General features: G+C 37.6%; 2 protein-coding genes and 2 non-coding genes across 5 annotated transcripts; 2 read left to right on the top strand and 2 right to left on the bottom strand.

Annotated features, from left to right (window-relative positions):
- Positions 1-9,587: 9,587 nt before the first annotated feature.
- Positions 9,588-9,668, bottom strand: LOC145056246 (small nucleolar RNA snoR114). The gene has a single exon (XR_013685775.1). It is a non-coding gene; the product is annotated as a small nucleolar RNA snoR114 (small nucleolar RNA).
- A 9-nt stretch (positions 9,669-9,677) lies between these two features.
- On the bottom strand, positions 9,678-9,748 carry TRNAG-GCC (transfer RNA glycine (anticodon GCC)). Its single transcript has one exon. It is a non-coding gene; the product is annotated as a tRNA-Gly (tRNA).
- Positions 9,749-15,094: 5,346 nt separating this feature from the next.
- Positions 15,095-18,279, top strand: BIR1 (BAK1-interacting receptor-like kinase 1). Of its 2 annotated transcripts, none has more exons than XM_079003741.1 (3): positions 15,095-15,391; positions 16,038-16,921; positions 17,024-18,279. In XM_079003741.1, exons 2-3 carry the CDS (start codon positions 16,094-16,096, stop codon positions 18,038-18,040), a joined length of 1,845 nt encoding a protein of 614 aa, XP_078859867.1. In that variant the 5' UTR covers positions 15,095-15,391; positions 16,038-16,093; the 3' UTR covers positions 18,041-18,279. The 2 variants fall into 2 exon arrangements, with proteins under 2 accessions (XP_078859867.1, XP_078859868.1); XM_079003742.1 differs by lacking the exon at positions 15,095-15,391 and adding an exon at positions 15,415-15,824.
- Positions 18,280-39,816: 21,537 nt separating this feature from the next.
- Positions 39,817-42,989, top strand: LOC145055421 (Thioesterase/thiol ester dehydrase-isomerase superfamily protein). The gene is made up of 5 exons (XM_079003740.1): positions 39,817-40,558; positions 41,568-41,745; positions 41,828-42,294; positions 42,436-42,564; positions 42,671-42,989. The coding sequence occupies exons 1-5, from the start codon at positions 40,187-40,189 to the stop codon at positions 42,821-42,823; spliced, it is 1,299 nt and encodes a 432-aa protein (XP_078859866.1). The 5' UTR covers positions 39,817-40,186; the 3' UTR covers positions 42,824-42,989.
- Positions 42,990-72,089: the final 29,100 nt, after the last annotated feature.

Below are 72,089 nucleotides of genomic sequence, written 5' to 3'. Positions count from 1 at the left end.
GCAAGAGAGTCTTATATGTCAAGAGGACAGTGGGAGTCTAAAAGATCTTGAAAGAATTTCAGGATCTAATCAAGAATAAAACATGTAGTTTATCACTAGCACACGACTTGAGGTTTATAACCTATCGTGTTGACATATTCCTATTTCTGTGCCCATTCCAGTTAAAGTTGGCTTTGCATATGAGTTCTGAGAGTTCTCAATTGGTTGCATAACAACTTGGAAGCAATGACAGGCCCTTGTGCTGCCAGGTGGCAAGAAGTTAAAACTACACAAGTTCAGTCCATATAAGTTTGGATTTGTCACTAACCTTATCTTGTGATTATGGTTTTAACAAAATCCACATGGATAGGAACACGTACACCATAAAATCTAAGTGTCATAAGGTTTCTCTCCGATTCATGAAAAATGATGGTGAGGAAACGCTTTCACTAAGTGGTTTTAAGTAGATAACAATTGTGATATTTGCATTCTCAAAGTCGTTAGTGGAGCGTGTGTGGTTAACCAACACACTAACATGGACTTGTGAGGAATTGCAAAGGTCTAAACAACTGAGACTATGATTATGACATCCCTTTTCATTGTTCTGAAATTGTTTAGACACACATGTGTGCTATCTAAGGAAAGGTGTATGATTTTGATAAAGTTTTATCAAAGCATTTCGTATCAGAAGTCTGAACTTTGGTAAGAAAGTCAATAAATTATTGATTTCTAGAAGTCCAGCTGATTTCAGAGTACATGTAAAAGATATTGGGAGCATAAGTGTTATGCTAATAATCAACATGTTAGTAGGAGCATGATAATTATGATAAGTGTTGCAAGTTAGTAATATTAATTATAGAAAACAAAAGTTTCAATTTGGAAGAATTGTTTTGCTATAATTAAAGGAGATGAAATTATACTTTATTTCAATTCTAAAAGCTTAGATTGAGATTTTAATCATCTTTAGTTAAGGATATATATATATATATATATATATATATATATATATATATATATATATATATATATATGAATTTTATGTTGGAATGGCTCAACTTAAGGAAATTCTATATATATTGCGTTCTCAAAATTCGATTATGATTACAACATCCCTATTTATAGTCGAATTATGAAAACATGGCAAATAAAAATATTATAGCAAAAGACTGGTCTAGAATCATGGCTTTATGTGAGATATAATGAATCGTGTCCCATATGCTTCGGGTATATGATCCATTGCATGTGCTATAATATTTATCCTTTCTAAATTTTCCATATACCTGGGGGAATTAGGAGGGCAAAAAGGTCGAGAATTGGATATGACTAAAATGATTAAGCAATTGTCAAGGACAATCTAAGGTTTACCACAGATTGGTTGCTTGTGGACAGTTGGAAGTATAGTGTTAAGTTTTGAAGGACCATATTGACAAATTCTGAAAAGATGCAACTCTTGCTCAGAAGTGATAGTCAAAATGGGAATATAGAGATGTCTCCATAGGTGGAAGTTATTCAATCTGTGTAAGATTAGAAAAAAACTTAATGCAAGAAGGATTTTTAAAGCAATGTACTTTGAATATGAAACTTCGTTTCCATGGAGTCGATCTCCATTGGAATACTCAGTAATGTCTGTTGACAAGTCTTTGTGACTTTGTGTATAATCATTACAAAGGATCAGTGCATACAAGTTTAAAATCTAACAGATTTCGGTAAATGGCAGGAATTTGGAATTCTTGCATTTGCGGTAAGGATTTGGGATTGTGAAATGAGAATCATTGGAATTATGCTCAATCAAGCTATTCCACAAAGTAAAGATCATAGACAAACATAGTGTGCGTACTTGGTGTATGACATGACTAGTGTTTAGAAAACATAGTGTACATGCTTGGAGCATGGGACGACTATTGTTTTAATTCAAGTATTAAGTTGATAAATTTGAAACATTATACAATGAATAATGTGTAATCAATATGGTGATAAATAAAAGATGTTATATTTATATTCATAAGTTCTAAGACCATATTGGATTCGATTATTCTTGTGTTTCACTTTGCATGATTTGACTTCCCGAATAACTAGGTCATTCTTCTTGAATGACTAAGTTATTCAAACCATCCACAGTCAATAATACGTTGGCAGTAGGTATTAAGTCAAGACTGTCATGAAGTTGGTTTGTAGATGTCTAAGGTATTGGACATAGCAAGAGTTGCTACAACATTCATGAGTGCTCATAAGTTCTGAGTATTGGATTAAACCCACGCTCATTTGACTCACTTAATGGATTTTATCACAAGTGATCATGAGACGATAATATCTTATATTCTCCAAACCTAGAGATATGAGTTGTTGACTATTAGTTGGTTATACATTGATTGCATGAAAACGCATTGGTAACTCGATGTTATAAAATGTGCCTTTGTGTATGATTCAACAAGTAGTAGAACAAGCATATGAGTCAAAGTTTATCCATTCCTTTTACCCTTGGAGGGATAAAAGTGATATCTATGGGCCCTCGATGATTTAGTGATGACACCCCAAAGTGATTGGCCAAGCCTGGACTAATTTGATTTGTTCAATTAGTCAGTCATCATAAATAGGAAATTGGGAAATAACAATTGGACAGAGAGAATGATTATAATCCATGTCCCAGTCCATATGATATATATATATATATATATATATATATATATATATAATGGAGGAATATATGATCCCTTATCTAATGGACGCGTTATTGATTTGTTCAGAGTTCGACAACGACTTTAAGAGCTATGATTGCTAGTCGGGTTTTGGAGTCATACACGATATTAGTTTTAGACTTATCCAAGTGAGAGACTATTGGATTAGTGTCTAAGTTCATAACTATAATTGGTATATACTTGACCCGATTTGGCAGGGTCCATTTTGGGTTGCATGGCATCAGAACAATTGGATAGACAAAATGAGAAAAAAAGATACTAGTGATTTATATTAATATATTATAAGTTCTAATATATTAATATGAAATCATATTATTTAATTAGTATTGATCAAAAATTAATTTAGAATTAATCCTAGTGATAAAAAAGGAACTAATTAAATATGGACTCTTATATAAATGGTGGGTCAAGTTCATTTAGGTTGGGCTAAGCTTCCATGGATAGTCCATGGAGTGTTTAACCTATGGATCCTATGGAAATGAAAGGTCATGGGTATTAGGGTTTACATGAATGTAACCTTAACCCTCCACACTATATAAAGAGGTCTATGGTTCATAAAATGGGTGTTAGTCACTAGAGTGTGTATACACAAAGAGGGCAAACTGATTTCATGAGTATGAACCTAAGTATCCTTATTCTCTAGTTATTCCAATTGTTGGTAGTGTTGTGTGAACCATTTGATGTGTCACAATTGAGGCACTAGGCTCTTAAGCTCCATGGAATAAAGCTACAACACAAAAGGTATGTTACTCTAACTAGTATCTTATTTGGTATATGAGAATGCATGCTAGTTATAGGTTTAATGCCTTGGATACCATTTGCATGTATAATTAGTGAAAACATAGATCCAAGTTATTTAGGGTTGTATGTGCACCATAGGATGTTGTAGTATACTAAAACCCTTCACAACCATCGGGTTGGAATGCCCCGCCCTGTTGGCTTACGCACAAAGTAGTGAAGCCTCAGCCACTGACCAAACATGTGCATATATAACAGATGATCATATAGCAGTCTACAGTCAGCCAAACATATCTACAGATCACTAAGCATAACAACATCCTCTCTACTAGGATACCGATCTAACTGATCATAACAAAACTCAATCATAAGATAACCAGGATAACAATCCAAAGGATCGGCATTGGTGCCTTCGACCCGAACATGAAGTGAGGAGAACTCACCTTATAATGTCGATCCACACATAAAAACTACGACCGTTGGCTCACGAAGAATCCCGAACTATCACAACAAAACAAACATCCAATTAACAATTGGATTACCATCCTTGACTAATGATCCATACTTAGGGTAAATACCCATTTTATCCTTTCCCTAACTGTGCCAAAACCCAAGCCCAACTGTTGATCCAAAAGGCCCAAACTACTTTAAAGCCCATGATTGGCCCAATTTTCCAAATTGGGCCCAAAATCCTTATTGGGCCTTAATCAAAGGTCCATTCCTCTAATTAGCCCAAAACACAACTACTCAAATAGTCCATTAGGGCCCAAGAATTAAAGCCCAAAAGGTGGCCCAACATAAAGCCTAATTGCGAAAACGATGGTGTACGTTGGACGTACCCCGAATGTATGCAGGGCGTACGCGAGCCTCGCATTGACCGCATATGGGGACGCTGACCAGGTATGCAGGGCGTACTTCTTCCTACACGGGGCGTACCTTCGCAGAGCTTAAGACTTCCATAAGTGCTTAATGGATTAAGCACTTGAGCTCAAACTTCAGATCCATGATCCAATAGCACTCTAGAACCATGAAGTCTCAAACTTTAAGGATTTGGTCGTCCAAAAAGGTCTTAATACATGGTAATTAATCCACTAAGACCTCCTACAAAGAACAAGGGACCAAACTAGCTCAAGGGACCTTGTTTTTATGCCTTAGGACCCATCATAGGGTCTGAAAGGACAACCCAACATGATCAACACAAAGCATGTACAAAATTGGGACTCTTAGGACAAGAAGAATACCAAAAAGCAACCAAAAAAAGATCTAAATAATCTAAGCATAAAGGTAGAAGCTGTATACCTTGTAAAGCATCCCAAGAAGATGATAATCCCAGATCTACAAGCTTGCTTAGCCCCCCTCCCCCCATCACCTTGATGCAACTTCTTCTTCAACTACACAAGAAACACACTCTTAGCTCACACACATACACTAGAGAAGTTAGGGTTTGCCAAAACGATTCCAAAACTTGGAGGCTGAAAAGATGGGGGAAAAGGGTCAATAGTGATGCTTAAATACTCCACAAACCCTAAAAGTTAGGGTTTTCACCCGGACTCACGTACGCCCAACGTACTCAAATGTACGCCCATCATACTACTCATGATCCCATAATCATCCTTTTGCCACTAGGGCTCCCCATGGCCACTACTTTCCAATCCAAGGACAAAAAATGACATAATTAAAACCCAAGGGGTGAATCTGAATTTTAATTGAAAGTTGGGGTGTTACAGTCAAACAGTTCAAAAAGTCAATGATCAAAGTCAATGTTAGTTGACCTCCACGTCGTGGCCACCCATTGGCCACATTGTGGCAGCTTCACGACAAAACGGTCGCGACCAGAACAGCCACCACCTTGTGGCAACTGCACATGGACAACTTAATGGATTAATTTCTTAATCCCTAATCCCAAGAGCTCCAAGCTCATACTTGTATCTCCTCAAGGTCTTGATGGATAAAGTTTCCAACTTTATCCATTAAGACATCCCAATAAGTCAAAATCTCTAATCCTAAGTTCTTAATGGTCGCACCAAATGCATGGACACCAAAACAAGTCATGCAAGACCACTTCCAACCAACACCATGGTCTAGAATCCAAATGATGCACTCAAATTCTCTAGAGTTCACTCAAACTCCAAGGACAAGAAGATTTGGACCAAAATCTCATAAAATGACATAGAACAAGATCTAGAGAAGTAATGAGCATAGTTGAGACTTTCTTCCTTCAATCGTCACAAAGATGGCTTCACACACTCAAAACACACACAAAAAGGCTAGGGTTTGGGTCGGGATCGATTTCAGAGAATGGAGACTGCCAAATGAGGCAACCCTAAGAGTTAGTGCCTTTAAATAGGGCACTAATCCTAGAATCTAGGGTTTTGAACTCCATCCATTACCACATCGTGGCCAAGGCCTTTCCAAGTTGCCACGTCGTGGCCAAGCCAAAACCCTAAAAAATTATATCTAAAGAAATTAAACCCGAAAGAATCATACCAGAAAGTGGATGTTACAAAAAGAAATATGAAACGTAGCATACATATAATCTAATTAGTCATCATGCTAACAAGACCTTAAATGAAACCCTAATGTTGGATAATGAATGGATTACGAGAAAGATTTGTTGGAATATCAAGTCCACATCGAAAAACAACCTAAAAGATAGTTTTCTTTTTGTATATGTTTAATCCCTATTATAATTTTTGTGTTAAATAAGTCATTGAACTTTTTTTTTGTACATATTCATTCCTTATAACCAACTACTTCAGGTTAACTTCTCAGTTTATACACATTTAGTCCTTAATGTTTTTTTTTCAAAAAAAGTCATTTTTCTTTTTGTACACATTCAGTCCTTATGATGTGTTTATTTAGGTTTTGCTCACATGACATCCTATATGACACAATCATTAATAAGGTGTTCTCATACATGGATCGTCTAGGCAGTGAAATCATGTGTTACTTGTCTTGGTTTTGGTAATAACATCGTAGTTTGATATTAATAACTATTATAGTACAATACTAACTATATTTCATACCAATACAAACTTCATTCAATAGCAATACCAACTACATTACATCAGTCGAAGAGAATGCATTAGCCATAATGATTTCAGTTTTTGAAAATAGTGTTCACAATCACAACAATTAGTAATATTACTATTAATAACATAATCCTTTTAGGTTAAACGGCCGATTTAAGCAATTATTGACATGAGAGTTTATTGGGGATCTAATTTGTTAATTTATTAGTAATTTATAAATTAATATAAGTTCATGATGCATCTCCTTAGTCCTCGTGACAGAAGCGTAATCCTTCTAGGGTTTTAGTATTCTACGATTCAAGGTGGTTAAGACATGAAACCTCATCTTTAACAGGTGCAAGCTCATCACCATGTTCTTCATCAACCTATTTCCAAACTTTGCATTTTTACCTGATTTCTTAAGTAACAAAAAGTAAAGTTTAAGCAGATAAGAAAGAAGGTCATTTGAAAATAACAAAAAAAAAGCCATTTGTTGAAAAATGATCAAAATCTACATAACAAAGAATTAGGGAAGACTCTAAACTTTTTTGCCATGGTGTTATTTTGTCTTGGAAATGCAAATTCGAGTTGGGAGAAAGCAATCACAAAGAATCTCATTTTCTGCTATGGAGATAGATGAAATTGAAGCCGAAGATAGCTTCTTCTTGGAGAAAACTAGGAAACCAACATTATATAACCAATTCATGAATTATATTGATATAAGTGAGGGACAAGCCACATATGAGAACACCTCGCTAATGATTGTCCCATATATGGTGCCACGTGAGAAAAACCTAAAGAATACTTGCCATAAGTGATGAGTTTTGTACAAACAATCTTATGTGTGCATGCAACCCTAGAATTGGATCTATGTTTTCACAACGACTAGTTTTGCAACAAAAAAAACATTAAGGACTAAATGTGTACAAACTAAGAACTTAAAATATAGTAAACAGTCATAAGGAATAAATTTGTAGAAAACAACAAATTAAAAGGGCTAATTTTACAAGTAAAAAAACAATAAAGAGTAAATGTGTACAAAATTATAACTATAGTACCCTTTTATGCCGTTTTCCCTTTTATCTATACTTGATTAATATAATGGTTAGTAGCTTTGGTTAAAAGTCCTAAAAGGTTACAAACATGCCTCTATATTGATATTGCAAACTATTAACCGTATGAGAGAACTAAAAATATCTCTAACTCTTTTTCTCCCTTCTCAATAGATCTCTTCCATTCCCTTTCGGTTTTGATTTGTCTTTACTTCTCAATATTTGTTGAATAACATGGTATTAGAGTGTGATCTTAAAAAAAATCAATGATTTAGATCGGTTCAAATCCATCACTCAATTTCATATTTCAGCCTAATTTCATGATAATCGCATTGTTTTTCTTATCCCACTCATCCTCACTCTTTTTTCATTTGATTTTTTCCATTAAATCATGACATATTCGTCTTCAAACCCTCCAATTGATCATTCTCATATGTTATATCGTCATTCATCATGTCATGTCATCATGGCATATCGTTAATCTAGCTTTAAACTTATCACTTTCTTATACCCTCTTTGTGCCTCGATTCAAATACAAGTTACTTTATGTTCCCAAACTATACCTAAAGGAAAGAAAGCAATTAAGTGTAAGTAGATGTATAACTTAACATATAATGCAAATGGTAATATTGAAGGAAAGCCATCGAGTGTACGTGGGTATACAAGTTAAAATATAAGTAATTATTTTATGAATTAAAACTAGTGGAAATGAATTGGTTATTCTTTTGATTTCAATGTAAACTTGAATCACATGTTTTTATATTTTCGAACCTATGAGAAATAGTGAACTTGTTGGAATAGAAATTAAATGCAATTTTTCAATCGACTCTAACAGCTTCTTTAGAATAAGTTAGTAAAGTTATATATAATAAAAAAGCTTATTTTGACTAAATAGTTTGACAAGTCTAAGAGCTTCTAAAGTTGATTTTCAAAAACATAATCTTTCACACATACTTTATTTTTTAATTGAATATCCCCCTTCTCTTTTATCTTTTAATGTTTATTTGCCAATGTAAAGACCATAAGATCATATATCTTACGTAAAAATATATTAAATAGTTGATTTGTGTTTAGGTGGATTTGACCTCTATACTATCCTTTAGTATAAATAGGAGTGATTTAATTCCTTTGTTATATCCCATTATTTATTTATGGTATGACAACCTAACAGATGTAAGAAAAAGCTTATTAAAAAAGGAAAAAATGGTGTAGTCAATTAGAGTATTTCAATTTTCTCTTAATTCAACCGGAGATATTGGTTAAATGATCGTTACAATCAATTTTTTTTTCTTTCTAGAAATGCGATTAAAATGACTTATAATGATGACAATCTTTGTATGATGGAAATAAACAATAAACAATATTTGTATGAGATAAGGAAGCAATCACTCCGTCAACACATATATGGGGTTGTAAATAAACCTAAAGTTAGATGAACTGTGTGTGAATCGTTTGAAGAGAAGTTCGTTTAGTTAACAAACAAATGAACACAAATAAGTGTTTTGTTCGTTTGGTTAAAAGAATGAATACGAGTGTTGGTCTTGTTTGCTTATTTGCATTGGTTGACGTTCATATATTCGTTTAGTAATGATTGTTTATGTTTATCTACAAAGTAAAACACATACAAGAAAATTGTTCGTTTATGAACTTGTTACTGTTCGTTTGTTTGGTTAAGGTTCAACAAAAGAACAATTCCTCTTTCGTGTTTGTTTATAGCCTTTATATAAATAAGCAAATATGCTACAACATAGATCAAGTATTCTTTATTCGTTATTCAACAAGTAATCAAATATATTAATAAAACCCAACGAGCTTCTATTGATAAAGAAAAAAAGCTTCAAAAAATGTATGTACGAAATAAAATGAAATCTAAGATTTAATATGCCGTAAAAGTTTATTGGACTAAATGAGATTAAAAATCATACATACATATATATATTTTTTTAATTAAAACGTTTAGAAGAATAAAAAATGTTTGATCCCCATCACGTGAGATTAAAAATGTATGCCGTAAAGTTTATTGGACTAAATGAGATTAAAAAAAAAAGCTTACATTCTTACTTAAAAACATATAAAATCGTTGGTCTTTATTAAAAAAAAAAAAAAAAGAATTGCTCAGAAGCGCTTTGATTCGAAGAATCGAATGGATGTGATGACCCACATCACGTGGAGCGCAATCTTCCTCATTGCAATCGAGTAAATGCACCAGCCGGGAATCGAACCCGGGTCTGTACCGTGGCAGGGTACTATTCTACCACTAGACCACTGGTGCTTTTGATTGTTGACTCCCAATCATTTTATATATACGAAACAAAAATAAAATGAATGGTATCTCAAAAAAAATGAATGCCAGCAGACTCAAAAACACCCACCCTTAAAGTGACTATGTGAGAAATATGAGCTGTCGAGACAAGAAATGGTGTGTCTACTACCATTTGTCATCAAATCTTATTATCAAATCTTATTTTCTAATGGAGTTTCAAAATAACTTTTGAGGAAAATACCATATGATAAAAAGTTGTAGAGATTCGTTGTATCATTGGGTCATCAGGGACCACTTAAAGCAAAACAAGCTACTTTTTTTGGAAATTATCTACAAAGTACAAACTAATATGTTGATCTTTTAAAAGGCTTGAACTCACAACCAAATATTATAGAACCATGCAAATCAAACAATAAAGAGGTTAATCATATAATAATGATCGTTTTTAAGTTCATGAACTTTAGAGATCCATATTACAGTAAATTTTTTTAAATTGTGAATCTAAGGATTTTATTTAAACAATACTATCAACAAACTAGTCATACTTACATATTACAAGGAATTAAATGTGGATTTTTTTAAACCTGTCTATCCAAGAAACATTAATTTTTTTACATATATTCAAGATCTAAGAATAGGGCATAACCGCATAACGGCCGCCAATTCAAAAATTGAAACCTTTTTTTAATCATGTCCCTTTGAAGATAATCTTATTACGATATAACATAATCATCCAAATAGTATTAAAAACGACAACATCCAAGTAAACTCTATTGGATGCTTTCAATCTCTAGGAAGCCACTGAATCAAACAAAAAGATAACTCCATAGGAACCAAAATCAAACTCTCCACCAACTAAACACTTTATGCCACAAATCCTTCACGACTACACAAGCAGCAAAAACATGTTGGGAGTTACAACTGACAACTCACAAAAATAGGACATATCATAATATCAAATTCAATACATCTACATCCAGATTAGTCCGAGTAGCTAACGTATCTAAGTCAATCCTCCAATCAAATATATTAATTAACGGAGTCATATTTAGAACTTGTTAGTTTTCTTCTTTATGTTTACTTAGCACGTGCCATAAATTAACAAATAATTGTTAGACTGAAATAACTTTTTTACCGATAGATTCGTTTATTGTAAGACTGTTTAATTTTGGAAATTACAAGTCTGTTTGATGGTAGTTTATGAAAGTGTCGATATAACTTGCTAGTTGCTAATGTATGTGCAATTTCATGTTTATATTTTTCGGTTATTGTTATCCCATTAATGGTTTTGGTTATGCATTGTTTGTTTTTGCAATTCCTTTATGACTTTGCAAATGGTTAAATTGTTAAGAAAATTATATAACTTAATGTTTAGTTAACCTTAGATAATTAGACATGGTATACATTTAAGATATAGATATGGTACACCTTTAATAAACTTTTAAGAAACAACCTAGTTAGTTTGTTTATAGACATAATTTAAGAAACTAATAACGTTCTTGTAATTAATAAATGATTACATATGTAATTTACATTTATGACATTATTTTACGGGATAAATAGTTTTATGAGTTAGAACTAAACTTTTCGTTAAAAATTAAATGTTTGTCAAATTCATTTGGATATATGTTAAACAGTTTGGATAAAATTATTCCAGATAAAATTACATTGTCGTATATATTATATTTTACCTGAATAGTTGTGTGTTTACACCTTCGCCTTTACAACTGTCCTACACATATGTATAGATCATTACTTATAATACCCATAAATAGTCCGTTAGTCACTTATTCAGTTTTTAATTCCATTAGTGTTTTTTTATAATTTCAAAGTCTTTCTTAAGTTCATAGAAGGACATATGCGAAAACATGACTTGATTCGGATATTGTATGCAAGGTTTAAGAAATTCCACCAGAATACCACACAGCCCGTGTTGATTTTGCCTTGGTAAACACACAGCCTGTGTGTTACCTAATGAGTCAAAAACATCTTTGAGGTCTTATTTAAGCATTGTACTTTGGTCCCAATCCACCAAAACCTTCCATAGCTCTCCCAAATGATTGTAACAAGTCTAAAGAACTTATTCTATGCTCAATTATATCACAAATTCATACATGTCTTAACCACTAATGACTTAATGTTTTCATGAGATTAAGTAAAGAGTGTACTCGCAAAGACATTAATCGTTCGTTTAAGACGTAATTCTTTAACAACTTTATAATTATCTCTAGTTTGTTTTCTTATAGCTTAATGAACATCAGTGATCTCCTTAAGATGTTTTTAAACATGTAATATATTATAATTCCAACTCTCTCTGCATAATTTCATTCTTTCTTATATGATTTCAATCACAACAATGGAATCGAGATGCCTAGATTATGATGACTGTAAGCTATAGTAATTGTTTAGTCTATTTTCAACGAACACTTTATTGTTACATTTCCATAAATATTTGTTAGGGAAAACAGAGGATATTTGTCAAGACTCGGAACAAATCTGATGCATTTGCTAAGTTCTGATGACCCTTGTTAGGAAGTAATGTGGATAACAAACAAAACTATAAACACACAAAGACACAATATTTACGTGGTTCGGTTAAGGTGACCTACGTCCACGGGCAGGATGAGAGTATTCTTTATTTCAGAGTTCTCAAACAGAGGTTACAAGTACAATTCACCAAAGATTTGTCCTACTCACTAAGGATTCAAGATACAAGACACCTCAAATGACTTTGCATGTATCCTTATTTATACTTGAGGGATCAGATCTAAAACTCTAATGGACCAAGCCCATTGGCCCATGGGCCCATGAATGGTGACAACCAATCGTATTCCTTCATGAAACATATTTTGGAACATTCTTCCATGTCATACAACCCATGAGCATCAGCAACACACATGATAGAGCACCTTGTGCCATAGTGGAGCATCATGATGTACAAGTGGCGCATCATGAACACTAATGGCCCAACATCCATCATGGCGGATTGTGATTGGTTGACACCATTCATGGACCTATGGGATGCATGCTAAGTCATTTTGTATCTTGAATTCTATAGTGTTAGGCGAATCTATATGAAAATTGTACCTGTGACCTCTGTTTGAGAGCTCTAAAATAAATAATACTCCCCTCCTGTATGTGAACATAGGTCACATTGACCGAACCATGTAAATATTGTGTCTTGTATGCTTCTAGTTTTTGCTAGTTATCTGATTTACTTCTTAACAGTAATAAAAGGTTTTTTCATAGCTTCTATAATTATGGATTTGAAACACTATGAAATACCATTCTTCACTGCTTGACAAGCATACCCTGCACTCATGTAAGCTCTGCACCATGTTTTGGGTTCTGTAGACATTAGGTACTCATGTGCATTAGGGTTTAGACTCTTTAGTGTTTCCATGTTTCTCAAGAATTCACCTTCAACAAAACTCATTGATGCATCCTATAACAACTTCATGAACTCCAAACCTGAGAAAGCTTTCCCAAAACTTGCATAAATGTGTCTAGCACACTGTCTATGCTCCATATGTGGCAAAATAACCTTAACAAATTCAAGCAAACCCTATAAACAAACACATTATGTTAGAGTTTTTAATCACATTGAAATAATCAAACTGAAATACACTACTCGTATAAGGGAACTTACTTTATGTTGATCGGAAATGACAACCAAATCTGCACCAGTACTAAGGTCAAGATCATCCTTAAAAAGCACCATAAACCATGTCCAATTATCCTTGTTTTCCACATCAACAATATCCCAAGCTATTTGGGAGTACTTGGTTAGTAGCATCTCTACTTATGGATGTGAGTAATTCACTTTTAACCTGATCCTTTATGAAGCACCCATCCAACCCTATAACCCTCCTACGCCCCATTTTCCAGCAAACACTTAAAGATTTGAAACAAATATAAAACCTCTAAAAATAATTCTTCTCATTTGGATTGGTAGTAACACCAACTTTGCAAGTAGACCCAGGGTTTGATATAATCCCAAATTCTTGCATAGTGTTCAATTAATTTACCCTTAATCAGTTCTTTTGCCTATAGTTTTGCCCTTTTAACATTTCCTATAGATACCACACATCTATACTTTTGTTTGATGTCACTGATCATCTCCATGAGTTTCACTTTAGGTTTATTTGCTATCTCGGTAACATAGTGTCTTCCAATCCATTATGAGGTAACGATAGACCTAAATTTAAACACTCTAGAACAAAGATGCTTAGAATTCATTTCTTTAACCTGGAAGGTTCTTTCATTGTACATATAAGCTACATAAAGTCTGAACGGGCACTTATTATCTTCATTTCTCTTCCCAACATCTTGCAACATTATTCTATTATCACTCTTTTGAAAGTATATCTCTTACCCTCCATTTACTGCATTGTTTGTCACATAGAATTTCAGTTGTGCAGATGATTCAAACATACCCCCTAACTTAGGTTCTATCTTATCCCACCTAACATTTGGATCATGTATTTTGTAGTTGTTCGTCACTACTTCCTCTGCCTCCTCATCATTTTGTAAATCATTACCATGGTATACTCGAGCTTTCACTTCATCAGCCATACTTGAAATTATGATGTTCTCATCACTAAGTAAAATGTTAAGAAATGGATCCTTAGATTTATTAAGCCTTGTTATCGACTCCTGCTTTGGTTCATGATCCATGTAAATCCCGTGCAACTCAAAATCCATCTCATTTAACCTAGAAAATGGCTCGTAAATTCCAGCAAATGGGCCGTCGTAACCATCATATGAAGAACCCATTTCAAACTCCTGCACAATCGAAACCATTATTAGGAAAAAAAAAGCAATTAACCAAGGTGATTGCAACTATTTTATCTTGTAAACACCATGATAACACAAATAACCTTATTATATATGATAACACATATAACGTTATTATATAAACATTATAATTGTATGAAATAAACAAAACATAATTAAATTCAAAGTTAATCATCAAATTGTATAAATGAAAATTCAACATTATATTTAATGATGATGAATAATCTAATACAATTCATTAACACTAATATAGGTTTGAGCATTATAATATAATTTATAATTTTAATTTCTTTTTTCGTATAAGTTTATAGATGCCGCAAGGAACGTAAGGAATGTAAAAACTCAATAGGTCGCAAACACGATACAATTAAAGAGTGGTAATAAAACAAAGTTCATAAATTAGACATTAAAAGGAAATTTCGTGAATGTTTCTTTCTTTAGCAAAAAAGAAAAAAAAAATCGAAAGCAGTGATTATAATATATTCCATTTAGATATTTTAGCGATTAGCCATTATTAATACTAACCGAAACCACACCATTTACCCCATTATCAAATTGCCATCGAACGTCATTCGTCAATTGCAAAATTTGGGTCCAAATTACTCCCAATTCCTCAAAAGTCATCACTTCACACGCCTTTCACTTTCCTCACAAAATAGTAACAAACAACTGCAAGTCAAGCATTCCATTCATTATTAGTCGTGAGTCGTCGCTTGAAGCTTCATATCAACATGGCCTTTTCTTCTTTGACCCGATTAACTCCAATTTTCTCCTACACCCATTGAATCATTCCGCTCTTATCATCAATACATGTTGAAGAAAGCTCCTCCTACTCAAGATCTTGAATTCTACTGTGTAAACTTTTCATCTTTGTCATTTGTTTCGTTTTAGTTGCTCTAGTTATTGAATTTATGCTAAATTTGATGGAATTCATATGGATTTTCATTTTGTTGTTGGATGATGTTGTTTTGCTTTCCGGGTTTGTCGCTAATTTTGTGGGAATATAGTGATCTTGTCGTTTTGATTTGTGTGTTCTTTGATTAGGGTTTATGATATCTCAATTGGGCGAGTATATTGTTTTATTGTTATTGTAATTCATTCAAGTATCTAGAAAGGGCACTGCTCCTTTCACGATTTTGAGGTTTAGGCGATGAAGATCGATAATATTTGTTCTTTTTTGCTATCTGTTGTTTTGGAGTGATCGACTTTTCAAAAACTCGTAGTTGACTTTAATCTCACTTTACATGACTGAACGACTTTAGAAGAAATCGCGAAGCAAAACTTTTAGGTTAGCATTTACATTTGTACGATTTGTCCCAAATTGGCTATTCTTGTATTGTAATTTAGGTTTTTTTGCAAAAACACCTTTCAATTAAGCACAATCTAAAGAAAACACACACATATATAGCTTTTACCTGATTAGGTGCTGAAAGTAAAAAAGAAACAACACCATAGACAACATCTGAACATATCTTATTTGTTTTGCTATCTTTCTTTCCAGGTTTGTTTCTTGGGAACCAAGGTTTCCGATTCCTAAACCCGCTGGTTTCTTTTACAATGACAATGGAATGGAATCGTGTAACAGTAATCAGCGTGTGTCTCTACATTCTTATATCCATCACTTGCAGCAATGCGGTTGAAAGTGACATCAATTGCTTAAAATCCGTTAAAGCATCACTCAGAGATCCCGAAAACCTGTTATCATCATGGGATTTCAATAACAGCACTGAAGGATTCATTTGCAGATTCACAGGGATAGAATGCTGGCATCCTGATGAAAGCAAAGTCTTAAATATCCACCTTTCTGACATGGGGTTGATTGGTGGGTTCCCAGTTGGACTCAAGAACTGTACCTCAATGACCGGATTAGACCTTTCCAACAACCGCCTAAACGGGCCCCTCCCCACCAACATGACAGATGTCGTTCACTTTCTCACAACTCTCGATTTATCATCAAACAATTTATCGGGAGAAATCCCAGTCAGCATTTCAAGCATTTCGTTTCTTAATGTCCTCAAACTCGATAACAACCGGTTCACGGGTCGGATCCCGTATGAATTGGGTGGGCTCAATCGGATTAAGGAGTTCAATGTTGCAAACAATCTTTTGTCGGGCCCGGTCCCTAATTTTGGTGAGAATATTAAAGCCGACAGCTATGCTGGAAATCTTGATTTATGCGGGGGGCCTTTGCAGCGGTGTGAAGGAGAGTCGAGCAAAACGAGCACCGGTGTGATCATCGGAGCAGCGGTTGGCGGTGTCACACTGGCGGCAGTGTTGGTGGTTGTCAGTACGATGTTCATTAAGCGTAAGGTCATTAGAAGGAAAGAAGAAGATCCAGATGGGAATAAATGGGCAAGAAGTATCAAAGGAACAAAAACTATTAAGGTAAAGATATTTGAATTTGAATCCATATCTTATCACATCATTACTAGTATGTACTTTTCATTTTTGATTTGGATTTACTAATTTTTTTTAAAAAAATTGTAGCTTTCGATGTTTGAAAACCCGGTATCGAAGATGAGACTGAGCGATCTCATGAAGGCAACAAACAGTTTTAGTAAAGACAACATAATCGGATCGGGAAGAACGGGTTCGTTATACAAAGCAACACTCGAAGATGGAAGCTCATTAATGATCAAAAGATTACAAGACACGCAACATTCCGAGAAAGAATTCGCGTCAGAAATGGCAACAATTGGAAACCTTAAACACCGTAACCTCGTACCGCTTCTCGGGTTTTGTGTCGCGAAACAAGAACGGTTTTTAGTCTACAAATACATGGCAAACGGGAATCTACACGATAAATTACATCTTGTTGGGGATGATGAGAAACGTATGGAATGGCCGTTACGGTTAAAAATTGCAATCGGAGCCGCCAAAGGGTTCGCGTGGCTCCACCATAACTGCAACCCGCGTATCCTTCACCGCAACATAAGTTCAAAATGTATCTTGTTAGACGGTGAATTCGAGGCAAGAATTTCTGATTTTGGGTTGGCCAGACTGATGAACCCGGTGGATACCCACTTGAGTACTTTTGTGAATGGAGAGTTCGGGGATATCGGGTACGTAGCACCCGAATACGCCCGAACTCTTGTGGCCACCCCGAAGGGTGATGTGTACAGCTTCGGGGTGGTGCTTCTTGAGTTGGTAACGGGTGAAAGACCGACGCGTGTGTCTAAAGCTCCGGAAAGCTTTAAAGGAAGTTTAGTGGAATGGATTTCCGAATTGTCGGCGGAATCGAAACTTCATGATTCCATTGATGTGTCGTTGGCCGGAAAGGGAATTGATAACGAGGTTTTTCAGGTTCTTAAGGTCGCGTGTAATTGTGTGTTGCCTGCGGTTCATAAGGAGCGGCCTTCGATGTTTGAAGTGTATCAACTTTTACGGGCAATTGGTGAACATTACCATTTCACTGCGGATGATGAGATTTTGATGCCCACCGATGATGCTAATGCCGGTGATATCGAACTCATTGTTTCTCGGGATATGAGAGGAATGAAATGACCAAATGAGGTAACACACGATAAGGGATCGTGTAAGGTATATGTAATTAATGTTCTTCGTGCTTGAATAAATGTTATACGCATATAATATATATATGGGTTCGAGGACTATAGGGTTTTGATTTTATGTATGTAATGAAACACTTAGAGGAATATTAATATGTATTTGTTGCAATAGGTAATGCTAAGACAAAGGGGAACAATGTGCTCCCCTTTGGAAGGGTCGGTGCATTCCTGAAATTTTTTGTCATAATAAGTTAGCAAAATTCTCATATGCTCGTATATCTGGCATTAATGGTAACGGTAGGGGAAACATAAAAGAAAAAGCCGCAAGTTAATTCATCAAATTTGGCGCATTTAATCTCTGATAGAGCTGTAATAATTAAACCATTGAGTTTTAATGCATAGTATCGTGTCGAACCATATAGTGATTAAAACCACTCATGAAAAGTTATGTTAAAATTGAAAGTTTCGTATGGATATGCAATAACTGAATTGTTCTTAGTATAAATCAATGGTTTTGTACTTTTCTAATAAATCGACTTAAGTTTAACTCAAATTCAAAGTTTCGTATATTATTTCGTGAAATAATGACAGTTTACTATTTTTATTAATATAGACAAATGTATTTTATTGTTTCGTTCTTAATAGCAATCTAGTTTAATTCCCTTGCCCAAGATTGCAATGCACTTCATTTTTTTACCAATAACTAAATCATTGTCAATAATATTTTTATACTAAATTTTGGAATAATATTCTTATACTAAATTTTGAAGACGATGAAAAAATATTGTTATTATATTGAACTATAAAATAACAGAGACATTATTAAAAGGTTGATAATTAAAAAAAGTTAAAATAGTTAATAGATATAAAAACTTGAGTGCAATTAATCAAAAATATCCAAATTTAACTATACTAAGTTAGAAATTAAGGAGTTTTAGTAGTTAAAATGTTCTCACAAATTACAATTCAAATTTATAAGGTCAAAATAAATATTTATAAAAAAATAACATAAAAATTGAAAAGTTGGAGCATTAAGATGAAAAGTTTTACATTTAATATCATATCTAGATGTGTTAATGTTATAAAGGTGTTATATTTTATGGTTTTTTTTTTCTTTTTAAACATATATTTTTTTATATATTAAAAATAGCCTTTATATATATATATATATATATATATATATATATATATATATATATATATATATATATATATATATATATATATATATATATATATATATATATATATATATATATATATACTGATTTATCCCTTTTAGCAAATGGTTTTATACAACTTTCTTTTTTCTGAAAAAACACTTCCCCTTTTTTATAAAAAAAAAAAGCCTTTAATTTTTTTTTAAACCCTCATATTTGGCAAAAAAAAATGTTTGAACTAACTTTTTTTATTTTTGCTCGTAAGTTTTCTATTTTCTTGCTTTTGCTATCAATGGTATTCTTGATGGTTTTTGAGATTAAAATATATAGGAAACAATTGATTTTTTGAAAACATTGAGAAAGAATATTGTGTCTAATTGTTGGCAAAATGTATATTAAAATCTATTTGTAGAATGCTCAAAGATTGTGGAATGTGAAGAACACCGGTCTAAGTTGTTTGGTATTTTAGATTGTAAAAATAGGCATCGGGTTTGTTGACTCGACTTGGTTAGGTCGAGTAAAATCTATCTTGATTTATAACGGGTTAGGGACCAAAATTGTTTGCTTTGTAACGTTTGAAATTTAAGGCCAAGGTAGGTCTAGTGTTCTCTGCATTTCTACGATCTTAAGGATGAATTAGAAACAATAAAATTTCCAAGTTAGATAAAAAGAACTTAATTAGTGACTTAACGAACATTTATGAGATAATTAACCAAACTATTGTAAACTTTATGTGACCACTAAATATTCCAACAATCTTAGAAGTGAAATGTGTTTGTTCAACCACTTAAGGTGAGTTTATACCAAATGTATATGTCCCTAAAACTAATTTAATAATTTTTATTCATTGACTTCATATGTTTTACTTCTTATGTTTAATATCAATACTCTAAATATTTTGTGCATTCCATGAAATCCATTTTAAAAGAGATATATTTCATTTGGGAAACTTTTGATGTGAATTAGAAGTATTTGAACATCCTACTTGTACATTTACATATGATGTGTTGACTTGTGTGGCCACTTGGATGTAGGATCCCTAAATGTAACGTCCCATTTTCTCAAACAAATCTTTCATTTTTTATTTAAGGTAAAATATCATTATCTTAAAACCCAACTTAAGAAAAGTCATTTGTTCAAATACAGTTTATTGAAAAACAAAATATTATAATATAAATATGAGAATCCAATGTTGCTAATGAGTGTATACAGTCACGCATTCACCTTCCAACAATCACCAATGGTACCTGAAAAACATTTAATCCACAACTGTAAGCCAAAGCTTAGTAAGTTCCCCTAAAATACCACACACCATAATATACATACAATGCATTCACACATGAGCTTTACGTCTGACTAGATCGCTCTCCTTGGCCTCTAATCCAAGACTGGCCCGCCACCCACAACATACAACTGATCCACACCCGACCTACAACACATCGCTGGCCCATGCAAGTATCTTGGCCTACTGCACACAGCAGGACTGCCTCAACCCACCACCCGATATGTCGACATATAATTTCAAACAATAAATCAAACAAAACATAAAATGGCAACTATCTGACGGGTTTTGATACAAAATATAAGTTAGTTTTTCATAAAAACCGGTTAACGGAAGCGTTAAAAAATAACTAGTTTATTTTTAAGTTTATAACAAAACCAAACCATCTGGGATTCATTTATAAGGTTAGAATGATATTAAAACAACTAAATAGTGTTTTAGAATAACAACCTTTGAAGTCTTTGAACCCACTTGGTTTTGGGGTGTTGATGAAGATAGAAAAATCAAAGAGTATGATTTTCTCTAAAAATATCCACCATCAAGATTAAGGCACTTGAAATGCTAGTTCCTTCTTGTATTCTTGAGTGTCTTAAGGCTTTAAGTACTTAACTCAAATAAGCACCAAAGGAGACAACTCAAGAGAGCTTCTAATTCACCAAACTAGCTTTTAAAGAGAGAGAAAGGTGTAGGAAGAGAAGAGTTTTCGTCCACAGTAGAGAAAGAGTGAAAAACTAGTCAAATACTCATGCAAAACCCTTCCTTTTATACTCTCATGCAAGACATACCTTTATATTATAATAAGATAAAATATTGGTAGCCTTTTAGAAGCATGGGGGATGTAAGAAGAAAGTTGACAAACAACCTCTCTTCTTATAATAATAGCTTTGACCATGCCTTCAAAGAAGATAAAAATTGTCTAGCTAGTAAGGAGAAGGGATTGTTTAAATTTTATAAACTCAAAGTTCATAAAATATAAATTTTGTCTTTAGGTAAAAGACAAAATGATTCAACTAGCAAAACTTTGTACACGACTTATTAAATTATACCATATGATATAATAACTACTTATACTCTATTTTAATTATTATTTTCACAAAACAATAATTATTCCCTAATTAAACACAAGAATTGATATTATTTATTAATAATAATATTAATAATAAATATACAATATGTGCCAACTTGATAAATGTGTGACCCTATAGGATCATATATTATTATAAATATCACTCAATAATGATTCTAGGGCATATAGATTCAACACTATCTATATTGGTCTCCAAGTCTAACAGCCTACTACTGCATACATGGTCTCATACAATACTCTACGCCACGACTAGAATATCACTAATGAATGCATAACTGGATGTAATTAGAGGTGAGATAAACAGTCGAACAGGTGATCCCACTTTAGAGCTACAACCAACTAAGGAACATGCAAGACAACATAGATAAAGAGTTCTTAGGGTATCCTACATGACTTCATGCAAACCCTAGGGCACTCAACTAGACGATCACCAACATCTTGGTACTCTAACTAGCATACCACTACTCTTATATCCTATTATCCAAGGATATACACTATAACACATAGTATAGTGAGGAAACTCATTTGAATCGAAGACCCAAGGAAGCACAACAACACCCTCACTCCCTAAACCGATCACTCCCGCAAGCCAACTCGTACCAAATAAAGATAATTCCTTAAACACTAACCTAAGTCCTTCAAGTTTGACCCAAATTCAAACTAGTCAAAAGTCAACGATCAAAGGTAAACAAAAACACTTTGTTTCATAATTCAGGACCGTGACCCAAAGATCAATTATCATAAGGCTTCGGGCCTTAGGGAAGGAGAAGTTTAGACCCATTTAGATATGGGTAATGTAGATTTTGTGATCGAATAGTTTGGTTTGTGCTTTGGAGCCCAAGGGTATAATGGGAAAAGTAGTTATTCAAACTTCTTTTATGAATTAAGGATTTTAGTTCAATGTGTTTTAAGTTAAAAGTAATTAGATAGGGTTGTAAAGCTCCTTAGTACCTTTCTGTGTATATAAAGATCTTCGAAATCAAAGTTAAAACGAAGAAGTTATGATTGTTTGAAGTTAGGACGGTTTTGGGTTAAGCCGCGTACGTTGGGCGTACTAGGGTATCACTGAGTACACTGGGCGTACGCGATCAGTGCTCAAACCCTCTTTTTTTTGGTTTGAGCCCTATTTTAGCGCGTTAATTTTCCCAAACTCATTCCATTCTCAGCCTCCACCTCTCAAACACCCTTACTAGAAAACCCTAACCCAAGTTTCATCCTTTTGAGCAAAAGAAGGTGCGATTGAGTGCTTTGGAGTGTTCATGGTGAATCTTGGAGAAAAAGGATCTCTTTGAAGAAGTGTTGGTTGCATTGGAGCTTGTAGATCCAGACTTTGTTCACCTTGATCTTTCTTCTAAGGGTATAAAGTTTGAATCTTGATGATGCATTTGATAGATATAGCTAGTCTTGGGTGTTATGAGCTTTTGGTTATTTTAGTTCATAAAGTTAAGATTTTGAAAGTTTTTGACCTTGTTATGGATAAAGTTGGAAACTTTATCCATCTAAACATCATATTGATTCAGATCTAAAGGCTTGAGACTTGGACTTGATGGATTAAGTTGGAAAAGATGCACTTTTGGTCCCTTTTAAGACTTAAAAACTAGATCTTGGACATTTGGACCATTCTAATGGAGAAAGTTGGAAACTTTATCCATTATGGAGTTATTTGGAACCATAAAAATGCGATCTTGGTCCTTCTATTCCTTCCATGCATGAGTTGGTGGTCTTTTGATGAAGTTGTAGATTCAGGGCTTTGGTTTGGACACAATTAAGCCATGCAAAGTTATAAAGTCAGGAACTTTATGACTTAGATGTCCCATAGGAATCAAATCTGGAAGTTATACATATTGTCTTAAGGCATTAAGAGGTTTGGAGTTGATTTTTGGGCTTCAGTATACTACGCTGGGCGTACCAAGGTGGTACATGGGGCGTACGCACCTAAATGGCTTTTGGGCCATTTTTGGGCCATGAGTCATTTAGGTTTTGGGCCTCGCTTTGTTGGCACAAGTATAGAAATGGTAAAATAGACTTTTACCCATTGTTATGAGGAGATATGAATTGGACCTTAGATTATGGGAAATTAATCTAATTATTAATTAAGGATAATTAGATGTGTTCAGTGTGAGGAACCCGGTAGCAGCAACACGTGTGTGTTTCGTTATCTCGGATTGAGGTGAGTCTCCTCCCAGTGTTTGATGGGTCAAAGACACCAATGTTGGACCATCGATTATTGTTATTTGTATGCTAGCTGTATGTATGTCTCTTGCATGTATTGTATGTGTTTGTATGTATACTGGGCAGGGCCCGATGCCAGGCAGGGCTTGATGAGTGTATTTGGCGGGGCCTGTTTGGTGGTCAAACCAACAAATGATGGGATAAAATAATATTAATATAACTCAAATCACTGCTATTTCTAATACTAAAAATAGTAGAGTAAGCAGGGTCGGTCCACAGAGATACGGGACTTTTTATCTTACCATATTTTCACACATAATACAAGTAATATTAAAATGGGGGTTTGTATTTAAACTTGAATTAAACTTCATAAATAAGAAAGATTGAAAACAAACGTAGTAAAAGAAGTACATTTCCGATTCTGACTCTTATATATGTATTATGTTGAAAGATATAATATGATTACAACTCATGTTCAATCTAGGTTGGTAAGTTGGATATTAATAAACTCTAATATCCAAATTAGCAAAAGTATTTTATTCAAAATAAGCTCTTTAAATAAAACTTCATTTAATTGATTCAACCCAAATAAGCTCTTGCATTAGATCATTAAATGACATTAAGTTCTTGCACTAATTACCAACAATGTTTAACATTCCTCTTAAGCTTGGGAATATAAACATTTAATCTTTGATTGCACTAATTTTGATCTAATTACAACCAAGTAAGTGAGTGTTCCTAACATCAAATCATAAAACATATACGAATTTCATGATTTGATTAACTAGATTGAATAGAACCCTAGTTCATTGATCAAGTGAAAAAGAGAACTAACCAAACACATGATTAAGATCAAATCAAAGATTACTAGATGTTAAACACAAGTTAAATTCAAATCATAGCCTAACAACACATACTTAAGAATCCAGATTCGGAAATGATAATAAAATCAACCACACATATCTAGGTTGGACTACAAATCAAACAAGTTTAAACTTCAAATTGACTTACAAAAAGAAATTAAAGTGTTTTCCAAGTGTTAATCTCCCTGTAAAGGCTCTGAAAATCGTCTCTTCTCCTCCTAAAATCCGACCTAACTCCCCTCAAAACTGATTGTCTGAATTATAAGAAGACAAAACCACTTTAAAAACTGCCGAGACGTTTACACGGCCCGTGTAAACCAAAGGGTTCCATTTACACGGCCGTGTAAACAAGAAAAGTAGAATGCTTAATTCTTCCAGGTCTTCGAAGTAGAATGTCCTTGCATATACGTTTACACGGCCAGTGTAAATTATAGGTATACATTTACACGGCCGTGTAAACTCCTATGAAGCCAAATTCTTCATTTCTTCATTCTCTCTCTTCAAAGCTCCAAAACTTCTTGTCTCCAACTCTTGATAACTTCCTCCAACAAGATCCAACCTTCATAAGTCCCTGAAATATCCTAAAAGCGTGTGAATGGAATTGCATCATGAAAAATCCCGAAAATATACAAAATGCATGAGTTTAAACCTAAATGTAATGCACTTTTATGAACTAAAACTATAAAAATGAATGCATGAAATGCACCTAACAGGGCCCACCGCATGTTACTGACAAATCTTTTTCAGGTGGGGCCCGATGCCGAACAGGTTCGATGGTGTCAGGCAAGACCCATTGTACATATGGTATGTGGTATTTTGGGGAAATCACTAAGCTTTCTGCTTACAATTTTATAGTTATGGTTTCAGGTACTTCCTGTTCGAAAGGGAGGGGCCTGACTTGATCGCAGCGCATCCACCCATGTTTTCGCAACTTTATGATTTTGGGATTGTACTCTGATAACTATTTTTATTCTGATATACTTTTGAATGATTGAAAAGGATAAGTGGTGTTTATGGTTGATTTAAAAATGAAAATTTTATCTTATGATTTTTGGGATGTTAAAAGTTTGTATCATAACCTTGGTTTGAGGGATTCAAACATACTCTCAGGTGTGACTGAACTCAAACTAAGGAGTTTGTAATCTTTTAAAAGAAAATAATTTTCTAAAAAGACTTTATAAAGAAAAAGGTGGTATGGTGCGTGCAATCATCCGAGCTCGAGTAAGTGATTCCCAAAATACCCATACATGTTGATATGTTATATGATATGAATGTTTGTATGCTAGGATACTGTTAGGGTACTTTCAGGAATTGCATGATAGGTTGGCCTGATTTATGATGCCTTGTAGCCTATGAAGCATGGGATGCTATGTTGGATTGGGAATATGTATTTGTATCAATAGTTGCTAAATGTATGCTTTAAAAATTGTATATGATTAGGCTCATATAGCCCTAGAATGACTTATTTGGCATTATTTCATGTTTCTCGTTTGGTTGTGATCCTAGTGTAGATTCTTTTATTCAACAATATATTTGATCATGTATTATGTATAATTTGCATGCATAAGGCAACCGGTGGTGAGAGTGGAAGTTCCTAGCATGGGTTGTAGTATGTGTGCTCAGGATGTCCTTTGTTGTTCTATAGCATGGAGTGTTACTACATGAATGATGCTTGCTTTGTGCTTTATACAACTCTTAGTGATGTGAGTTAACTATTAAGTGAATATGTTAAGTTACATGTTGAAAAGGTTAAATAACCTCAGAGTGACGAATTTGACTCTATTGCACAACTCTTGTTTGATTCTAACAATTGTAAGGTTGAGTCTTTTACTCGAAGGATTATCTAAGCTTTGTTGCATGTGATTGTATTTATGAAATAGTTACCTGACATTATAGGGAGTTCTTTAGCAGCTGATGGCAGGGTTAGGTCAAGAACCTAAGAGAGGCGAGGAAGTGTTTTAGTGGGTTAATTGCATTATTTAGCGGGTATCTGGAGTATCAGTTGAGAAGGTGACTTGGAGGATTTAGGATGATTCTTGAGGAAAGTATGGACATGTATGGAAGGTAGTATTAGGCCCGTACTACTGAAAGCACATGATCCATACTCGACTCGAGGCGAGTCACATACAATCTAGGAAGCCTATGGGACGAGGATTCTTTTAGCATGTTATGATCATTGTGTGGCTGCTTTTCAGAATGGTGGTGAGCACACATGGAGGAGGTTCAGGCTTTAGTTCGGGGTCAGGTCTTGGTACTGAGTTGATGGATGAGCGGATGCGGGAGTTCATCTCTTTGGAGATCACTCGCGGTATTTTGGAGTAGACACATGTGATCTTCGGTTCGATCAAGAGGGGATCATGGAGATTTTAGATGAGCTTCTGGGCACATTCCACCCTAAGATTATGGCTATTATGGGAGCTCTCACTCTTTCCTTCTGTGAGTTTTGTGCTTATGGAGTTCCCAAGTTCTTTGGGGAGAAGGACCCCATTGCTAGTAGGAGGTGATTAGTGGATATGGTGAAAGCGTTTTGGACGAGTTTCTGCCCCGAGTGGTCGAAGGTCAGATTTTCTTCCTGCCTTCTGAAAGGCAGAACTCGAGATTTGTGTGAGGAGGTAGATTTCGCTTTGTGAGGAGAAGCCATTGAGACGATGACTTGGGATGAGTTTGTCACCTGGTTTAGGGCGGAGTTTGCCCCAACCATTAAGGTGCAACAGTTGGCGAAGGAGTTCAGGACCTTCGCCAGACGAATTAGATTGTGGCGGAGATCACCACCAAGTTTGGGGGGGGGGGGCTCTTTTGGTCCCACAGTATGCCACAGACAAGGAGATGAAGAAGACAAAGTATCATGATATGTTGCGAGACGATATCCGGGAGTTCATTAGCTTTTCATCTTGTCGGACCTTGGAGGACATGATAGCTAGAGCCCGAGAGCGTGAGATTGATCTGAATCACCACAGGAAGAGGAAGCCAGAGCAGATTCAGATTGTAGTGGGCCAGGAAAAAAGGCCCAAGACTCATGATTCGTATTTGGGAGGCCATCAGGGTCGGGGCCGTTGTGCCAAGTGTGGGAGGATCCATGAGGGTGACTATCAGGAAACAGGAAGGGGTGTTTCAGTTTTCGTCTGATGGGTTATTTAAGTAGGTATTTCCTTGTGTATCGGTTCCGTTGTGTTTTCACTGCAACCAGGTGGGCCACACGAAGGTCGGCTATCCGAGGTTGATGTGTGGAGTCATAAGTGCACCTGCTCCAATTACTTTGAGGATCACTGACGGTCATGAGGGTAGGACGGAAGCCCTAATAGCAAGGATCCGAGCATTGCGGCTTCAATCAGGGGAAGCGATAGTTTCATCATATGCTATAGCAAGTATGTTATCTTTTGTTTTCTTCGTGACTTATTATCCGTTTATATATGTGATTTTGAATTATGTGCTTGAATGTGTAGGCATTATTTTTGGTCTAGTTCTTCATTATTGTCTGGTTGATGTTATCAAGGATTTATATATGCCATTTTCACATAACGAGAGTTATGAGTGAGGCATATCTTGTCGAGTTGGATTTAGATGGTCCAGGTAGTTTTTTGTGGGCCATTGGAGGAGACAATTCAGGGGTATCGCTTGGAAGATCAGTAGTCAAATTCGTGTGATTCGTTCAACAACAAAGTCAGAGTTCAGAAGTGTTGCATCCCTCAACAGGGATGGTGATCGTTTATGGAAGGACTTTTGGGTCGGATTGCTATCATTTCCAGGGAAGGAGCGGTAGCAAGTGGATGATGATGGTGGTCGCGTGTGCTTGTTCAGACATTAGAAGTGTCAAGAAATTCTAAAATTATATTGGTTGAAGATGGTTAGGATTGTATAGATCGTTCGGTAAGTGGGATGCGGGGTTCGTGATCAATCAGTTCCGGCAAGGGAATTTATTATTCGCTGTTTTCAGAAAAGTTTGTATTTTTGGGAATAAAATAAGGTGCGGAACCAAGGAGAGTTCCACATCCCAGTCGAGAGGGAATCCAAAATAGTTATGGGATTAGAAAAGCATGGATTGGATTTCGGAATTACCCAGACGGATTAGACCTGGTTAAGCTAGTGTTAAGACCGTAGGAGCGCCACTATAGTTATGGGATTAGAAAAGCAATGGACTGCTTAAGAACGTGTGAGATAAGGCTACCATTAGTCAGGTAGCAATCACTTTTTGTCTTGGATTTGATGATGACAGGATTCGACGCATGAACCCGATCGGTTAGATCAGAAAGTAGTAGAGTCACAGTGGAATGATAACTCGTGGCAACTAGTTCCAGAGAAAGATTTCGTTCAGAAGTCGTGTGAGGCGACTAAGTAGGGAGTCCTTTGGCTCTGCAGTCGGGCTGGAACCCGGTATTTCAGATGACTTACGAGTGAATTGAGACCAGTAAGGCCTCAATAGATTTTGGAAAGCAGTCATGTAGCAACATACTGCATCAGGCAGTTCAGTGTTCGAGCAATTTCAGCGTTTGGGCAGTGTTAGTATTTGTGCTTTAGGTTGCAAGTACGGACGTAATAGCTGGTTGAATAGGTAGTGACAAGTCACTCATAGCGGAATCAACTGAGCCTTGACCAAGTATAAGTGATATGCAAGGATAAATGGGTCTGTGACCCTATTTTATAGTGGGGATCGAGAGTGATCAGAAGTTGAGTAGTCGATTTTGGGATAAATGGACTGGAGTCAAGGATAATGATTCAGTTTGAGTGGGCTGGCAGGGAATCAGACCATCTCGAGACAACAGATTGTAGGGCTTTGCAAAGATTGGTCACGACTACCCTGGGAAGGCTAGGGTGTGCCCAAGATGGTGACCATGGTACTAGAAGTGGTTGGTGTTGGATTAGTGTCTAAGTCCATAACTATAATTGGTATGTACTTGACCCGACTTGGCATGGTCCATTTGGGTTGCATGGCATCATGCATTTGGATAGACTAAAATGAGAGAAATAACACTTAAGGTTTATTAATATATTATAAGTTCTAATATATTAATAAGATTATTTAATTAGTATCGATCAAGAATTAATTAAGTGATCAAAATAAGACTAATTAAATATATGGGTTGATTGTGTAAATCATCCATACTTGAATAGTAGTCTAAGACTCCATGGATTATCAAGTTGGGCAAAAACCCATAGGATGATCCATGGATGCTCCATGGTGTATTTGAATCCATGGATCCAAGGAAATGGAAAGCCATGATAATTAGGGTTTACCCTAATTGAGACACTATATAAAGATCATATTCTTAGGAAAAAATCGGCCACTATGAGTGATAGAAAGGGCTAGCCGATTTTCATGAAGTGTGGATTTCTCTCTAACCTATTCCATGTGAATCAAAGTTTTGTATGCTAGTTAGTATAATACCTTGGATAATCATATTTGCATGTATAATAGAGAAAACATAGATCCAAGGTATTTAGGGTTACATGTACACTTAGGAGTGTTAGAATGCTCAAAACCCAACAGTTGGGTGTGTAAGGAATGGTAAGGAATGATTTCGAAGACGAAATCTAATTTAAGTGGGGGAGAGTTGTAACACCCCATTTATTTAATAAATAAATAAACGAATTAATGAATGAATAGTAGCCCTACAATTATAATTTTATAGCAAGGTGTTGATTTCGAAGAGTTATCTGACATAATTTAGAAGTTGGGGGTTAACAGTGTAAGTTCCGGATTGGCTTTGTAAGTATTTATGAAGGCAGGGACTAAATGGTAACTTTTGGGTCTTCATTTGAAGAAATTAAAGAAGCAGGGGTGTAATTGGTAAATAGTGTGCCTAAATTGTAATGGATTTTAATGTTGAGGGTTGATTAGTAATTTATGGGTTGAATTTGAAAAGGATTTCAGAAATCAGGGTCTGTTTAGTAAGTTGTGGATTTAAATTGAAAAGTCTTGGGGGAGGAGGGGCTGAACTCGTAAAAATGAAAGAAGTCGTATTGGTTACGTGATTATAAACTCGTCACCTTATTCCTCCATTAGAACCCTAACCCTAAATTTATGAACAACCGCCACTCTTCCTTTCATCCATGACCGGCCGCCACCCTTTTTCTTCTTCGAGCCTCCGTTACGTCTCTCCGGTGCTGCTGAAGACGAAGACCATCGCGTAATGCTGCCATTCAGTCGGTAATGGAGGGAAGTGTGTTGCAGTCGCCATCTCCGGCCGTTAGATCCCGCTCTCACCGCTCCTTCGCCATTGAGATACCACGGCATCGCTGTTGTTGTATCCCAGTCAGAGGCTATGCGCATTCCTCGCCTCCATCTTTGTTGTCATCGTTCATTGCTGCTACGCCTTCATCTTCTTCATTTCTTTTCGCTAGCCACCACCATTAGCCACCGTTGTGGCCGCTATGGTTACTGTTGTCGTCACTGCGGTTGCGTCCATATTCCGATTTGCAAGTCGTGTGTGGGTAAATTATTGGCTGGAAGACACAAGAGGACCACCATGGCAGCCAACCATGGTTGCTGTCGCCGGGAATGTGTTTTTCTGCTGCCACAAGCCATCATGAAAGGTGGTTGTGGGCGAGTTGGGGTGTTTGTGTTCATTGGTTGTGATGATTTGAAGCTACATGAGCATTCTTGACTGGAGATTTGAAGATAGACCCCACAACCACCGCCGTGAGGTAGTGGTTGCCGCCATTCGCTGCCACCGGCCGCCACTAGGTTGTTGTGTATATGTGTTTGTACTAGTGTGTGTGTGTGTGTGATTATTTGGGGTTTTAGCATTGTAAAATGTAACAAAAAAAGAGTAATGAAAAGAAAACTAAAAACCACCACCGCAGGGTGGTGGCTGCCGCCACCGACCGCCGTGTCGGGTGGCGGTGTGCTTAGCTGTGTTGTGATTCGGTTGGGATGTTTAGACAAGGGACTAAAACCATAATGGGCCCAAAGAAGCCTTAATGGGCTTAGTGAAACCCTATTGGGCCAAATGAATCCCTAACTGACATTAAAGCCCAAACATGTGTCTAAGGGTCTAATGGACCCTAATTGACCTTAGAAAACCCTAATGGGCTTAAGGACCTAGCTATTGGGCCTATTGGGCTAAGATGGGGTTGGAAACCCTAATTAGGGTTTAGAAAACCCTAATATTGGATTTATGAGCTTGGACTTTGGGACCCACTTTTGGGCTATTGGAATGGAATTGTGTGGTTAAGCCCAATCACACCATATGACTTATTTAGAAGAATGATGGACTTAATGGATTATGTCCTTGATGGATTAAATCCTTAATGGGTTAAGTGAGAAACACTTAACCCTAATTGTCATTTTATGAGAAAACCCTAATTTTGCTTGGGTTTATTGTTGGGCATTTTATTGGGCCTTGATGACTAGGTTATTAATCGGCCATCCAAGATCAAACAAATGGACTAGAATAATTATTGGGCTTTATGGTAAGGCCCATATAAGGAGTTGGGCCAAATTTTCCATAGATGGGCCATAGTTTGGGCCTTTATGATTATGTGATATTAGGCCATTAGAATGTTGAATGTTGAACTGGACTAAATGGTTGGGTCTTATGGTAAGACCTTGTAAGGGTTTGGGCCCAATTTGGAAAATTGGGCCATATGATGGGCTTTGACTCATAGTTGACTTTTGGGCCTATGGATTGGGCCTTGGGCTTGAATAAAGCCAAGAATGGTGTAGCACGTGGTTCCTGGTACGTAAAATTTATCTTAGTGTTTTTCATTTTTAGCCTTGGACTCGGCGAGTTGTAGGTCCGACTCGCTGAGTAGAGACGGGATCCGGAACACGTTTAAGTTGGCGACTCGGTGAATCCATATTTTGGACTCGGCGAGTCCCCGCTGTCTGATGAAACCCTAAATTTCAAGGGTTTGCACCCTATTTAAACCCTCTTATCCGCCCCCAAGCTCGCCCCCTTCACCCTCAAAGCTCTATACTTCGTTCAAGCCTTGTCCCTTGTGAGTTTGAAGCATTTTGGTGTGTTTTCTTGAAGATTTGGAGAGGGAAGGAGAGTAGATCAAGAAAAGAAGAAGGAGGCCAGGCATATTTGCGTTATCTCAGTGATTTCCTGGAGGTATAACTTAGTTTCCCTCTGTTTTCATGCTTATTGTCCTTTGTAGCTCCATGAAAGTCCTTCTTGAGCCTTTCCCCAAGCTTGTTTGTGCATTATGGTTTGTAATAAGTTGTTAGCCTTTAGATCTAGGCATGATTGAGCTCCAGGAGCTTGGATCTACTGCCTTTATGGAGCCATATTGCCTGAAAGCCCTAGATCTATTCTTTTGGTGCATTTTGAGCCCTAAAACCTTCATTGGTGATTATTTACACGTAAAGTTGGAAACTTTACGTGTTATTCATGCCCTAGAAACCCAGATCTATGAATGGCATGAGTTGGATTCAAGCAAGATCGAGTATGTAGTTTTTTCATGTGACAGACTCGGTGAGTCGTTCATCGGACTCGGCGAGTCGAGTCGCGAGTCCCCGACTTTTCCCCCTTTTCGTGTTTGCGGGGTGGAGTAGTGAGTCGTGGGATACGACTCAGTGGGTCGGAAGCCAGACTCACTCATGAAGTAACTCGGCGAGTCAATGCCATGACTCGGCGCGTTCTAGGCAATATTCTTGCCTCAAGAACAACTCAGCGAGTTGTTCATACAACTCGGCGAGTCATAGCATAGAGTGTTCTTCGGATGAAGATGAACTCGGCGAGTTGTTCATACAACTCGGCGAGTGGGATGAAGGACTATTCGCCTTGGGTTTAGAAGGAAAACTCGTCGAGTCAACACCTAACTCGACGAGTAAAGACAGATTTATGGTCAGACTAAGGGACAGGGACTCGGCGAGTCAGGTCAACTGGCAGTTGACTTTGACTTTGACTCTTGGTTGGTTAGGGGTAAATGGTCATTTTACCCTGAGGTCGGTTAGCAGTATTTGACTAAGTGTTTTGTGGGAATTATTAGCCGGAGAATTTCCGGAGCAGCAGCAGCAGAAGACAGTTAGTTCCCACACCGATCAGTAGCTACTTTGAGGTGAGTTACCTTCCAGTAGCGGTGGGTCTACGGCCACAATGTCGGCCCACCAGTAGGAGTTGTATGTTAGATGATTGTCTTTGTGATAACATCTAGGTTTGCTACTACCTGATATGTTATATGCTGGCATGATATGTATATGTGATAGTAGTAGAGTTCGGTTGTCAGGACCGAAGGGTAGGTCAGACACCCCAGATATGTGTCTGGTAGTATGTGATAATACGTTTATATGCTGGCATGATACGTTATATGTGATAGTGGTAGTAGGAGGGAATAGTCCCCAAGTTTCGGTCGTTAGGACCGAAGGGTAGATCGGACACCCCAGATATGTCTGATAATATGTTATGTTATGATATATGTGATAGTAGCAGTAGGGGGTGAAACAGTCCCCGAGGATCGGTTGTTAGGACCGATGGGTAGTCAGCACCCCAGAACGGCTTGACACGGGTAGTCAGCACCCCAGAACGGCTTGACACGGGTAGGTCGGCACCCCAGAATGGCCGTGCCGGGTAGGTCGGGCACCCCAGAATTGCCCGACAGTATGCATGATATGTGATTGTATGGTATGTGGTATGTTGGGGGAACTCACTAAGCTTCGTGCTTACAGTTTTCAGTTTTGGTTTCAGGTACCTCTTCTGCGAAGGGGAAGGAGCCGGCGTGGTAGCGGTACATCACACACATGCTTTGTATTCCGCATTATGAAATCTTCCTGGGGAATTGTACTCTGACACTTTTATGTTTATGACAATGTTTTCCCGACATGCAACATCTTTTGTGAAATGATATGATCGTTGAATGATTTATTCCTAAATGTTTTGCTAAGTACCTATTTTAAAAATGAAAATTTTGGCTCGTATTTTTGGGATGTTACAAATGGGGTAATGTAGTAATGACACCAAGTACGTACTTATGGTTATGTAGTGGAACCCAATTGTTAATTGGGTGTTATTTTGGTGTTGACAGTTCGAGAATCTATCATCCAGCAGTTGGGGTTGAGTCTGCGGGATTTCAGTAGTGTGGGATTGTGTCTACGGGACTTCAACAGTGTGAGGTGAGTCTTCCTTCCAGTAGGAACGGGTCTACGGCCACAATGCTGACCCGTTTAGTCAGCAGTAGTTCCGGACTTCGGTTCAATGCAGTAGTTCAAAGTGCATGATGTCTTTGTGATTCAAGCATGTTTTTGTGTTATATGTTCCGGACTTCGGTCTGATGCAGTATGCAGTATATGTGTTTATGCTAATAGTTATGATTATGCTATGTTATGTTTATTCAGTTTCCGAACTTCGGTCCGATGCAGAGGGCAAGGCTCTGGTTAGTTTTCGGACGTCAGTCCGATGCAGAGGTCATGGCCCTGGTTAGTTTCCGGACTTCGGTCTGATGCAGTTTCCGGACTTCGGACCGCTGCAGAGGGCATGGCCCTGGTTAGTTTCCGGACTTCGGTTCGATGCAGTTTCCGAATTTCGATCTGATGCAGTTGTCAAGGCCCAGTATGTGTTTTATATGTTATTGTATGGTATGTGGTAGTTTGGGGGAGCTCACTAAGCTTTGTGCTTATAGTTTCAGTTTTGGTTTCAGGTACTCAGTTTTTCTAAAAAGGAGCTCGGGAAGATTGCAGTGCACACACCATTTGTTCAGCCTATGATGCTTATACTCTGATATACTTGACAGTTGTTATAATATTTTGAGATGCATTGCTTATGATTTTTATATGAGGTTTATCGACTATGGTTTTTATTATTAAATTAAACGAAATTTTCATACTGTGTTTTTGGGAGGTTACAAGTTGGTATCAGAGCCTTGGTTTGAGGGATTCAGGCACGCTTTTGGGTATGTCTGAACTCAAACTAATGATTGGTATAGAAGTTTTCAAAAAGAAAACCAATTTTTGTAAGAATGATTTTGAGGAAAGAAAAGAGTTTTAGAAAAAGCGAAAAGAAATTTAGAAAGAAAAGAACTTTGAAAAGAGAAAAGGGTGTGGTGCATGCAATCAGCCGAGCTCAAGTAAGCACTCCCAAATTACCCATACAAGTTCATGTTATGATATGATTACCAACTTTATGAGAACTGCATGCTAGTTTAGGGCTAAGGATCTAGGAAGGGTGCCTTATGTGCTTGTTATATGTGTACCAGCTTATTGGGAACTGCATGCTAGTACAGATTAGTCAGTATGGTAGCCAGAGTAGTATATGCTTGATTATGTGTACTCAATGCCTAAATGCTACTTGCTTCGTGCTTTTAGGAGTTCTAGTTGTCTTTAACTAACTAGTAAACGAATATGTTAAGTTACATATTGCAAGGACTAAATAATTTCAGAAGGTTAGGTCTAGCTCTATTTCGCAGCTTTTGTTTGAGTCCAACCGTTGTAGGGTAGGATCTCTCATTCGAAGAATTATCTATTCTGAGTAATATGTAATAGTATTCGCGAGCTAGTTAGGGGAAGAAAGTAGGGACTTCTTATGCAGCTGATGGCGGAGAGTGGGTTGGTGATTACCTTAGGGCAAGCCTAGGATGAGATTAGCATGAGATCATCAGTAGTACTAGAAGGGACTTGGTGGAGTCGTGGCAGTTCTTGAGGAAAGTACAGATAGATGTGGAAGGTAGTAGGGCCCATACTACTGAAAGCAGAGGATTTGTACTCGAATCAAGGAAGGCCGAGATATGACCAGGGAACTTGTAGTGTGTGAGATCCCTCGAGTATGACGAGTATTATGGTGATTGTGATGGTATATTTCCGAGTATAGTAACGCTACGGGGTAGACCAGATGGTAGTTTTGGTGTCGATGAGGGATCAGGATTGGACTCTAGAGGTGGGCAGATTGATGATCAGATGAAGGAGTTCATTCCATCTAAGAATTATGCGCAATATCATTGACCAAACTCCTGTGATCCTCAGTGTGATCAAGGAGGACATTATAGAGTTTTGTGATGAGAGGTCGAGTGCATTATGCAATGAGATAATAGTCATGATAGAGACCCGTACGTTGATGTTTCGGGAATTCAGAATTTGTGAGGCTTCAGATTGTCATGGGGGTTAAGGACCCCGTTGTTAGCAGCAGATGGTTGGCAGATGTCGCCAACACTTTTCGTACCAAACGTCTCGAAAGGAGACAAGATCCGACTTGCTTCCTGTCTCCTGAGGGACAGAGCACGATATTGATAGGAAGAGGTTGGTAGAAGGTTGAGTGATGATGCGGTTGATGCTATGTCATGGGATGACTTTAAGACCAGATTCGGGACAGAGTGTGCCCAGGCAATTGAGGTGCAGCAGTTGGCGCAAGAGTTATTATATCTCGACTAGACGACTGAGACTGTGGCAGAGCTCACTGCCAAGTCTCAGGAAAGAGCTTATATGGTACCACAGTATGTAGCAGAAGAGGAAATGAAGAAGGTAAGTTATCAAAACATATTGTAGAGTGATAGCAGGGAGATCATGAGTATCTCGGGGTGCAAGACCCCGAATGATATGACTTCTAGAGCTTGAGAATGAGATATGGACTTGGAGCAGATTGGTGAGAGGGAGTTAAATCTGTTGCTTATATTGAGGGGTCTCAGAAGGAGACCCCAGATTCTGGATCAGCTTTTGAGAGACCAGCAGGGTTTGATTCGGTACAACACTTGCGGGAAACTGCACAAGGGAGCCTTTCGTTCCAAGGGTTTTAGTAAGTGTGACTCTGGGTTATCCTCTATCTGTGTTTGAAATATATTTTCAAGAGATGTCATATGCTAATTGCATGCCGAGAAGCATTAGCGAATAGTGATAGAGCAATTCCCCAGATTACGGGATTGGGAAAGTACAACGTCATCTTGTTTCATTCCAAGACTGGGGAGCAGCACGAGAAGCACCTGAGGGAGGTGCTAGAGACTTTAAGGAGTTCCTCAAACTCCAATAGCATCCATAAAAGGGACCAAAACCACCCAAAAATGATCCCAAAAGTAGAATCTAGAAGAAGTAATGTCAAGGTATGAACTTTATACCTGAAATAACTCAGAAATATGAAGGAGATGCTGGATCCAAACTTGTTCCTTGCTTCCTTGAACCAAAATGGACCCCCTTCTTCCTCAGGCTTCCCTAAGGTCTAAGGAACAACCCTAAAATCAAGTAGACAATCTCTCCTTCATGCATGGAGGCTAGGGTTTCATATTGAAGGGTTGGAGGCTAAAGAGGATGCCCTAATCCTTGAGTTTAAGCCCTTAAATATCGAGAAAACCCTAAAAATCATGGGATTGGGCTGCATCGCTCACCGCGTCGATGCACCTCACTTGTCACGTCATGACGACCATCAAATGCATGTTCTTCATTAACCATGCACTACGCGTGACCATCACTCTACCACGTCGTGGTGCACTTGGGCCAACAATCCTAAAATTCGATTTAAGCCTAATGCATCTAAAAGCCCAAAGTCATGGTACCAAGCCCAAGAACCTTATTCCTCAAGGTCCAAACTTGATCCTTTGAGACTTGTGACCTTCGCCACAACAATTACCACTCGATCCTCCAAGTCAAGGTTATCTCGAAACAGGATGTTACACTAAACTTGTTAGAGTATCCGATTATAAGGTTGTATGAATGACATTCTAGACTGCTCTCATATGCATGTGTGGACTAACCATTATTGGAAGATTTTGACTTTAGGTTGACTTAGGATTAGGAGTAGTTAGATGTTAATTGCATTTTTTTTCTTTTGTTAAATCATTATATTACATGTTATTGTGAGTTTGTACTGTTTGAAGTATTTTTGACAAACTTTTATCCTAATGAGTGTTTGAAACATTGATAATGATATTTTTGGGTTTAACTTTGGGATTAGATAATCACAACTATCCATTTTCCTTATAATATTGACTACAAGTATACTCATTTAAGTTTTCTAACCCTAACACTTGTATTTTGACATGTACTCAGATTGGTACATAGTTGAAAATTGGAGATAAAAAAAGATTAGCCATTTAGAAGATATTGGATATGTAATGTATACACTTAACTTTTATTTTGAGATTATATGTTACTTCCCCTCATTCCGAACACATTTTTATTTGGAAACTGGGACCTATTTTTTGGCATTATAAAAAAATGTGAGGGGTGTTTCACAAACACACTTTCACTCGAGTTGCTATCAAATCAAGAAGTAGATACTCTTTCCTAGATCTTTAGAGATATTGTTATCTCCTTTGTCATCTTCAAGTTTTAAGCCACTTATTTTTGGTTTGATGGCAACTTTTTAGCAACTTCATGAGTTGTTTTTTTGGCCTTTCCATCGTCTTCTAAATGCATACCAAATCATAGGTAAGAACCAACATGCAAGTCATTAAAACATATATTCATCTACTTGTCACGTTGACATTTAGGACCACATGGTATGGGTCATTGCCCCACAACTCCCTTTTGGTCACTATCTTCTTTGTATAATGGCAACTACTAGTTTGAATGTTGTCTTTCAAAACATCAAGTTGAAGAGAAGCTCCATTTTTGATAGTATTGCTTTACATTCGTTTGATTGGTTTTCTCAGAGATGTAGTAGTAGTACCATATCTTGGACGTTCTGGTTACAAAATCGAATGCTCCATAGCTATTTGTAATTGTTTTTCTGTAACTCCTTGTTAGGTTGATTTTGTTTTATAATTCAGCCGTTGAAAAGAAAAAACAAAATGCACATTTTATTCAATATTATATGTATAGTTTGGAATTCGGATGGAAAAAACCAAATTGAATTTCAAAAAGTTGAACTTGTTTTCTTTTATAAAAAATGGGATTTGAGTTTGAATTTTCAGAAATTATCAGAAAAAATAATTTTTATATATGTTTTGTAGAAAGAAAAACATTTTCACAACCCATAAAAGAATTGAAAATGACTTTTTAAAGACGAAGATAATTTTGGTTTTTTGTGAAGATAATGGTTATTTTGTAGTATCTATTTATAAAAAAAATGATCATTTTGATGAGTATCTCTAAATTTATCTTCTCTAAATGTAGAGATTTTTTAAGACCAAAATAATGATATTTTGAAAAAGGATAATGGTTGAAACAGAAACCACAGAAATGTTACATAATTCAACACAAGTAAACTGTAAATAATATGTTTCTACATTTTATATAATATACAAATACAAATAAATAAAAGAATATGTTGACCATTCATTTTTACGATTAGTTGCACTTATATAAAATAAACAATATTAGAAAGCTGGTTTTTAAGAGTAATAAAATCGACGTCGAAGCACCCAAAAATGAAGATGGTAGTTGGGGGACATTTATGGTAATGTGAAAATAATGCAAAAATGAAGATGGTGTTGTTGGGGAACCTTTATCGTGATGTGCTCGATGTTGTATGCCCTTAAAATTCACGTCCCAATTTTCTCTAAATGGGTATGGAGTTTGTGAACGATGATCAAACCATAACATACGCAGAATCACTCACGATTCTTCGCTAATCGATCCCCAATTCTTGATCAATTTAGTTAACCCCATTCCCCTGATCGTTTTCCTACAGAAAACCCGTTAAATTTGCGTAAAATTAACTAGCTTTTTCTTCGATTTATCCAAAACCCACATATCGAGAACCCTTGTTGAAATCAAATGGAATTCAACACCATTAAAATCAATTCAACCTTCACTTCACCATTTGAGAGCTCTCCCAGAGCAGATGATGATAACTCACCATTCAGAAAACCACTTAGTTTATGGCCAGGTATGTACCATTCTCCTGTCACAGCTGCTTTGTGGGAAACTAGGACAAAAATCTTCGAGAGACTTCTTGATCCACCAAAAGACGCTCCTCCACAAAGTGAATTGCTCACAAAAACCCCAGCTCAAAGCAGGACAACAATTCTCTACAATTTTTCAACTGATTACATATTGAGAGAACAGTATCGGGATCCTTGGAATGAGGTCAGAATTGGGAAATTGCTTGAAGATCTTGATGCACTAGCTGGCACAATTTCCGTCAAGGTACCAATTTTGATGCTTTCTTTATCTCCAATTTATGCTCAAATTTTGTGTTTCTGTATAGGGTTTTGTTTGTGAATTTAGGGAATGTTTTCAAATTGAAATTGAATGTCGAATTATGGATTTCGAAGCCAAAACGATGCAATCACTGTAGCATCCCATCCCACATTTCATGTATTTTTCCCTGTGAAATAGAATTGTTAGCAATTCCTAGGTTATGGCTCAATAATAACTTTTCCCTTTGCGCATGAAATTACAATCACCATCATAATTTGCTCAAATTTTGTCAAACTAATAGGTTGTTGTATATGAATTAACTGTATCAGGGGTATGACTCAACCTTTATGCTCACTACTTATCAATCCCCACATTGATGAAGTAGGTTCAATATTTTTTATGTTATTTTGGCATTATTAGAGGGTATTTAAATAATGATTCCAGTCAAAGTTTGCAACTTTCTTTGGGTAAACATTATGGTATTATCACTGTAGCTATCATTTGGAAGAGAGGGAGTATATTTTTAGCTTCACCTTTATGTGTAAAGGCCCTGTTTCTTTCTCTTTTCCCATCAACTGTTTTTTTCTGAATAGTCAAAATGTTTAAAAGTATTTGGGAAAGGGAAAAAAATGAACGAGGACAATTTTGTAAAAGGTTATTTCTTTATTAAGTTGTTATTTTTACATTAAGGTCAAGAAGAAACACCAATATGTAGCTTATTGGATTAAGGGATCGTTTTTTTTTTTTCCCAACTTAAGTCCTGTATGTGTATAGTGGCTGAATGGCTAATGATGTCTGTATGGATAAAGTGCTTCATACATAACTCATAACTCATAACTCATAAGGTCTGTTTCTTTTCTCCTTTGTGGACTGAATAAGTCAATAAACCACTTGAATGAAACTAAATGACCATTTTACCCTTACATTCCAGCAAACAATTTTAAACAACATTCATCAATTTGTTCATATAATTAAGTTTCTTTCTGTAACTTATACATTCTTGATGCTAATCTAGCACTGCTCAGATGAAGATAGCATGACAAGGCCCTTATTACTGGTTACTGCATCTGTTGACAAAATGGTTCTCAAGAAAACAATTAGTGTTGATGGTGATCTAAAAATGGGTGGTTCTGTTGTATGGGTGGGGCGTTCTTCCATTGAAGTTCAACTTGAAGTTACTCAGTTATCAATCGGTATAATAACATAGTGTTTAATTTCAATACTTATTTTCAAATTTAACTGCAAAGTGAAAACTACTACATATTGGTTTTGTAGATAGCACTGTAATTACAGAAACAGTAGCTCTATCAGCCAATTTCATATTTGTAGCCCGTGATTCCAAAACCGGGAAAGCAGCCCCCGTGAATCGACTCTCTCCCCAAACAGAAACCGAAAAATCGCTTTACAAAGAAGCAGATGCAAGAAACGTAATGAGAAAATTGAAAAAAGGAGAAAAAAAAGGGATTGAAAACGGAGAACAAAATCGACTTGATTCGTTTTTGGCTGAAGGTCGTATCTTTTGCGACATGCCTGCATTGGCAAACAGAGACGCGATTCTTCTTAGAGACACGCGACTTGAAAACTCATTGATGTGTCAGCCTCAACAAAGAAACATTCACGGAAGAATCTTTGGAGGCTTTTTGATGCATCGAGCTTTTGAGTTGGCTTTTTCAACTGCTTACACTTTTGCAGGATTGATGCCCTATTTTCTTGAAGTTGACCATGTTGACTTTCTTAGGCCTGTGAGTAAATAAAATAATAAAAGCGTGAATCGATAAGTCAGGTTTCAGGGTTCAAGTCCTCTGGGTGTGGGACCGGTTGGTTGGGGCACCCCATGCCCACGTGGCATTTAGCATTTTAAATTTTGTTTTTTTTTTTGGTAGGTGGATGTTGGTGATTTCCTACGTTTCAAGTCGTGTGTCCTATATACGGAATTTGAACACGCGGAGAAGCCTTTGATTAATGTTGAAGTTGTTGCACATGTTACAAGGCCCGAGCTGAGGTCTAGTGAGGTCTGTTTGGATAAATGATATTGAAAAAGTATTAAGTGCTTAACCGATTAAGCTCATTAAGTAAAAAAAAAAAAGAAGACTCATATATATAGTTGTTTCTGTGTAGGTTTCGAACACGTTTTATTTCACGTTTACTGTGCGTCCGGAGGCGAAAGCGAATGATGACAAATTTAGGATCCGGAAAGTGGTTCCAGCCACAGAAGAGGAAGCGCGCAGGATCCTTGAGCGCATGGATGCTGAGTCATTGCTGGTTAAGTGATCTCTCAAGTATTTGAGAATTCTGAAATAAACTGAAAAACTAATTTAAGTTAATTAGAGAAAGAGAAAGAGAGAGACTCATGAGTTTGAGGTAAAACTTGTTTATGATGCTTGTTGCAAACAATGTAAGGGGAAATAAAAGTATCGACTAACTTCAAATTATGAAATTCTTCAACATCAATGTAGTGATGTGGGAAGACAAAAACAAGATGTATGAATGTCAAATGAATAAATCTTGAAAACTAAGTTAAAGAACAAATTGCACGAAAAATAAATGTTTTTTAGTTGGGTTTTGTTTCGACTGAATTGCCCTAGAGCTGTTGTTATACATGAATACACCGTAAATAGTTTATTAGATGTTAGAGTATTATCATAAATTCGTAATACTATATTAGTAGGATCATATTGAATCCCATTTTTTTTTAAATAAAAGAGTAATTGCAAATGTGGTTTATGTTTTTTTTATACAAAATGGCAGGTTTAACCCAATTTTTTTTGTTTTTGTGTGTGTGTGTGTGTGTCGTCCTCACTCGTCACTTGTGTAAAATGATTATCCGATATTTTTTTCACATGGGTAACAGACCATATCTATCATCCGCCACAAAAAAGAAACATGTTGGGACAAAAATACACAGATTTTATCTAAAGCACATGAAAACATATCTGTAATTTGTTATTTATAATATTTAGAAAATGACAAAATTTCATTAATATAACATGAATCGAACTATTTTGTTTCCTACCCGATCTATCAAATCTGTAGATGATAAAAAGTAACTTTTTCTAAAACATATAAAGAGGTTAAAAAGTGTATAAAGTATAAACATAACCTGTTTTGGTTCATCACTCGACCGGCCCAACCATATAATTCAACCTAATGTGACTTGACCCATCGACCTTCTTGTCTATTTTTATATAAGTACTTATAGGATCGTTAATGTATTGACTATAATTACAAAAGTAAAACATATATTTAAATAATAATATAACCATTTTAATAAATTAATTTATGTAGTTATACCATCAATATGTGTGCAATATCACTTGTCTTTCGATTATATTACACTAACTTTCGCAATTAACACATACCAATATATATTATTAAATATTTACAACTAAAATTTTTTACTCATTTAATTTTAGTTATATTTTTAAATTTTGCCAATTAATATGTTGATTAAATACTTAATCATAACACAAATTGGTCAGAATCGACTACCTACTTGGCTACTCCACATAATTAAGAGTTCTAACAAGTTCCTTAAATATTTACATACTCACGTTAAGCAATATATAGAAAGAATACGGGTTGTAATTTAAGATACAATCATCAACCATACGATATTTATGAGATCATCTGTTTTCCACAAAAAATGAAAAAGCCATGGAATTTCAGTGATCAATAATATCATTTTAAAAAAAGAAACAAATAAATATGATTCTCTACATGACCACACGTATCACTTTCGATTGTACATATCCGTTTTTCAAATTGTCATTTAAGTTTTTCGTAGGAATATGACATGGGATATTTTAGCACCACAGTATTTGGCAATCAAAAATCTACCCAGATCGACCTTATTCAACGGCATGGTGACAACGAACGAGAAGAATATCAAAGCTGTACAAAGGGACATTATGTTGATTTCGAGGGCCCGTGGGTGCAAAAAAAAAAAAAAAAAGCCCTAAATACAATTTCTTTTATATATAAGTAAAATACGTTATTACTAAGATTAAGTCGATAAACATTATAAAAACAATAAAAACAAAAAGAACGATAATGCAATATATTACATAGTTACATGAATATGAGGCTATCCAAACAGTTTTGGAAGAATAGTTTGTCACCAACTTTTCATAATTAACTCTCTAATATATCATTCTCAATAACAATTATTGTTAATTCATTAAGTCTTTCGTATGGTATTGTGGACTCTAAGTAGAATTTTAACAACATAATTTTGAAAAAACGTATTTCTGCAAACCCTACTACTACTAGCAAAACTCTATATGCAATAATTGCATTAGAAAAACAATCGATTTTTTTCACTATATGCAATAATTGCATTAGAAAAACAATCGATTTTTTTCCGTATATTTCAAAATATTAGTGGGGTTGGTAGTTTCACTCTATTGAGATTCGTAAAAAAGTTTTAACTCCAGATAGCTACAACACAAGTTAAGATATTTTTCATCAAATTGCTTCATTTTTTTAAAAACAAAAAACCGAAAATCTTTTCATACTCTCTAAATTGCCCGAATCTTATTTTAGAGAAGTTCTCGCTTGATCAACAATATATAAAAAATAAATAATTTTAAAATTATCCTTAAAAATACGACATCTTGATTACTTGAGTTCTCATCAAATTGTTTTTCCTACGAACGAGAGACTTTTCAGAGAATACCAAATCAATATTCATTTCAATCAAAAGTTTCTTAGCATTATCAATCGTCTTAGAGAAACATGATTCTCTAAACTTCTTGAAGAACTCATTCATGATATTTACTTCTTTAATAGCAACGTCAAGACCGATACCTTTTAATTCTAAATTCTTTATGACCAAGTTTATTGTGTATAGTAATTTATACCCAATGACTATTGATACCAAAAACTCAAATTTACCGGCTCATTATTTGCTAGCGATTTAGCTTTACTTTGTTTTTAGCATCATTGTCCTTTTCCATCAAAATTCATGTACATACGCTAAACCTAACTTTTATATATATATATATATATATATATATATATATATATATATATATATATATATATATATATATATATATATTTGGGCCCCCTTATAACATGTGCAGTCGCCCATTTATCACACCCTTGGTTGTATATAATGCCCAATCTATATTATATGAATCAACCGTATTAAAAAATACGAAGTTATCTATTGAGTTATTCACTAAAATAACCATATTTTTAGGTCGTATCTTAGAAAAAAAAATCATTTTTTTCGGACCTTAACAAAATGACAACCACTACTACGAATGTGAGCTCGCAAACTCCTTGAAACACTTTTCCTGACATAAAGCATTATCGATAAACTTTCACAGGCACACTTAGTACTTCAAGAGGTATATTTATGATAGATTTAATGGTCCTTATAATTAAAGGTTGCAAAGGATGTGTAAGCCACCTTTTATCATGAGTAGTTATGTATTACTTGTTCACGATGCATCGTTCAACCATGCACTATGAATTTACTATCATTAAAGAGTAGTAAGACAATATATTTATGTCTCTATAAAGATTTTGAGATTATATATTTAGGTACTTGTATTATATTTGCAATGTGATTTTTAGCCTTCTTCGAATTATTGGTTATTCGTTATGCTCTTGACTCGATTGTGTTTCTAGACAACACATATGTATGTTGTTCGGAAATCAATATATATCGAATGTTGGTACTTCACATTCCCTTTTTGTCATTACTTCATGTGTTTAAGATTATGACTAACATAGTAGAAGAGAAACATGCAGTGTATAATGATCTCTAAATGAGAAGGACGACAAACAAAAAATTATTAATGATGCAGAAGGCTAACATGTAACATTAGAGTGATAGGAGTGGGCAAAGCTTGTTTAAGGATGACAGTGGTCTCTCCACTGCTAGATATAATCAAGAAGGCTCAAGTGGAGGTCTTGAAGAAAGAGAACTGGAAGATAGAGCAGATTCGAGGTCAGTTTACCTTGTTTGTTCGGGATAGCTGAGGTCTTCTGACACAGTGTGGCCGGGTGTGGGTACCGGTAACTGGGGGTATGAGACAGAAGATCCTGGAGGAGGCGCACAAATCCAAGTTCTTTATTCACCCGAGGGCGACAAAGATGTATTGGGATCTGAGGTTGACTTACTGGTGGCCCTGCATGAAGCGGGAGATTGTGTGGTTCGTAGAGCGGTGCTTGACCTGCAGGAATGTCAAGGCCGAACATCAGAGGCCTCACGGCAAGGTTCAACCACTACCCGTTCCTATGTGGAAATGAGAATATATCATCATAAGGACTTCATCACAAAGTTACCTAGGACAACGATGGGTATGGATGCCATATGGGTTATTATGGATAGGTTGACGAAGAGTTCCCACTTTATTTCGATCTCCAAGAGCCTCTCTGTTGAGAAATTAGCGGATATTTATATGCGAGAGGTGGTGGTTAGGCATGGCGTGCCAGTTGCGGTGACCGGGATGTCCGATTTACATCTAGATTTTGGAGGAAGTTCCACGAGGAACTAGGCACTTAGTTACATTTCAGCATGGCTTACCACCCCCCAGACAGATGGCCAGAGTGAGAGGACGATCCATACACTGGAGGATATGCTTCGAGCATGTGTATTGGACTTCAGAGGAAGTTAAGATACTACCTCCTACTAGCAGAGTTTTTATATAACAATAGTTATCATGCTAGTATCGACCGACCTCCGTTCAAAATGTTGTATAGTCGGAGGTGTCGGACCCCTGTTTGTTGGGGCGAGGTTGTACATCGAGTCACGGGGAGCATCGAGGTGGTGCTCAGGACTACCGAGTTGATTTAGCAGGTGCGCGACCAGCTGCTAATCGCACAGAGTCCTCAAAAAAAACTATGATGACCGGTGTCGATAGGATCTTGAGTTTCAGGTGGGGGGGGGGGACTTTGTTTTACTGAAGGTGTCGCCATGGAAGGGAGTCATTAGGTTTCGGAAGAGGGGCAAGTTAGGGACCAGATATATTGGTCCATTCAGGGTTTCTGCCCGGGTGGGCAACGTGGCTTACCGTTTGGATCTTTAGGACGAGCTTAGCCAGATTCACAACACCTTCCATGTGTCTCAGCTTCGGAAGTATGTCACTGACGAGGCCACAGTTATTTCACTGGACAACATTTAGGTTGATGAGATCCTGAACTACATTGAGAGACCCATTGCGATTTTGGATAGAAAGACTAATGTTCTTCGTAAAAACGAGGTGAAGCTGGTGAAGGTGCAATGGCAGCACCGAAGAGGCTCCGAATGGACATGGGAGCCGGTGTTGGATTAGGTGTCTAAGCCCATAACTATTTTTGTATGTACTTGACCCGATTGTGATCATGGTCCGTTTGGGTTGCCTTCACCATAGCAACTGATACGATGAACTAAGGAGGAAAAGGATTAATTATGATTTATTAATATATTACATGAATAATATATTAAAAGAGAAATCATATTGTTTAATTAATATTAGTCAAGAATTTATAAGAATTAATTTTGTGGCTAAAAGAGATTAATTAAATAAAGAGGATTGATATTGCAATTATATGATAGTTGCAATTGAGCTATGGATTCCTAATGGAAAGGGAAATGGACGAAATCTATAAGCCCATATGATTTTCGTCTAAGGGCTTTCTAAGGGAACTCCGTGGGTTGCTTAAGGCCTAAGCAGAGAATTAGGGTTTCACCTGAAACCCTACCAGCCAACACAAGTATATAAAGACCCCTAAGGCTCCCAAAAACGTGGCTAAGTCATATCTAAGGGTTCTTAGACGTTTTTGGTGCTTCTCCTCCCTCTCCTAAGTCATCTTGTTGCTCATGGTGTTTGTGACTCCATTTAAAGGTGCAACATTTGAGGCACCAAGCTTTCAAGAGTCAAGATCAAGAAGGTTTGTGATTGTTATTGCTACATAACAATAAAGGTAAGATGTAAACCATATTTTCATATATGATTTCGATTATAGTATGCTAGATATAGGGTTTATGAGCTTTGGATAATTTTCATGTACAATTAGATAAACCTAGATCCAAAGTTTTACGGTTTTGCATGTGCACCATAGGATTGATGATTTGCTCAAAACCCATCAGTGGTATCAGAGCTTAGGGTGTTCTTCTATTATATTTGATGCAAAATTAAGTTTCAAAGCTGAAAAATTACGAATTTCGAATCTGACCTGATTCACTTCGTGAACACAGTGTTCACCTCGTGAATTCAGTATGACAACAGATTTTCGAATTAATCCAGACTCATGTCGTGAACACAGTGTGTTCACCTCGTAAATTCAGCCTGACAGCACAATTTCGAGATTTTTGCCTTAATCTGCTTTGGATAATCACCTTAAATTTTTTTTCCAAATTAAAATCAGATTTTGTATTATGGTAATTAATATCTTAATCAAATTAATGGATAATTGTCAATTTAAGATAATTACTTGTTTTATAAGATCAATATTAATCATTTGTAAATTGATTTGAATTATCTTGTAAGAAAAATAGATTGGCTCAAATTATGTGATAAATATTAATTATATGATATTTAATTATTTTTCAAATTTGATCTAAAAGGTATTTTGAAAAGTTTCAAAATTTGCCCTCAAGTTTTGGAATTTAAAATTTAATTAAAATGTTTTAATTTTGAAATATTAAATTCTAAAACCCTAGTATTTTGAAAAGTTCATATTACACCCTTATGGTTTTATTAAATTAATTAAGTGTGTAATTAAAATAGAGTTAATAAATCCATAATGAAATGGTTTATATTTAATAAATTTAAAGGTATAATTTACTAGATTAAACCACATAGTATTTTAAAAGTGTAAAATACACTCTTATACTATATAGAATTAAAAGTTTAATATTATATATGTATAAGTAAATGTCAGTCTTACCGTTAGTAGGTCTCATTCACGAAGCCAGTCTATAAAGGGTGTTTAAGGAAATTGCCTATAAAATGGTGATTGAATGGGTATCTACTCTTAACCACCGCACTCTTGACTAGTGGAGGGTCGTTAGCCGAACGGGTAGGATAGGACGCAACCTTCCATTATAAGTATAATGAAGTATGAAGTAACTAAACACTTTTATAAATTCCCAAATATTAGTTACTTTAGAAAAAATGTGGAGTTGGTGCTAATCCATGAAATTGCACATTGCACCTTGTTGGTCGTTAGTGGAGCGTGTGTGGTTAATCGGCACACTAATATGGGACCAATGAAGGATAACAATGGGTAGCTTGGTGTTTATCATATATTAATGGAGCGTGTGTGGTTAACCAGCATAATGATTAGGTGATTTGTAACATCGAGAATGCCAAGCTAATTTGTATGGTTATCCACAACTTGTTTGTGATCCTCGGCATCCCAGTCACAAACGAAGGGCACACTCGGGATTTAAACATGCCATTGAAAAGTTAAATGAATCTCAAAAGATCTAGGAGTTTCAATTCATTTAAAACTTAATTTTCAATTTTCGTTTTTCATGCTGGAAATTGGTAAATCGTCATTTACATACCTTCAAATGTTCTACAATATGGATTACGGCATCCCTCTTCCAAATCGTAGAATATTGTGTTGGGTCCTAGCCTTAATATCTCATTTGGGTGTTTTATTAAGGAATCAATCAACTAACTTGAATTTCTCCCATTTTTTAGATGTCAAAGTCTAACAACTATGGTCTTCCTGAATCCGTTGGAAAAAGTTTTCCACATGAAGATGATGTTCCACGATTGGATTGTGGAAATGCAAATCATGTTTCACTTCCTCCACCTCCTCCAATAATTCTCCTTGACCCATGTGTTCGAAGACTTGAAAAGTTTAAGGTCACTCAAGCCCTATTGGCAAAAAGACACAAAGATGGAAAGTCTGTATGTGCTCATGTCTTGGATATGAAGTTGCATATCGATAAATTGGGAATGTTGGGTGTCGATGTCTCAAGGAAGTTAGTTGTTGACTTGGTTCTTTAGTCACTTCCCGAATCATATAGTGAGTTCATTAGAGAGTACTATGTGATAGACCACGACGTAACCCTTATTGATTTGACTTATTTACTTATTGTTGCTGAATCAGCGATGATTTGGCGCACCGGTCAAGCAAATTTGTCTCGTAAATCAATGTCCCATCCTTCTATGGGAAATGGCAACATTGGAAGTCCAAAAAAGTTTTCTCTATGCAAGAGAAAGGCTGAGTCTGAGATAGTCCCATGTACCATTCCAAAAGAATCCATATGTTTCTACTGCCAAAAGAAGGGGCATTGGTTACAAAGATTCCCTGACTACCTGAAAGATCTAAGAGATGGGAGAGTCAAGATGTATGACTCTGCTTCAGGTAAAATCCACTATCTAACTCTATTAAGTTCCTATTCGTAGATTCTTAATACATGATGTGATAGGATTACATTTTGAAATTTTGTATAACCGGAGAAAAGAAAGGAAGCTTAAAGGAAGAAGTGAGCTAAGTATGATCACGAAGAAATGGATTTCGATCGCATGATTCGATGATCGGATTTTTGAACTGCTACTTAGAGAGTTATGATAGATTGCTTAGAAATATGTAATAGCATAGTTTTCATTTGATTTTGCATTGTAAGGACAAGTTTTTTCCACACCTTTTATAAATAATATAAAATTTGAGTTTTGTCTTATTTATATCTCCTTGCAATGTTATTTATGAAAATTGATGCTTGTGTGTTTCTATTATAAGTAATATTAAGTGGATGTGATTCTTAGTTGTGTTATTTATGGTAGTGTCAAAATTTTCTAAGTAAGGAAAGATTCCCATTGCCCAAGTTTCAATTGGATAGAAGCTTGGAATCATATGATATGAATCATGTGATGTATGGAAATCTAGGTACTTAGGAAATTAAGGCTAATTCCTTGATCACACAAGTATGTGAGTCAAGTGAAGGACTAAAGGACTAGAACACAATGTTGTGTACTGGTCAAGTCTACCACAAATAACAATAAGATTATTCGTCATGATTTACTAAAAGTCTAGTAAATGTGGTTATGCTTACTGTAACGCCCGTAGATCCGGGCTAGTCAATTTAGAGATGATAAACGTTGAAAATGATTTTTTTGATGGAAGATTATTCAGAAGGAGTAATCTTAACTAACTTGTAGTAGTCGTGACAAGGATTCTGAATATATAAAGAATGCTGAAATCTGAGTTACAACGAAGAAGTTATGACCTGTTGAAGTTTCGCGACAGAACCGACACGACACATCGCGATGTAAATAGTGAATTTATGATAGAGCGATATTTGGCCTTCGCGATCTAAACAGAAGTCGTAGAATATGTTAAACTGAGAGCGTGCATAAAAAGAACGTCTAAAGCTGACTTCGTATGAGGAAGTTATGATTTTTTGAAGTTTCAACTTAGCGGTATGCAGCCCAAAGTTCGAATATGAGATCGAGTGGTTTCTAGCCGAAACGATGTAAACGATAATCGAAGATCTCGTCGATAGTAGTCCAACGGTAAAAAGACAGACGAAAATGGACGTTGGATGAAGAAGTTATGAATTTTTAACGGACTTTTCTTGTCCCTGCCTGTTAAAAATATAATAAAAAAATAAATTCAAAATTAGCCGACGGAGTCTAAATGAAAGTTGTAGATCATAGTCTCACCTACACGTGGATATAAAGAACGTCAAAAACGGAGCTCATATGCAAAAGATACGAATTTTAGAAGTTTGGAAATGCGGAGTACGCCCAGCGTACTGATGGTTCATGGTCTGGGTTGGGCCACGTCGCCCTACTCCATCACTCGAGTGCCTCTGGTCCGAAGCCGTGACGCATCCGGTCTGGTCCACTTAGTATGCCCAACGTACTTAGAAAGTACACCCAGCGTAAATGTCGACAAGCCAGTACGCCCAACGAACTCGATGTACGCCCACCGTACTGCTTGTAGAGGGAGTACGCCCAACGTAATCGCAGGGATCAGTCCCTATAAATAGAACTCGAGGGATGCCGATTTCTTTTTCTAATTTACCATTCTCCATCCCTTTTCTTTCTTCTACTTGGCAAGAAATACCCCCGAAGCCCCGGTATCAATCCTGACACCCGAAGCAAGTCCCAAAGCCCGAAGATCCCGATAAGTAAAGTTTTCAAGCTGAAACTCTACCTGCGAGAGGCCCAATTTTCAAGGAAGCTTCCCGGTTTCACCGAAGAATACTACATTTAGAGTCGTAGTGCTGTCCGATCATCGTATTATCAAGTGAGTGTGTAGTGACTGTCTTCTAACACATAAATATGAAGTGTTTGCTATGAAATACGTGCTATGTGTTATATATTGTTTGTTTATTTGAGATGGGTGTGGATTTGATGTTTTATACAGGTTTTAAATGATTAAAACCGTATGTGTATTTTATATCTACAAGATAAATATTGGGTAGAACATGGGTATAATGAAATAGTTGGTTTGAGATGAAAGATGTTATGAGTGAACCCTGGCGACTATGAGACGTAGTGCCTATAGTTAAACCTTGGTGACTATGAGACATAGTGCCTATAGTATAAACCTTGGAGACTATGAGAAGTAGTGCCTATAGTATAAACCCTGGCGACTATGCGACGTAGTGCCTATAGGGTAAACCCTGGCGACTATGCGTCGTAGTTCCTATTGTGTAAACCCTGGCGAGTATGCGACGTAGTGCCTATTGTATAAACCCTGGCGACTATGTGACGTAGTGCCTGTTGTATGAATCTTGGTAGCCATGGACTTTAGATAAATTCCTTAGGTCAATCCTTAGGAATGAATGAATGAAGGATAGTTGATTCTTAGGGTAAATCCTTAAGAAATAAAGGAGATAATGGAGATGGGTAATTGGGTTGATTGTTGGATGATTGAATATAATAATTGTATTATTGTGGGTTGAAAACCCTACGTGCTCACCAGGCTCCCAAGCCTGACCCACTCAGTTTCTTTGTATCACAGGTATCAATACGAAGACATATTTCACTGAGAGATTACAGGAGATGTAAATCATTAGTGTAAATGAATGTAAGTTCTATTTATGCTTATGTGTCTGTATTGACCATGACATCCCAAATGTTTTAAAACGAATAAAATGCATTTCTTGGAAATGCTTTGATAAAGTACTTATCATGTTTTCTGGGAACAAATTCCGCAACACTTTTAATAAAAGAAGTACTCTGATTTTAAAGCAAAGCATAAACAAAAACAAAAAAATCGGTCTTTTCTGGCCGTGAAATTGGGGATGTCACACTTACAAGATTAAGTGTAATTCTAAATTATTGAAAAGTTTCAATGAATGGCAGAACGAATAAGAAGAATCAATTAGGCAGAAAGATAAAAGTTTCTTCAATCTAAAAAGATGGGAGAGTACTTTAGTATCATGTTTTATGATCGTCTTATTGATTGTGAAACCATATCACAATTGATCCTCTAGGTAAACCTTAGTGCACTAGTATGGCTAAGAAGAGGAATCTGAAATTGTTGAAATGGTTAAGTCAAAAGGTGAATCATACTTCGTTCCAAAATCAAGTCTTAGCGTCATACTCCAAGATTGTGACTTGAGTGTCACATATTAAGAAGTTCTAACACACTCATCAAATGTGAAGTAGAAAATTGTTTTCTTACTCTTGCACATTTGAAATTGCTAAATTGTGATGTCTTGGATAAGACAAAGACCAACTAATACCAATTGTATGTCATGCTTGTCTTGATAAGAATCCACACTAACTCTTGAATATTTGTTTGTCAAGGAATGTTTCTTGACAAGAGAATCTTATATGTCAAGAGGTCAGTGGGAGTCTAAATGATCTTGAAAACTTTCAAGAAAAAATCAAGAGTAAACTTAGTTAAACACTAGCACGCGACTTGAGGTTTGCAACCTATCGTGTCGACATAATTCTTGTTTTTGTGCCATTCCAGTTTAAGTCAACTATGCATGTGAATTCTATGAGTTCTCAATTGAATGCATAAAGGCAAAGCACCTTGTTCAATGAAAGTACATTGACTAGTATAGGTGTACTGTTGAACAATTTGGAAGCAATGGTGGGACATTTGATGACAAGAAATTAAGAATAAACAAATTTAGTCCATATGAGTTTGGATTTGTCACTAACATTTTCTTATGATTATGATTATGACAAATTCACATGGATAGGAACACATACACCATAAAATCTAAGTGTCATAAGGTTTCTCTCTGTTTCATGAAAATGATTGTGAGGAAACGCTTTCACTAAGAGAGATTTTAAGGAGATAGTGATTGTGTAAATTGCATTCTCAAATTCGATTATAATTACGACATCCCTCTTCATAGTTCGAATTGTGAGATTTGGTAATTAGTTTGAACATTTAAGACTTATTTCTATAAGTTCTAAAATGGTTTAAACACACATATGATCTTTCTAAGGAAAGGTGTATGAGTTTGAGAAGCTTGATAAAAGTTTATCGAAGCATCTCGTATTAGAAATATGAACTTTGGAAGTCAATAAGTATTGATTTCTAGAAGTCCAACTGTTTTCTGAATATGTGTCAAAACTAGTGGGAGCATAAGTGTTATGCTGGTATGGAGATAATTATCATGTTAGTGGGAGCATGATTATTATTTTAAGTGTTGCAGGTTAGCAATATTAATTATAGAAAACTAAGTTTCAATTCGCAAAGTTGCAAAGGTTGAATAGTTGTTTTGCTATAATTAAGGGAGAGAATATTATGCTTCATTTAAAATCTAAAGGCTTAGATCGAGAAATTTTAATTAGATTTAGTTAAAATACATATATGAATGTTATGTTGAAAAAGTTTTAACATAGGGGCATTCTATATATGGCAGTATTATAGCAAGAAACTGGTAAAGTATCATGTTTTTCATTATGAATCGTGTCCCATACGCTTCGGGTATAGGATCGACTGCATATGCTGTAATATTCGACCGTTTTAAAATTTTCCAAATGCCTAGGGCATTAAGAGGGAAAAAGGACTAGAATCGGATTTGACTAAAATAATTAAACAACTGTCAAGTACAATCTAAGGTTCGCCAAGGATTGGTCACTTGTGGGCAGTTGGAAGTATAGTAACGAATGGACCATAATGGCATTGTTATGATTAGATATGATTTTATTAATAATGAGTTGTCATATGACAAATATGGAAATGTTTCCATATTGAGAGTTGGATATCGAGAATCTATGTCCAGATTAGAAACTTTTATGCAAGAATGATGTTTAAAGAAGAATGATGTTCAAAGGAATGTACTTTGAATATGAGACTTCATATCTATGGAATTGCCTTGTAGCAATCTCCAATAGAGCACTTTGTAATATCATTGGCAAAGTCTTGGTCGCTTTGGTGTTGTGACATTACGAAAGGATCGTTGCATAAAATGTTAGAATCTAACTGGTGTTATCATTCAAGTAATAAGTTGATTATCCGAAACATTATACAATGAATAATGTGTAATCAATATGGTGACTAAATAAAAGGAGTTTTATTTATACTCAAAAGTTTGGGGTCATATTGGATTCGATTATTCTTGTGTTTCACTTTGCACGTTTTGACTTCCCGAATAGTAAGATTTTTCAAACCATCCATAGTCGCTCATGATTTGGAATTAGGTATGAAAGAAGATTGTCATGAATTGGCTTGTAGATTGTCTAAAGTGTATTAGACATAGCAAAAGTCTGCTGCAACGTTCATGAGTACTTATGAATAAGATTTGAGTATTGGATTAAACCCACGCTCACTTGAATCACTTCATGGATTTTATCCTGGGTGATTAGTGAGACGATAATATCTATATTCTTGAAACTGAGACGTGTGAGTTGTAGTTTGCAAGTCGGTTGCACATTGATAATATGTAAACGCACCGGTAACTTGGTATTATAAAACATATTCTTGTGTGTGATTTGATGAGTAGGTACAAGCGAGCATTTGAGTCGAAGTTTTTCTGTTCCTTTTACCCAAAGTGGGATAAAAGTGATATATGTGAGCCCTCCGATGATTTAGTGATGACATCCTAAGCGCTTGGCCAAGCCGGGACTAAGTTGATGTGTTCAATTGTAGTCTGTTGCTAGTCGTCATAAATCGGAAATCGGGAAACAACACATGAACAGAGAGTATGATTAAAATCCATGTCTCAGTTCATACGATATATAGAATGGAGGAATATATGATCCCTTATCTAAAAGACACGTTTATGATATGATTAGAGTTAGACAATGGCTTTTGAAAGCTACGATTGTTGATCAGGTTCCGAAGTCATACGCAATATAGTTATTAGACTTATCCAAGTGGGAGACTGTTGGATTAGGTATCTAAGCCCATAACTATTTTGGTATGTACTTGACCCGATTGTGAGCATGGTCCTTTTGGGTTGTCTTTACCATAGCAACTGATAGGATGAACTAAGGAGGAAAAGGATTAATTATGATTTATTAATATATTATATGAATAATATATTAAAAGAGAAATCATATTGTTTAATTAATATTAGTCAAGAATTAATAAGAATTAATTTTGTGGCTAAAAGAGATTAATTAAATAAAGGGGACTGATATTGAAATTATATGACAGTTGCAATTGGGCTATGAATTCCTAATGGAAAGGGCAATGGACGAAATCTATGGCAAGCCCATATGATTTTTGTCCAAGGGCTTTTTAAGGGAACTCCATGGGTTGCTTGAGGCCTAAGCAGAGAATTAGGGTTTCACCTGAAACCCTAGCAGCCTACACAAGTATATAAAGACCCCTAAGGCTCCTAAAAACGTGGCTAAATCATCTCTAAGGGTTCTTAGACGTTTTTGGTGCTTCTCCTCCCTCTTCTAAGTCATTTTTGTAACACCCGAAATCAGAAAGGTCAAGAAAGGAAAGGAAAAACCCTAAGTTAAAGAGGGTTGACTCGTCGAGTCCAGGGAGGAACTCGGCGAGTCGGAGCGGGATCCGGGTGTAAAGTAAGTGACCGACTCGGCGAGTCGGCAAGTGGACTCGGCGAGTCTGGTCTGGGTTGGGAAACCCTAATTTCGACTTGGTACCCTATTTAAGCATCTTATTCTCTTCCCTAGGGCTCATTTGCGGCCCCTATAGTCCAGAACCAGAAACCTTAAGCCTCCATTGTTGCTCATTCAAGCTTTCTTGCCATTTTGGGTGATTTAAAGGAAGAAGGAAGAAGGCACCCATTGGGGATTCAAGGATTGGCAGTAGATCCAGAGTGTGTGAGGTCTTTCAGAACATTTGAAGGTAATGAGTTGCTACCTTCCCTCTTTTGCATATAGATCAACCTTTATCATGGGATTTGGGGCTTTTAGGGCAAGCTTAAGAACCATTTCGAGTTAGAAGCCCAGATCTGAAGTTGCTACTTCAGATCTAAGTGTATCTTGGCCTAGAGAATCATAAAGCATCAGTCCTTGGGTTGATTGTTAAGCCCCTTTGTCTTAAACCCTAGTTTATAGTGTTTTGAGCCTAGATCTCCTTAGCTACATGTAAAGTTTGCCACTTTACGTAAGGAATAGACTTTAGAAGAGTGGATCTACAGTTTGGAGTCCATGCATGACTCAAAAGTCCTCTGCATGTATGTAGATCTGAATGGACTCGGCGAGTTCTTCGAGTGGACTCGGCGAGTAGCATGAGGATGAGGAGGAACTCGAAAAGTGGGATGAACAACTCGTCGAGTCGGATGAAGTTGGGCATGAACTCGGCGAGTTGGAAGAACAACTCAACGAGTTGGTTGAAGATTGCCTTGGGCTCTGTGAGTCTATTCGTGGACTCGGCGAGTCAGGTCGCGAAACCCCAAACCCTTCAAGTTGAGACTCGAATCAGTGAGTCGGGTGGAGACTCAGCGAGTTGGACAGGACAGGACTCGGAAATCGTTGGACTCGGCGAGTCATGGACTGACTCGGTGAGTCGAGTCACGAATAGAAGGACCCTGAGCATATGAACTCGGCGAGTCAGTAGGTGGACTCGGCGAGTAGGGTTGACCTGGAAGGTTGACTTTGACCAGGATTTTGACTTTGACCAGAGTTGACTTAGTTGACTTTTAGAGGACTGTCAGACTAAGTGTCATATTGATATTGGTAGCTCGGAGAGCTGGAGGAGCAGCGACTCAGGGGATTGTCGATTAGCAGCCAGAGGATTCTCGGCGGAGCTCAGCAGTTCAGGTGAGTTTCCTTCCAGTAGGAACAGGTCTAAGGCCACAATGCCGGCCCGTTTAGCTAGCAGTAGTTTTCGGATTTTGATCCGATGCATTAGTTAGTATGTTTGATGCCTTCGTGGCTCGGACAGGATTTATGTGTTATGTGTTCCGGGCTACGGCCCGATGCAGTATGCAGTATATGTGTGTTCATGCTAGTTGATATGTTTATGTTATGTGATGTTCAGTTAGTTCTGGACTTCGGTCCGATGCAGGGGGCAAAAGCCCCAGTTAGTCCGGACTTCGGTCCGATGCAGGGGACAAGGTCCCAGTCAGTTTCCAGACTTCGGTCCGATGCAGGGGGCAAGGCCCTAGTTAGTCCGGACCTCGGTCCGATGCAGTGGGCAAGGCCCAGTATGTGCTTTATATGTTATTGTACGGTATGAGGTAGATTGGGGGATCTCACTAAGCTTCGTGCTTACGGTTTTCAGTTTTGGTTTCAAGTACTCAGTTTTCAAAAGAGGAGCTCGGCAAGATTGTAGTGCACACACCATAGTCAGTTAGCCTGGGAATGTTTGACTCTGATAATGAGATTATGTTTTGAATTTATACTCGAAAAATTATGTTATGACTTATGATACAATTTTTATAAATATGATTTTAGTAATGTTTTTAAAGAAATTTTTAGTCGTGATTTTTGGGTCGTTACAAGTTGGTATCAGAGCCTTGGTTTGAGGGATTCGGACATACCCTCGGGCGTGTCTGAACTTAAACTAAGGGATTGTTATAAATGTTTTCAAAAGGAAAAGACAGTTTTGTAAAAAGAGTTTTGAGAAAGAAAACAGTTTTAGTAAAGTAAAAGAATTCAGAAAGAAAGGAGTTTTGGTAAGAGAAAAGGGTGTGGTGCATGCAATCATCCGAGCTCAAGTAAGTACTCCCAAATTACCCATACAAGTTACGTTATGATTATCAGTATCAGTTTCAGTTTCAGTTTTAGTTTCAGCTTCAGTCTCAGTAGGACAGCATGCTAGTATAGGACTAAGGATCTAGGAGGATGCCTTATGTTCCTGCTTTATGTGTTTCAGCTTGATAAGAATTTCAATCTAGTATTGAGTAGACAGTAGTAGGATAGCCTGTGTAGGTTATGCCTGATAGTATGAGCTTAGCATTGTATGCTAGTACAGTTTCTTGTTATGAGAATAGTTTTGCCTGAGTATGTTTCCTTTATCTGAATGTTGCTTGCTTTGTGCTTTGTGGGACTCTGAGTGATGGGAGTTAGCCATTAGGTGAATACGTCACATCACATGTGATCAGGGTTGAATAATCTCAGAGTGTTGGATTTGGCCCTACTGCGCAGCTCTCGTTTGAGTCTAACCGTTGTAGGGACGAGACTTTTACTCGAAGGATTATCCGAGCCTCATTGCATGTGATGGTATTCAGGTGGTGGCTAATTGGCATTACAAGGAGGCCTTCAGCAGCTGAGGACTGGTTTAGGTGGAGTCAGAAGTTCCCTAGGGCAAGCCTAGGATGAGAGTAGCAGAGATCAGTAGTAGTAGAAGTGACTTGGTGGAGTCAAGGCAGTTCTTGAGGAAAGTACGGATAGATGTGGAAGGTAGTATGGGCCCGTACTACTGAAAGCAGAGGATCCGTACTCGAATCAAGAGGGGCTGAGACAAGACCAGGGAACTTTTAGAGTGTATAAGAAATCCCTCACCAGCGGTGTGTATATTGATAAGGAAGTGTTATATTTTCAGCATGGTGACGTTGCGCGAGATATCAGTTGGCAGTTCGGGTGCCGGGGAGGGATCTAGCTCAGGCTCTAGAGCTGGGCAGCTTGATGATCAGATGAGGGATTTCATTTCCGCAGAGATCATGCGCAACATCATTGATCAGACTCCAGTGATTTTCGGATCGGTTAGAGAGGCCATTGTGGAGCTCATGGACAGTCATCTTGAGGCCTTTAAGGTCGGGATAGTTTCAGGGCAGATTGGGGCTCGTCTAGACCCCGATTCTTATGGAGTTCAGGGATCCATCGGGAAAGGAGATCCCATTTCTAGTTTTTGCCATCAGGGGACAGGAGTGAGTGGGGCACCCTGTCTCCAAGAGAGACCTTTTCATGATTGGATAGTTGAGGAGGTTACGCGAGCCATTCGCGGGGATCTGCCCGACATGGTTGTGAGGATCACTGATAGGTTGATTGCGAAGCTCCAGGATCAGACAGTTGTTGTTCAGTCAATGGGCGGTGTCGACAAGGTAAGGCAGGAGCGAGAGACGGGCAGGGAATTGGAAAGGAAGAGGAAAACGGATGAGACGCAGGTAGCCACAGGTTCGGGTAAGAGGCCCAAGGGGTCAGATTTGAGGACAAGGGACTATCAGAGCCGCAGTCGATGCAGGAAGTGCGGTAGGACGCACCTGGGTGCGTGCAGGCGTAGAAGTGGTGGCGATGTCGGATGTTTCAAGTGCGGCCAAATTGGCCATTTTAGCAGGGATTGTATTGTTACCATCGCCCATGGACTTGATCTGATATGTTTCCACTGCAGTCAGAGGGGCCACAAGAAGGCCCACTGTCCGAGTTTGTATACAGCAGGGCAGGTGCCAGCTCCTGCCCTTGGGACTTCAAGTACCGCCAATGGTTGCCGAGGCCGGGCAAGGGCGCCCACGGCTCGGAGCCGAGTTTTCCGGTTGATTTCAGCAAGGATTCGAGCAGCGCCAAGTGAAGGAGGTATGTATCTTTTACCTTCCTGTCAATTATTATTCATGATATTATTGTTATGTTGCTGCATTGATGTCAATAAGCATATGTGTTGGGGTATTATATTACCTGCCTATGGTTAAGTTTTATGCCATCTGCATACCATGGAATTGAATGGTGAATTGGAGGTCGTCCCCTCTAGATCAGGTTACTTCGGATACAGTAACTGTAGCATGTATGTGTAAGATGCAGTAGTGTCTTACTACTTGCGGAAGGCGTTAGTCGGGTAATGATCAGTTATATTCTCAGTAGTGATAATCCAGAGTTTTTAGTGGAGTAGCTAGCGGTCAGTAAGGAAGTGGGTTGGGGATGTGCACCCCAAACGTAGGTTCTCGGGATGTAGTCCCTAAAGCAAATATAGTTAAGGATCGAAGGGTGCTCAGTTAGATAGTAAGAAGGGTGCGGATCTGGTAAGAGTTAGTTGGAGCGCCGACGGAGGTAAACGTTGGCGGACAGCATATCGCCCTTTTAATGGAAGGAAGGTTGGGAATCATTTCGACCAGTGAGCAGTAAGGAGTTAGCCGAACCCAAGTGGGGGAGAACCCTCTGAGTATACAAGGATAAGAGCCACGTAGACCCAGAATGAGTGCGCGGCCTCTGAGAAGAAAAGATAGTAGCACAGTGATTGATGGATTGAGGAGTTCAGAATTGGGTGTTTGAGGACCTTCCCAGCAGTTAGTTCATGTAATCGAGATGGTTAGAAGTTGGTTGGGAATCCAGGCTTGGAGGACCACCTGTAGGGCTCAAGTGAGTCGGAATGAGGATCTTGAGAACGATTAGCAAGAGATGCTTTCGTATTAGTAGCTAGTGACAGAGTCAGCATGCAGAATTGTGTAGATTCAGGAGTTGGGAGTTTGGAAACTTCCCAACAATAGCTTCTTGTATCTGGATTAGTAGACGGTTGGTTTGGGAACCAAGCCGAAGAATTCCTCGATGAAGCGTTAAGTATATAAAGGATATAAGATGTCGAGGTTGATGCAGTATTCAAAGAATGAGGGCTGGTTTTGAGAAATCGGGATGAGGAATCACTAGCAGGACTAGGGATAGTCAGGATGTCCTCAGATAGTAGTAGTAGTGTTGTAAGTCTGCGGGGGTAGCCGTAGCATTCACTAGCAGTCAGATAGTAGTAGTAGTGTTGTAAGTCTGCGGGGGTAGCCGTAGCATTCACTAGTAGGCAGATAGTAGTAGTAGTGTTGTAAGTCTGCGGGGGTAGCCGTAGCATTCACTAGCAGTCAGATAGTAGTAGTAGTAGTGTTGTAAGTCTGCGGGGGTAGCCATAGCATTCACTAGCAGTCAGATAGTAGTAGTAGTAGTGTTGTAAGTCTACGGGGGTAGCCGTAGCATTCACTAGCAGTCAGATAGTAGTAGTAGTGTTGTAAGTCTACGGGGGTAGCCGTAGCATTCACTAGCAGTCAGATAGGAGTAGTAGTGTTGTAAGTCTGCGGGGGGTAGTCGTAGCATTCACTAGTAGTCAGATAGTAGTATAGTGTTGTAAGTCTGCGGAAGTAGCCGTAGCACTCGTCCAGTTAGTAGATAGCATGAGCGCGTTATTGGACGCGGGGAAAATAGTAGTACCCACCAGTTCGGGTGCAACAGTGAAGATATGGGAATCCACGGGTTAGATTTTGGATTTTCCAAATGGTTCAGTTATGGTTAAGTCGGCGATTCGACAGTCGGATCGTCACCACAGTTATGAGATCAGAGTAGCAGTGGACCGTTGGGGTTCGGGTATATTAGGGGCTACCGTTAGTCTGGGAGCCATCATGTTGTTAGTTGTGGAATTGATGATGTCAGGATGTGACATTTGGACCTGATCGGTGGATCGGGAGGTTGATAGAGCCACAGTGACAGGAAAACTAGTTGAAACTAGTTCCAGAGAATGATTTCGTTCAGAAGTCGTGGGGGTGACTAAGTAAGGAGTCCTTGGACTCCACAATTAAGTTGGAGCTCGGTGTTGCAAATAACCGACGAATGATTGGAGACCAGGAATGTCTCGAGATATTTGGGAAGTAGCCATATGGCAGTTCAGTGTTTCAGTCAGTTCAGTGTTTCAGGCAGTTCAGTGTTTCAAGCAGTTCAGTGGTTTAGGCAGTTCAGTGTTGCAGGCAGTTCAGTGTTTCGGATAGTTGCAGTGTGATGGTCAGTATTAGTATGTGTGTTGGAATGCAAGTGCTGACGGTATAGTTGGTTGATTTGGAAATGGCAAGTCCCTCTCAGCAGAATCAGTTGAGCCTTCTGCCAAGTATAAGTGATCTGTAAGGATAGTTAGGCAGGTAGCTTTTCTTTCAGGATGGAAGGCTCGAGTTAGTAGGAGTTGAGTAATCAGATGGGAGATAAGCAAGTTGGTTCCAGCAGCATCGTTTCAGTATGAGCGGCAGAGTGGATAGAACAGTTATATATAATCGAAGTATCTTCAGAAGTCGCTGGAAGCAACTAGTAGGTTGCGATGGGGTGTAGGGACCGGTGGGAGTCCGGTAACTCAGATATCGGCAGATTAGTTGGACCAGGGTGGTCTCAGCGCATCCGGTAGGCGGATGAGGGGTAACAGAATTTTCAGTCGGAGGAAGTAACGTTAAGGAAATTATGGAAAAGAGAAGAATTCAGTATGTACCAAAAGTAGGGACCAGCACTGTGAGTGGCTGGAGTGATGGACAAAAGGGTTAAAGTCACCAGGCAGGGTGTTGAGGCGGATTGCAGGTCAGTTGATCATAGAGAACTTCGAGGACGAAGTTTAGTTTAAGTGGGGGAGAGTTGTAACACCCGAAATCAGAAAGGTCAAGAAAAGAAAGGAAAAACCCTAAGTTAAAGAGGTTTGACTCGTCGAGTCCAAGGAGGAACTCGGCGAGTCGGAGCGGGATCCGGGTGTAAAGTAAGTGACCGACTCGGCGAGTCGGCAAGTGGACTCGGGGAGTCTGGTCTGGGTTGGGAAACCCTAATTTCGGGACTTGGTACCCTATTTAAGCATCTTATTCTCTTCCCTAGGGCTCATTTGCGGCCCCTATAGTCCAGAACCAGAAACCCTAAGCCTCCATTGTTGCTCATTCAAGCTTTCTTCCCATTTTGGGTGATTTGAAGGAAGAAGGAAGAAGGCACCCATTGTGGATTCAAGGATTGGCAGTAGATCCAGAGTTTGTGAGGTCTTTCAGAACATTTGAAGGTAATGAGTTGCTAACTTCCCTCTTTTGCATATAGATCAACCTTTATCATGGGATTTGGGGCTTTTAGGGCAAGTTTAAGAACCATTTCGAGTTAGAAGCCCAAATCTGAAGTTGCTACTGCAGATTTAAGTGTATCTTGGCCTAGAGAATCATAAAGCATCAGTCTTTGGGTTGATTGTTAAGCCCCTTTGTCTTAAACCCTAGTTTATAGTGTTTTGAGCCTAGATCTCCTTAGCTACACGTAAAGTTTGCCACTTTACGTAAGGAATAGACTTTCGAAGAGTGGATCTACAGTTTGGAGTCCATGCATGACTCAAAAGTCCTCTGCATGTATGTAGATCTGAATGGACTCGGAGAGTACTTCGAGTGGACTCGGCGAGTAGCATGAAGATGAGGAGGAACAACTCGTCGAGTCGGATGAAGTTGGGCATGAACTCGGCGAGTTGGAAGAACAACTCGACAAGTTGGTTGAAGATTGCCTTGGGCTCGGCGAGTCTATTCGTGGACTCGGCGATTTAGGACGCGAAACCCCAAACCCTTCGAGTTGAGACTCGAATCAGTGAGTCGGGTGGAGACTCAGCGAGTTGGACAGGATAGGACTCAGAAATCGTTGGACTCGGCGAGTCATGGACTGACTCGGCGAGTCGAGTCGCGAATAGAAGAACCCTGAGCATATGAACTCGGCGAGTCAGTAGGTGGACTCGGCGAGTAGGGTTGACCTGGAAGGTTGACTTTGACCAGGATTTTGACTTTGACCAGAGTTGATTTAGTTGACTTTTAGAGGACTGTCAGACTAAGTGTCATATTGATATTGGTAGCTCGGAGAGCTGGAGGAGCAGCGGCTCAGGGGATTGTCGATTAGCAGCCAGAGGATTCTCGGCGGAGCTCAGCAGTTTAGGTGAGTTTCCTTCCAGTAGGAACGGGTCTAAGGCCACAATGCCGGCCCGTTTAGCTAGCAGTAGTTTCCGGATTTTGATCCGATGCAGTAGTTAGTATGTTTGATGCCTTCGTGGCTTAGACAGGATTTATGTGTTATGTGTTCCGGGCTACGGCCCGATGCAGTATGCAGTATATGTGTGTTCATGCTAGTTGATATGTTTATGTTATGTGATGTTCAGTTAGTTCCGGACTTCAGTCCGATGCAGGGGGCAAAGGCCCCAGTTAGTCCGGACTTCGGTCCGATGCAGGGGATAAGGTCCCAGTCAGTTTCCGGACTTCGGTCCGATGCAGGGGGCAAGGCCCCAGTTAGTCCGGGCCTCGGTCCGATGCAGTGGGCAAGGCCCAGTATATGCTTTATATGTTATTGTACGGTATGAGGTAGATTGGGGGAGCTCACTAAGCTTTGTGCTTACGGTTTTCAGTTTTGGTTTCAGGTACTCAGTTTTCAAAAGAGGAGCTCGGGAAGATTGCAGTGCACACACCATAGTCAGTTAGCCTGGGAATGTTTGACTCTGATAATGAGATTATGTTTTGAATTTATACTCGAAAAATTATGTTATGACTTATGATACAATTTTTATAAATATGATTTTAGTAATGTTTTTAAAGCAATTTTTAGTCGTGATTTTTGGGTCGTTACAATTTTGTTGCTCATGGTGTTTGTGACTCCATTAGAGGTGCAACATTTGAGGCACTAAGCTTTCAAGAGTCAAGATCAAGAAGGTTTGTGATTGTTATTGCTACATAACAATCAAGGTAAGATCTAAACCCTATTTTCATATATGATTTCGATTATAGTATGCTAGATATAGGGTTTATGAGCTTTGGATAATTTGCATGTACAATTAGATAAACCTAGATCCAAAGTTTTAGGGTTTTGTATATGCACCATAGGATTGATGATTTGCTCAAAACCCATCAGCCGAGGGATGAGATGCGAGAGCATTACCCCGATCTATTTGCGTCTACGGACTTCGAGGACGAAGTCTAGTCCAAGTGGGGGAGAGTTGTAACACTCCAAATCAGGTATTATTCTTTAGACCCTTGAAAAGGAAAAGATGGCATAAAAGGTCCATTAGTATGCGGGGCGTACTCCAGGAGTACGCTTAGCGTACTAAGGATGCATGAACACGGAGGGTGGCCGCGTACGCAGGGCGAACATATAGGTACGCGGGGCGTATGCGACAGAGGGCTAAAACCCTAATTCTCGGACTTGACACCTATTTAAACACCCTTAAGTCTCTTGGACCAAACCCTAATCAGCTTCCATAGTCTCATTTCACCCTTTTACACCAGGGATCTCTTGTGAGAGTGTTGTTGAGCTTAAGGAGCGTATTTGTGGCCATTTTAGAGTTCATTCAACAAGAAGGAATTGGTAAGCAAGCTTGGAGTGGCATTGGGCTTCAAGAATCTACATCTAGTTCACCTTGAAGAGCTTCTGGAGGTATAAAGTCTTGATCTTGCTATCTTATTCTTTAGATCTAGTTAGGGTTTCTATATTGTCCCTTTTTGTGTTCATGGATCATCTCTAAAGAGTTGGAGCAACTCTAGAGCTTAGGAAGAGTAGATCTAAGGTCCTTTGACTCATTCATGCCATAAAAATGGTGTCTTGATGGGTGTTTTGACCTCATGCATGGATTAAGACTCTTGGAAAGGTCTTAATGGGTTGTTGGGAACATATGGAACATGCAAAGGCGTAAAGTTGCCAACTTTATGCCTTAGGCCGTCTTAATGGACTCAGATCTAAAGATTGGACGTTAGAACATCGAGTACTAAACACTTAATAGAAGATGTGCTTAATATGTTTGTACGTTGGGCATAGATTAGCGTACGCATGGCATATAGCTTAGGGACTCAGTACGATGCGCGTACAAGGGTGGTACGCAAGGCGTACGCACCTCAGATGGGCTTGGACTTGTTTTGGGCTTGTATGCCCTTTGGGCCTTAATCAATCATTGGGCATGGTCACGTTTTGTGTAACGCCCCGATTCTCAGGTATTGATTTAATATAAAATTTTCTTGATTCCAAGGGCTACTCGACGAGTTGGTTGCCCTACTCGTCAAGTAGCAGCGAGATGGTCCACGTGTTTCAGTGACCTACTCGCCGAGTCCAAGAAGGGACTCGACGAGTAGGAGCTAGCAGATGAAACCCTAAATCCCAGGGTTTTGCACCCTATTTTAAGGATCATTGGCCTCCCCCAGCCTCCCCTTTACTGCTTCTTGTCCCTCTCAAACCCTAATCGAGTGTGTGTGTTCCATTTGTCTATTTTGAGTTTGGAAGAGGATTTTCTTGGAGAAAAGAGCTTGGAGGTCAAGTATCCAGAAGCAAGGAGCTTGTGGGATCCAAAATCTATCTTATTTGGCATCTTTTGGAAGGTATCAAATCGCTATCCTGACCTCATTTCATTCCTAGATCCCTTTTGGGCAAATTTTAGGGCTTTCCTAGTATGTTTGGAAGCTTCTCTTGTGAATGAGCTAAGATCTAAAGTTGTAACTTTAGAACTGAACTCTCTTGGGCTTCTAAGTCCATAAAGCTTCCAGCTCTTGCATGGATGAGACTCTTCTAAGGTGTAAAACTCCATTATAATCTTATATTTTTCATTTAGAGCCTTTAGAGCCTTGCATGCACGTAAAGTTTGCAACTTTACATGATAAACATGCCTTGGGAAGCTGGATCTACAATATGGAGACTTAGCATGGCTTAAAAAGCATCTGTTTGGATGAAGGATTGAAGGGAATTGACGAGTCGCAAGGTCGACTCGGCGAGTCATATGAAGATGGGCATGAACTCGACGAGTTGATGAACAACTCGGTGAGTCCGTTGAAGATTGCCTTGGACTCGGCGAGTCGGCTAGGGTTCTCTCAACCTTTGGACACGTATGAACTCAACGAGTCAACCTAGGATTTCAATACTTCTCGAGTTCAGGAAGAACTTGACGAGTCGGTGAACTGCACTCGACGAGTTGGGTCAACATGGACAATTGACCTTGACCTTGACCCAGTGTTGACCAATTGGCTTCTGGGGGTATTTTGGTAATTTGGAGATTTATGGAAAAAGGGTTTTATGATAACTATAGGTGGTGGAGTTCGTGTTGGTGATTCGAGAGTTTGGGCCTATCATTTTCAATGCGACATTATGAGGTGAGTTATCCTCACTATATCAACAGGGTCTAAGGCACCAAGGTCGGCCCTTTATGGATTGTATCCGGATTAATACATGATATGTTTACTGTTTTGCATCCTGGTAGTTAGGATGATGTCATGCATATGCTTAGTGACCTGGTTGGTCGGTATCCTGGTTATAGGATTATGCTATGTTAGTACCTGGATAGGTCGGTGTCCTGGTTATAGGATGTTGATATGCTATTTGATCTGCTAGATCGGTTTGAATGTTATTATGATAGCATATGATATGTATGTGCACATGTTTTTTTGATTGGGGGCTGGGTTGAGGCGGTCCTGCTTTATGCTGAAGGCCAATATACCCAGGGCGGTCTGGATAGGCTGTAGGCCATGCGAGGCGGTCCAGACGTGTCGAAGGCTCGGAGAGCGGTCCAGATAGACTGAAGGCCTACGAGGCGGTCCAGTCAGGCTGAAGGCTCATTATGCATGTTGTTTGCTTATATGACTATATGATGTGGTTATGAGGTTGGTATTTTGGGGTAGCTCACTAAGCTTTTGGGCTTATAGTTTCAGTTGTTGTTTCAAGTACCTCTGGTGATCGCGGGAAGGCAAAGGCCTGATCGTACCGCTCCTCCTACTGTTATGATTTTTATGATTTGATACTGGGATACTCTGATAATTAGTAACTTTAAAACAAACTATGTAATATTAAATGGTTTAAGTGTTTTGGAAAAGTTTAAATTTGGATTGAATTTTTGGGTGTTACATTTTTAGTTAGTGGGCCAGCTTATCTGTTTTGGGCCATGGTTACTATGGTTGGGCTTTAGTGGGCCATGAGGCCCATAAATGATTTTGGACATGGACTTTGGGCTCATTAGCAAAGGAATACTTTTTGGGCCATTGTGAAAGGACTTGGGGTTTGGGTTCTTCAATTGGATTATGTTCAGCCCTAACCTAGGGTAATAGTATTATTGTTCAACACGGGTGTTCACGGACTGTTAGGAGAGTAGCTTTTTGATTCAACAGATAGAGGTGAGTCTCCTCACCATACCAATGGGTCGAAGGCACCAAGGCCGACCCATTTTATGATATGTGGTACACTAATTGATATAGTGTTATATGGCATGTTACTTGGTTATGTGCTAGGAGGAATGTTATGTTGGTGATTTTATCACCAAATATATTTTAGTGTAATGGATTTAACTAGTGTTTCAAGAACAATGTTTTAGTTATAATATAAGTTAGGAGGTGCAGGAGTGCACACTTGTATTTACTAAGAACAGTAGAAGGACTAATCTGTCAATTTTGAAAGATGCAAACTCAAGGACTAATATGTTATTCTTGAAAGATGTCAACTGATCTCGTTATCCGTTGAGTGGATAAATTCCGGGAAAACGACTTCATTGAAACACAGAAAACCGGGAAATGCTTCTTGCTTCATCTTCTTATATTGATTCTGATTTTGTGCCTATAATCAGAATTGCTGCATCAGGAATTATCCTAAGTTTGGATTTCATGATACCCAAGGCATATAGGGTCGAAATATCAAACAAGGAAAGTGTTTATATGATTCCTGTTTGTAATCCAGATTTCCAATAACCCTATTTTCGTTTTTTCCATAACATGTTAGTTCTATATGTGGTATACTTGTATGGAAAACCATGGGAGAGCCCATGACAGCTGGATGGAAGACCATGTGGGGAGCCCATGACTTTCCTATTAAAGACCATGAGGGAGTCCATGACACCTAGATGTAATACCATGTGGGGAGCCCTGGCTTTCCTATTAAAAACCATGGGGGAGCCCATGACGCTTAGGTGTAAGACCATGTGGGGAGTTCATGGCCTCATGGAGTAAGACCCTGAGAGAGCCCACGACATCCTTATATGTTTGTATGCATGGCTTATATGGTTTATGTATCTTTTATAGCTAATATGGATTATATGATTATGTGGATTGTGTGGGGTATGCTCTAGGGAACTCACTAAGCATTATCTTATAGTTTATTGGTTTGTTTTAGGTACTTCTGAGCCTAAGGGCAAGGGCAATGCTTGATGGCGCAACATGCACTCTCTCAGGCGTTTTTATGGGACACTCTGATATTTGAAATAAAATTGTTGATGTTATGAATTTGAAAACAATTGTTCTTGAGATTTTATGGTTTATTTGAAACGTTGTGATTATTTAAAAATGAATTTTTTTTTTGAAAATTGGGCTGTTACAAGAATTGTTGTTGAAGATACACATGGAAGAAGTCCTAGTGAAGTCTAGGGAAAATTTTATTATTGTTTGAACACATTAGTATGTGTAAGATTGCTAGGTGATTTTAACTTAGTGGACTGCGAGGCAATTCTTGGGACGAGTATGGGTAGGTGTGAAAGGCAGTAGAGTCCTATACTACTGGAAGTACATGACTCACACTTGGATCGGGGAAAGTCACAAAGTTACTAAGGCACTAGTAGTTGAGCTATTTTGTTCATTTTCATCATTACCTTTGTTTCAGTAATGATTTATTCATAGGGAATCGAGTCCGACTAATCAATGAAGTAAGTTCGACGTGGCGTCCGACTTTAGATTGAAGGAGAAGATAATCAAAGCAATCGGTAGAGATATCGTGTTCGAGTTTAAGATTAAGCAGCTTGTAGCTAGAAGTGGTACATGCTAAAATATGATTATATCACATTAGAACATGAAAAAGAATGTATATTTCGTGTTAGAAACCGACTCAAAAAGACCTAAGTCTAGCCAATTACATCATCGATGAGAGGTCATTCAGGACATGACTCATCGGTCAATTATGATAGTCGAAGTACATAAAGGCTATAAAAGTAAAAAATACTATGTTTTTAAATTGATAAATAAAAATACTATCTTCCTCAAAGATTACCATTGTTTCTTTTTGGTATAATTTTAATATTATTTTATTGTATTTGTTGATTTGCAACTCTTAATGATGTAGATTATATTACTTTTAAAACAAAGTATTGAATTACAACAATAGAATACATCAAGTTGTCAACCAAAATATTGTAAAAATATCATAATTAGACAATGATGAATTATGAGCCACATGCGGTGAAGGGTTAATGCCCCATCATCATTTTATATTTCTCTTCCATGTATCATGTGGTCGTTTTCCTCAACTTTGTTGTCCCCTACATGTGCATTTGTTATATATATATATATATATATATATATATATATATATATATATATATATATATATATATATATTAGAAACAAAACTTTTGTAGAACACGTAAGAAATGAACTATTTGCATGTTTTTGCGAAACAAATAAACTAATCATTGCATGATATAAAAATGATATGAGTTAGAAAAAGCTGGCCGAAAAAATACCTCGATAATTCATTTTTTTAATGACTCAAGTGATCATTTTCTCTTCAGACAATTTTAATGAATAATATTAAAAAAATAATCTTTGAACCGTTTTTTCGGAAGATTTTTATGAATCATCTTATTT

This window comes from Lactuca serriola, chromosome 5 (genome assembly GCF_051521515.1).
Source record: "Lactuca serriola cultivar US96UC23 chromosome 5, Lser_US96UC23_V15, whole genome shotgun sequence".
NCBI lineage: Eukaryota > Viridiplantae > Streptophyta > Magnoliopsida > Asterales > Asteraceae > Lactuca > Lactuca serriola.
This window is presented reverse-complemented; position numbering and strand designations above follow the sequence as displayed.

Coding starts and splice junctions, on each gene's coding strand:
- BIR1 (XM_079003741.1), top strand. CDS start 16,094: ATGACAATGGAATGGAATCGTGTAACAGTAATCAGCGTGTGTCTCTAC. Junction 16,922..17,023: donor AAGGAACAAAAACTATTAAG/GTAAAGATATTT, acceptor AAAAAATTGTAG/CTTTCGATGTTTGAAAACCC.
- LOC145055421 (XM_079003740.1), top strand. CDS start 40,187: ATGGAATTCAACACCATTAAAATCAATTCAACCTTCACTTCACCATTT. Junction 40,559..41,567: donor CTGGCACAATTTCCGTCAAG/GTACCAATTTTG, acceptor ATGCTAATCTAG/CACTGCTCAGATGAAGATAG. Junction 42,295..42,435: donor ATGTTGACTTTCTTAGGCCT/GTGAGTAAATAA, acceptor TTTTTTTGGTAG/GTGGATGTTGGTGATTTCCT.